Source organism: Uloborus diversus, chromosome 6 (genome assembly GCF_026930045.1).
Source record: "Uloborus diversus isolate 005 chromosome 6, Udiv.v.3.1, whole genome shotgun sequence".
Lineage (NCBI taxonomy): Eukaryota > Metazoa > Arthropoda > Arachnida > Araneae > Uloboridae > Uloborus > Uloborus diversus.
Genome location: NC_072736.1, coordinates 57915514 through 57987602, shown reverse-complemented (window position 1 = coordinate 57987602; position 72089 = coordinate 57915514). Strand labels below are relative to the sequence as shown.

Here is a 72089-nt window from a genome sequence, read left to right as displayed (position 1 = left end):
CTTCGTGACAAGCTCGATAAGACAGATTTACATCTTCAGATAAAACAAAGAAACGTAAAAGTGACTATTATTTTGCTGTATAAAAACTAATTACTGGCAACAATTGTTCAATGCAATAAATTATATTGAATTCACCATGGCCTTCAAATTTCTCTTAGAATAATACTAAAATAATTATTCCATGCGTTGTAATTGTCACGTAATATTTCAAATAAAAACCATCTATGGAGATTTTTTACGGGCTTTCCAATGATATCCAATGCAAAACTACATAGTATTTTCTTCGTATAGAAAAGATAGCTTTTTTATGCTATTTTATGCCTTTAAAACTAAACTTCGAACAGTTTAAAGCACTTTAAACTCGTTTTCATGAATTGTCATTCAATTTTAAACTATGTTCAAAATTTCCCGTTTCTAGCTCAACGGAAAATTAGTAAAAATCAATCGCATGATTCCACCCGTACAAACATAAACGAAGCTAAGTTAATAAATACATGATAAAAAAAAGCTTTTAAACAATGATTTATTATACTGAAAATAAGGATTGATCCTTTCCATTGCAGATTACTTGAAGCAAGCGTTATGCATAAACAAACAAAAGACTGATGTCTGCACCTCTCCAGAATTCCTAATAATCCTATTAGCTAACGAAAAAGCACCTTCAAAGTGTTCGTAAGTATTGTTCAGAGTCATTCTTTTACTAAAGAACTTGCAAAACCTTTTGATATCTTTAGTCCGATTGCGTTTCAAGTAGGGGCTGATTTACGGCAGGGCATTCGGGGCACGGGCCGGGCACCAAAGGAAAGGGGCACCAAATTTCTGTCATTTTTTTTGAGCAAAAGGACACAGTGCAAAAAGACAGAAAAAAAACTCCAAAACAGTTTTATGTGAAGAAGTCATGTCAGACTAAGCAAGGTTTCATCTTTTTATGTTATCTGTTATAATTTGATTACGAAACTAAAATTCAGGATGTCAGCCTATGATGGCATATTAAAGAAATTTTCTTGGTTGTTTGAATGCGACAAGCAAAATATTCGAGAAAGTGCAAAAGATCTTTAAAAATCTTACTCCTGTGATTTGGAGGAATCTTTTCCTGATTAATTTATTCATATTAGTTCAATCATTAGAAAAAGTTTAATGACCAAAAAGTTAAAAAAATCCATAAACTTGGTAAATGGATACTTTTGCCAATGTAGATACAGCGTTGGAATTAATTTTTGGCTTTGCCAGTCGTAGTGGAGAACGCTCGCTATTGAAGAGAATTAAGTGTCCTTTGCGTACTCTCATTTCTGGTAGTAAATTATCTTCATTAGCTCTATTATCAATCGAAGGAAGTTTGACAGCAAAACTTGGTTATAAGGACATTATAGAATTTGCTACAAGAAAACAAAGGAGAAAACAGAGGAACGCAGAAAGCACATTATGATTTACCTTAACCATAGTTTCTCAATCTGTGACTAAAAAATTTTCTTACATGAAAATCAGGAATTTATTTTAGTTTTCTTTCTATCAAAATAATATCCAAAAATTGCCTTCATATTTTTTTTTTTGGGGGGGGGGGGATACCATATTTGTCAGTGCCCCGGGGCACTCAAGTGTGTAAATCGGTCCCTGGGTTCAAGAAAATATAGCACAAATTTGCAAAGGAAATTCTATAAACGTGCTCTCGTGTTGACTGTAGCTTTCATATTGTTTCTCTCATAGCTTTTTTTCATAATCTGAAGAGGCACTTTATAAGTGTAAATTATGCAGGGTTTTCATGAAGTCAGTGCCGTATTACAGTGATGCCCACCAGGGAGGGGAGTTATGGTGCAGACTACATGATTTCAATGTCTAAAGGGAGAATTTAAAAGGTAAGTTTTCATTGGGTAGGGAGGTGAGGAGGCAGACTTGGAGAGCAAAATTTGCAGATTAAGGAATGCTTTGGGAGGTCACGGACAACCCATTGGGACAGTGGCGGCGATTCGGGGGGGGGGATAGCAATGAATGGCAACCCCCTCATTTTCATGGGAAATTAATTTTATTTTCCAATTAAGGAACCAAAACTAGAAATTGCAAAAAAGCAGAGATGTCAAATTTTCAAAACATAATTACTTGTTTTACTTTGAAAATCTGTTTATGAAACATTATTCAGCACAAGCAGTAACTTTTAGTTTATGTATTCATTGATTAGACATTAGCAAATCAATTGTTTTATTTAAACAAGCCCAACTTGGTTTAATGAAGTTATTACATGAGTGTTTGTGACGTCTCAAAATACTTCGGGATAAATAATGAAAGTCTAATTCATGTCCAAGTTTCTTTGAGGGAAGTTATTGTATCTATTAAAATACAAATAATTTATCAAAATCTTAAAAACGTGAGTTAGGTTGTTAGATTAACATAAACTTCCACTTATCTCGCTGCCTCTGCATTGGGACGCTCCTGCTCCCAATGTCTTCCGTACATTGGATAGTTTTCCTCCACTAACAGCTGTTTCAAATATCATCACAAATGGGGTAATACTGGTTATTTCTATATCTCAGGTTACAGTAATGACATTGTTTAAACATTTTAATATTCAGTAGAGATCAGGGGCGGAAGAAAACAGAATTCTCGGAGGGGGCCATTTGGAAAAATAAAATGGTTTCAAAAATTTCAGTTTTACAAATATTAATATAGCCCACCTTTAACTAGAGCATTTTAAAAGAATTTTCACCAGGCTATGCAAATTTAAACATAAAGGCTGTAACCTTCCCAATAATTTTCCTCTTTTCTCAACAAACGTTTGCATATATCTTCACCTCAAAGTGGTATTCCTGTAATCAGTACTGCTTGTTCTAAGGCGACTGTATAGGACTTCTGATTTAAGATGAAACCGATATGAACCAACCGTAAGTATAATATTAACTCCGAAGTAAAGGGGGCCAGTGTGTTTCTCTCCCGAAAAATTTTCGAATTTGTAGTCAGAAAAATGCATTTTAGACGATCTTTGGTAATGTTGGAGAAGAGGTTCGGTAGCGCTCCTCTGTCTATTCGAAATTGTAGCTATAAGAACTACATGGACCATATGGAAATAGTTTTTTCTTGTTATAGCTTTTTGAGCAAAAATTAATTTTCATTTTTTTAAATATCAAATTTCAATTTTTTTTTAACTGAGGACAACATTCCCCGAAAAAGAACTTTTATTTTCAGAAACTCATGTAAATGCAGAGTTGAAAGTTCAAACTTTTGTTTGTTAGCAAGTGACCAGAAAATACATAATTTAATAGTATTTTCTTTTTTGGTTGCCACTTTATCAATGTTCTTAATTTTTGTAAAAACAAGAAGGCAATCGTTTGGCACTGTTAAAAGTTGTGTCCGTGCGGAGAAAAAAGTCTGCGTTAAAGTGTGCAAATCAGCTAAATACTGCTTTCTTATCATAAAAAAAAAAAATCTGGAAGAAGTGGCAATTGAAAATAGGGCTATAATTAAGTGTTCTAGTTACTTGGTACTGAAAACAATTTCGAATTTTCAATTCTACTTTTAAGTATAGTTTCTAAAAACCCTTTAATTTTTTTCAAATGTCACTGTTAAGCTCAAAAGTAGAAACTTTCTTTTTCAAGGAATGTAATAGGAAGTGGGAATGATCTAAAATTTGCGAAAAAAGCAGATTTAGACGATTTTGAAAAGTTTTAAAATTTAATTTGAAATGCCTTCAAAAAAAGTCTGAAGCAAAAAAAAATTAATCTTTTTCCAAAAGGTGCTTATAAAGGAAAAAATCATGATCTTTCAAACGGATCGTGCACCGTTAAAATTTAACAAATCGCAAATGAAAAATGGCGCCCAGATTTTCATCTTGACGGGCTGTATCTTGAGCCAGAAATTTTTTCGTGCAAAACAATGTCAGTAACATTTTCTAAATTTTAACATGTTAAATTCAAAAATTTCAGTGACGATGGCGGTAAGTTTTCCTTCTGATTGGATCTGCATGGACTTTGCCGTTACCGTTGAAATACATGGCAATTAGAGATTGCAATACCAGTCAAAATACAATCCCGGTATTATAGATATTTCTTAAAAGGTGAAAAGATACTTCTTTCATTGCCATATTTCATAATTTAATGCAAAAGTACATAAATTATGATTTTTTAAAGAAATATAACATGAAGGAACAAGTATCGCACAAAAAACAATAGTTAAAAATTGGTCTGTGGTATCAACTGTTGATAATGCGCTATACACTTCCTTTTAGTAGAACTTAAGTCCTTTTCTTCAAATAATTCGCTCCTATGTGCTGGTTTTAGAATTTTTTTGTTTCTTTGGCTTTATGTGCATGTATAGTATTTTTTTTTATCTATAGCTAGTTGTAGTTTATCTTAGAGTGGCGATTCTTGTTCAGTACTAACACCATCTTTAAATATTTCATCATTATTAGGTTGGGTTCGTTCTTACTTTTTAGTTACACTTAAGTTTCGAATTTACGATGAACGTAATTAAATTTGAACTTGTTAGTTTCTTTCATCAGTTTTCATTTACTTTTCCAGATCCTTCAATTACGTAAAAAGCTGAAAATATTTTCCAGTTCTCTGCCTTTCTTTCATGCAAATTTGTAAGGTAATGTAAAATTCCAAAATAGTGTCTCACTTACTATCCAGCAAAAGAGCGCGATCGAACAAAAAAGCAATATCGGTGACAACAAATTGTCATTTGTTTTACTAACAAAGGTTTTCCTCGAAATCCAGTTCAGTTGAAAGAAAAAATAATACAGAAATCACATGAATTATTGCTGCAATTGATAGTTGGAATAAATTATTCATACCATAAATACCTTTGTTTATTATGCTTGAAATTAACTTTCACAAAAGGACTAGTGAGCCAAGGAAGTTTGAGAAATAAAAACATGGTGCCCATAAATGCACGAAATGCGACTCATCACGCCATTATTGAAGAAATCGGCAGAGCAAGAAATGTCCTTATGTATATAGAGCTAAGAAGCCTGCAGCTTAAAATAGAATCGGATCCTCTAAGGACTTTATCGTGATGTACCATTTAATAACATCCATACCATATCTTAGCCAGGATTCGAACTCTCGTCTTTATGAGAGCTTCATACTGCACCGTGTATGTCATTTTGTGGAGTTCAATCTCCTATAGGTACTGGACAAATTTATCGAGAAGTCTCAGTGCGAGACTTATTCTTTTAAAGCATAATTTTTTTAACGGTTCAAAATATTTCATATCTAAATGGATAATGTGAAGAAAATACTATTACAAATGAAAAAGTTCCTGCGAATAGTTTCCTAATAAATATATGCAGTTTTCCCATTGAGCAGTTATAATGTCATGAGTGGTCCGGAATTGGGCGTACTGTTTTCAAAACTGAGTTATTTATGGTTGAATGTTTTTATTATACATAATTACCTTGAATTCTTAAATCAAGCATCAGCATAAAGATGTCGTAACGCAGCTGAATCCTTTATCATTCCCACTTAACGTTCAAAAAGGTTACTAAACAAAGAGTGGAACATAGCGAGCAATTTGCCAACAATTCCAAATAAAAACATAACAATGATAGAAAAAAAATCCTACAGTCTACCAAAAAAGCGGCTCGCCCCCCCCCCCCCTCTGGAAAACGCCTGTACCACTCAGTACCACTCAGTACTACGAACAGAAAGTAAACCAATCTATTGAAAAGAGTTTAGTAAAATAAGTTTCTTTACTTAAAATTAAGAAATCTGCAGAAATATTCGGATTGATAAATACATAGCGTATGAAAAAAATAAGCAAATAGCTGATACGAGAAGTTTTACACAGTAAGCATGATACAGTATTATACTGCCGTAGAAAGGTAAAGAGTTGTATCTTATTTTTTGAGCAATCGCGATTGCTTATTGTTCTCATTTGACTGTTTTTGGCGTTACACTGATTTTATTTTCCCGCCAGTATCCTCTACAGCATCACCATCGACCGGCTCCTCACGATGCTGCTCTTACGAAAACAGTGTCCAGGTTGCGTCCATATCCTACACACACCTACCTACACATGCCTACATACACACACGAACGCCCACACGCGCTGCATACACAACACTCACACATGCATACATACTCACACCCACACATGCGCCTACACAAACGCACACGCTGATACAAACACACGCTCGTGATTGCGAAAAACATAATTTGAATTAAAGATGCCAAAAATTCAAATTAATATAATTTTTTTTCCCATTTTTGTTATCTTATGCCTTTTATTGTGCAAGCTTACTTATTTGGATTCCGCTGAAAATAAAAGTCGAACTCTAACATGTATTAGTGGGGAATACAAACTGAGTTTCCTCATATCTCCAAGTAATTTCTGAAGATGCTGCTCTTAACCTCTCCGCAGCAGTACAGACAATACTGTTTTGAATTTCTTCTAAATCTCTTATTCTTTACAGCATACAAAACAAGGTGATAAGCTGCATCTCCATGATGCTGGCGATGAACTGTGGTGCCGAGGCTGGCTTCCTGTATCGGCGACTCCTCCACATTGCCAACGATGGTGACCTTCAGTGCAACTCGGGAGAAGATTTGGGAGAGGTATTTTCAGTGTTCAAATTTGCAGAAGAAAACAAGAACACGGAGAGTGAGCAATATGATTCCTCCAGGTTTGGGGAATTTTTCAATGAATATTCGAATAACGGGTTACTCTGCCGTAGACTCGGAGAAATGGCAGAAACTGTGGAACAAGAAAATATATTGAAACCGGAACCGAATGCGAATGTCGTACAAGATTATGAGCATGCTTCCAAAAAGCAATTTGAAGTGGACAACAGCACTTTCTTAAACGGTGCGTGGAATGGGATGGAATTCCAAAACGATTGGGTTTTGCAAACAGTTTATGGAAGATCACAATCTTTGGCAGAAAACTCAAACATCAAAGAATCGCAGGAAGGGTTAAACTCTGATCTTGAGCTTCGCCAGAGGATGTGTTCTCCATTTGAAGTCAACAGTAAGAGACAAACCAGTGTCGATGAAGAGTGCTTTGGTGAGATGCTAGAGAACATCGTTGAAAAACACGATAATGTTCACGACAGTCTACAGCACATTTACACGAAATCTGATGAGGCAAATGGCGAGATGGTCCCTGAAACGGCTTCGATTACGGAAATGTATACGGATCCATATGCACAGAACAAGCAACCTAATTTTCATAGTGAAACTTCAACTCCTGATGAGATAAGTTCAAATAAAGATCCACTTGAAAGTATACAGATCGAAATTTCTGAACAGGATGGTAGCAAAGACCCGTTAATGAATGATAACTTAAGATTAGGAACCACAGATGGATTAAATATTTTAAAAGATCATGAACCAAATTTCAACGAGCAAGATAGTGAAAGTCATTTGGAAAATGGGAGATCGCATAATCCAACAGATATGCTCTACCTTTATAGAAATCCCGCAGAGCTTACAAATGAAGAAACAACGGCATCAGAAGCAGAGCACTCGACAGTCAACACGATCAATAAAGTTGGAAGTATTGATTCTATAGGTAGAAATATTTATACTGTTACTGATATCTTGGACCATATGACTAATCCTGACTCAAGCACTGCTTTTGAAAATACGTATTTCGTTGTTGATAAAGATATTGTATCTAAAGAAGGAAAAGATCTTAAAAGTGCTACTGAATTACGTTTTGAGCACGAGGAATTAGAGAAACAGAACGAGGCACATGACGCTTTAAAGGAAATTGTCAAACGTATTGGTGAAATTGAAGTTGCGTCAGACCAGTATGGTACAAACAAAACAATGGATGGTACAGAAAGCTTGTCTGATATTTTGGGATCGAGACAATATAGTCTACTACTAGAATCTAGCAAAGACGAACTTCAGAACGATTTTCAAAAGGCAGTGGATTATTCCACCAGATTTGAAGGCTCGGGGGAATTTTCAGAAGAAAGTTTTGAAACTGAAAACCTTGCAAAAGAAATGAAAGAATATTTCAATATCGAAAAGGAAAATGATACCATTAAATTTGTTCTAAATTCTTCTGAAGCACACGAAAACAATCAAATTCAAAGTAGTGAGAGTGCGTCTGAAAGTGTTCATCCGATAAACATTCAGGAACAAGGTTCAGGCTCTCTGGAAATACTCGTAGATGAAATTCAAGATTTCAGTGACCTAAAACAGACCAGTAATTCAAAACTGAAATATATAGATTTTAGTAATGATATGAGCACTCTTGAACTCGTCGATAATGTTGAAACAATAGATGCAGAGCCTGATGAAATAGATACTGGAGTAACCTTTGTGTATGAAAGCGGAAGCGAAAATTCCAACTTTGACGAAACTGAACCTACTTTAGATTTAAATGTCTCTGATGAAGAGCGCAGCAACTCACAGCCCGACTTTGAGGATCAATACGTAACTGTGCAGAAATACATCACACCTATTGAGGAAAAAGATGATTTGAAAGGTAAAGAAAGCTCAAAAGATTTGAAATTCTCTGAAGATAAATACTTTAGTTCGACTGAAATTGAAAATATGGAGAGATCAAGTTTTGAGGAATTGGCCGCCGTGGATATTCATGACGAAAATATCTCTGAAGATTATAAACTTGTAAATGATACGGTTGAGTATTTAAAACTGACAGATATGAAAGATAATGAACATTCAGCATCTAGTGATAATAATTTTTCGGAGTCGAATTTTGGTGATCTAAAAATGAGAATGGGTCCTTCAGAAGATGCCGAAAGTTACGAATTAATGAAAACTAACGCTGATCAAATAATGGAAAGTTTAGAAGAGACTCCTGATCCTTCCGAAAATGAAATGAACTTTGAATACGACCAACCAATAATAATTAAATTGTCCGATGATGATATAAAAAAATACTATGAACTGAATTCCCATGAACCACAAAAGTTCCTGATATTATCGGCTGACGCAGAGAAAGCAAAATTAGATTCTTCAGAAATTTACTATGTGAATGAACGGGATTCCAATAAATTTCGCATGGAGGATGACTCAGATACTGCCGTTTCAAAACAGTGGGGATACGAACAAGTGGTATACGATTCCGAAGATATAGGTTCTGGAAATGCAGAGAATGAACTCTCGGGTGGGTTGGATTCGAGTATGATCAAGAATTTTGCTGAGGATGGTAAGAAATATTCATACGAATCTGTAAGGGAACCTTCAAGGCGTAACTTAAAGCTAGCTAATGCAGAGTTAACACATTTAATTGAAGATTCAAACAACTTAGAACAAGTTTTGAGTCCGCAAAACGTACCCAGAAACTACGAAACATCTGCAACTATTCGTCCTTTCACTTCAGATTCAGTAAAATTAGAAAATGATGCTTTGAATATTTTCGAATCTGAGGATTTGGCCATTTATAATCAACACTTAGATGAAAGTACGACTTTGCAGGAAGAAGACAGTCAAGATTATTCAGACGCTCAAAATACTGAAGCGGAGAGTTCAGTTGAAAGTATTGAAAATCCAGAGGACATAATTATGAGTCATTTGGACAGTTTGCTTCAGGATGATGCTACTGGTAGTTTTTCTGTTAATTCTGCTGTCGAGGAGGATATAATAGCTGAGATTAATCAAGGAAAGATAAAACAAGAAATTACAGAATCTGCAAACCAAGCACCTGATGTTGACATTTTGGGTCAATCAAACAAGGAACATTCGAAATGCCTTACGAATGCGTGCGAGCAGATAGCATTAAACCAATTTTCAGAAGAAGCTATAGAACAAGCACACGATACATACAGAATTGAAACCAATAAAATTAAAACACTTACTCCTCCAGATTTGGTCAGGAATTCAGAATTCTTCAACGAAAGATTAAGCTCAAATAAAGTGTATTTGCCCAGAGATCCAGTCTTTACTGTAGTGAACGAAAACGATTCAAAGGTGTTTATAAGAGATGCAGGACAAGTAAAAATACCATGCCTTGAGATTTTTAATGTTCCAGAATACGGAAAACATTTTGACTGTTACATCAACAGTCGCGAGCCTATATACGTTTATTTGCCCAATTTTACAGCTTCTGAATAAATTGGTGGTTTTTTATTTGAATATTTTAACGGCATTAAAATTGCAGTTTTATTAAAATTTAAAGTTTTATCGTTTTTGTTGTATGCTATGTTTCAACTGTTGCTAAATAAAGTCTGTAAAATGCAAAATCTTGTCTTAATGTGGGTGAATTATTGATAAGCAGGGAAAATGTAGTCTTACAGTTTCAACTAATGAAATTTATGGTGAAACTAAACTCGTCAAGACTGCAGAAGAAAAGTTCTAAAACTGAGACAAAATGAAAAATCTAACAAAATTTGAACAAAAAAGTTATAAAAAGTGTTTAGTACCTTCGAAAAGTTTTCAACTGTTTAATAATATTCACCCTTCTGTTTTAAAAAGCTGTGTGTAGTAAATTGAGGCACGGTGGCATAGTTTGAGACAATTGTTCTGCTTTTCACCAAACTGACAGTGAGTTAGCTGAAAATTAAAAAAAAGTGACTTCTAAGGATTAATTCGTAAATCTGTTAAAGGATCATACAGGCTACAAGAGCTTCTTAGCTTCTTCTGATAGTAAGAAACTTTAAAACTATACACTGTACCCAATTTTCAAAGATTGTTTTTGGACACTGCAATATTAAAAGTGGGTAATGAACGGTTTTCAACTTATACTTTTTAATGCAGATTCTAAAAATAAGTCTGGTTTGGCTAGTCGCTGTTTTAAATGCAAAAATTAAATATTTGTAATTTCTCGGCTTTTGTAAAATACTTGGTTTTGAAATTTTGCCAAAATTTAAAGTGGTTTTATCTTGAGTTTAAAAACTGGGAGCAAAAGTTAGTACGGAATCCCTCATTTTGGCTAATGCGATTGAATATAGTTTCTTATTCAAAACAATGACTTTCCAAACTATCTATGCACACCACCCGGTCTTAGTTTGGCTGACCAAGCTCAGGAAACTTCAAAGATCTCTAAAACTGATTGGACTTTAGAGAGAGATCTAAATTTCAGAATTATTCTTACCATATGAGCAACCGAAAAATAGTATTACTTGGTACTTTGTTAACCTTAAAACCCCTTACCGTATTTAGCCTTTAATTTTGGTGATGTTGGATTCCAAAGCTTTTTTTGCCCTTATTACTGGATCTGGTTAAATAAAAATTAAGTTATTAATATTTTATAATAAAACTTTAGTAAATGAACTAAGATGTATTCAAATCAGGTTCTGGAAGCATAGATTATAAACTTTCAAGATAACTTTCGCCAGAGAGTTGAAGTTAAACCTCCGTGAAACTTAAGTAGCCAAAACGTTTTCCATCCAAAAGTCTGAGAAATATTATACTGGTATACTCCCTTCCCTTCTCTCATAATTTCTGTCCGGATTTGACATTATAATAGCCCTTGTTGTGTATCGCGCAGAGCTGTGCTATAGTTAGGGGGAATATTTAAAGGAATGCACTTTTTAGTGTAATGTGGCTGACGAATTTGTTAAAGTCTGGTTACGTGTAGGTACGTCTGGTTTAATTCTAAGAGCCGATAGTGATTTTAATGAAAACTGTATTTTGAACCGATTTTACTTTAAATTTGCGTTATTTTTACTATAGTAGTAGTTCAAATACTTCGGAAAATGGCGTCCCCTCCTCCGCAAATACTCCACTGACATAATGCAATCATTAATTTCTTTTTTAGGCAGTTAGTATGTTTTACTGCTGCAATACCGCCATCATTGTCAACTATATTAAATAACGAGTCCCACTATTAATTTAACAATTGAGCTCAGGGACTGTATCGTCTTGTTTTATGCCTACATTCTGAACTGTCGCTCAGATTTTATGAGGACTAAGAGCTATCACAAATGTTATCTTTCTTTCATATTGTCGGCTGAATACTAAAACTAGGTCACTGCAAATTTGAAACAACTGTTTTACTTTTGATTTTTTTTAAAACTCGCAAATAAACAAAAATTTGACTTAAGTTTCATTTCCGTACGCTTTTAAGGAAACTAAATTGTTACCTATTGTGTCATTCCGTATAAAATCAGCAAAATTTCAGGAATTTTCGTGCCGCACAGTTTTTGATTTTGATGAACTTTGGTAGTTAATGTGTACCAATATTCTGTTCTTCCAAACTGTCATATTTTTTTCTTTGAAAAATTTCATTCCTGAGATATAGTTTTTTTTTTGCTCCACGACGGATGAGTAAAATTTTCATTTTGAATCTTCTTTCTAAAAGGTCTGATTTATATAAATTAGTAGAGATCAAACACGGCTTATTGTAAAGCAGGAATAATACACTTTTTATTTATGTATGTTACGGCCAAAACCCGAAGTCCGGTCAGTTCGCGAACTGGCTGGCCAATTCGCGTATTGGCCAACAGGTTTGGCCAAAGCCCGAAATACTTGCAATTAATATTGCATTTTCTACTTTGGCTAGCCATTTCGCGAAGTGGCCAGAAATTCTTGGCCAAAGTCCGAAATGATTACGAAATATTTTAGATTAACAGGTAAACGACGCATGTGTCGCTTCCAGTGTGACGGCGCGGCGTGCAAGTGGTAGAAACTAGAAAATAAGGGTTGGTTCAGGGCCATCGAGAGCCAAATCGAGTCCCTTGTCAGTTTCGCCACCAGGCCCGCCTCCCTCTATAAAACCAGACAAATTTATAGTACTTTAATACAGTGTCGGATCCCTAGTTTCCCACTAGGCTGATATGATGTCATCTCGTTGGGCTTGGAGGGTGCAACCATGTCCCTGTGAAGGTCGTGACAATAGATATTCTAAACTTCGACCTCGTTTTTCTTGGTGTTAGTTCTTCGACTGAGCTATGAGTATGTATTTCTGATATTTTCACTTCTATTTGTGAATACTTTCAGTTGAAATTACATGCGATCGCTAATAAAGTGTCATTCAAGTATTGTGTAGGCATTTTTTTATTCATTTTGTACCTCCCCCCCACCTTGTGAGAAAAAATAAGCATGCGCTATACCCCTTCCCTTTTTGCTTATATAAGATTTTATGCCATATTGTGCGTCACAGGATGCTCTTTTCCCACGTTTTTTGTTGTTCATTATTTAATGCTTACCCAAGAATTTTTGTGACCCCACTTCCCTTGTCAGAGAAAATAAGCAGCCCTTAGTCTCCCCTTTCTGCCTACATAATACTTGACCGGTCCCAGCTAAAGTTAAGCCTAAGGCTGTGTTTCTCAACCTTTCAGTGTGTGTGACACAAATTTTAAATATAATTTTCATTCTGAAACCAAACCTAATCACAAGTAAGGAATTTAGCATGTGCTCCCCTCCCCAGAATTCCATTTAAAATCGGTTCTATTTAAAATCCCTCTGAATCCCGAATTTCTACAAAACCACATCTCAGAGAAAATCTCCAAGCCAAAATCAGTCATGACTAAAAAATTAGCTATAAAGTAGTAATGAAAATCCAAATATAGCAACTTAATCTTCGGCAACACACGTTTTGGAAAAGACTTATTGCACGAATAATATGAACTTGTTTCCATTTAGAAATTAATTAAATAATCATGTCTGATTTTTTTTCTTGAAATATGCTTTATTGGAAGCAGAAAGTTTAAAATTTGAGAAGCTGCAAATGTTTTTTTTTCTTTCTGCTTTCATTTGTGTAGAATTGACAATTAAAAAACGAGGTAGCAAAGATGGGAAATTTAGCATGTTTTGCGCTGAGTCCATGCGATTAGTCTGTACTCACGGTCTATTCACACCGTTGCGTTGGTGCGACAAGCCATTTCGAAAAGTATGAGAGTACTTTTATTAATTACAAGCTATACCCGCATGACGATTCCCGTGCTAAGAATTTAAAGGAAGGTTCTTGAATAAATCAAAATCCCCCCACCCTCCCATCTCTGATGCAAAATAATCATTTTCTTATACTGAAATGCGTATACTCTTTAAGAAAATCTATTTAAAAAAAAAAAAAATCTGCAATTGTAAAATATTTTGCTACATGAAAAAGACATTAAAGTACATAAAAAGTTGCTTTAAAATGTAAAATAATTAATAGAATGTAGTTTTTTCTCCAAACTCGCCAAGTTACCACGCTTCGTTATCCAATCGATTTGCGAGCGAAGCGAACTCCGGTCGATTAGCGATATAACCTTTCTTACAAAAGCGTTTAAAGGATAATCCCGCTCTCTCGCCTTCCTCGCAGAGAAGGTAAATAAAAACACATTGTATCTAGAACCAAAGGAAAATCTCGCTTATCCATCCCCCGTAGAAGAAAAAAGAATTTAGCTCAAATATACGCAACGTAAATTATATAAATGAATTCCGCATCCTCAAGAAGAAAAAGTTTTGAATTAAAACTTCGCATTGCAAATACAGCAAGACGAAGAGAAAACCAACTAAAATACACGCAATCAATTCAGCCTTAAAATAAATGCAGTAAAACATGCGTGAAAACGTTCGAAAAAAAAAAGAATTAAAATAAATACTATGACAGTAAGAACAACCTTTCCTAAATGTAAGGAAAATATGCTTAATTTTCTAGATTGCTTTCTCTTCCGAAATATTGATTCAACAAAATTTGGACTGTTTTATAAAGGAAAAAACAATGCTAAGAGAAAATTAAAATAAATATAATGACATTTATGTATAAAGTATTAATAAGGACATGTTGTAGGGGAAGTTTGACAAAAAGCGGCATTAAAGAAATGTCCTTAAATAATATTAACAACACAACTATTTTCGCTTTTTATTTGTTTTAATGAGACCTTATTATGGAGGCTTTCCAAAATAATTTAAAATTTTTTGAAGCGATATTTTTTGGTACAATGTGATCCAGGATCTTTAAAATTATGTCTACGGAGCAGAAAAAGACTGTCGATCGTCCTTAATTTCATTTACCTTTGCATTCGCACACTTTACACAACGCATTTATTTAAGATATAATTCGCTCACTTGAAGGGCGCAAATGTACTTATTTACGCTATCACGTTGTTACATTATGTACTTTCACTGAATAATATCTATTATGGCTTAAATACGAAAAGAATAACACGAGATATTTTTATGCATTTCAAGCTTTTCAACAAAGAGGTATCACATATTTGAACTCGTTTTTGAAGCAAGTGTACTTTAGAAAAAAATAGTACATCGAAGTACTCATTTCAAAATACTTCATTTTTTAAATTGTGTAAAACAGTCTGCTCCTCATTTCTTTTTTCGTACTTTGGCCGATCGTCCATAACCACTTCGCGAATTGGCCGGCCAAAGCCCGAAATGAAGAAAATTTCGGGCTTTGGCCGGTAAGTTTTCAGCAATGTTGGCCAGTTCGCGAATTGGCTGGCCAATTCGCGAACTGGCCGATTTCGGGCTTTGGCCGTAACATGTATAAAAAGAAAAGATTTAAGTTAAGCCTAGTAAGAAATTTTCCCAATTGGAATCATGGTTAGAAAAGTGCGATTTTCGTAGTTTAGAGCCTAAAAAGATCACCGAGAGATTACTTTTTTTCAATGTTGCAATTAGTTATGCTTACTAGATGCTCAGAAAAAAAATAGGATGATACTAGAAGTGATTCTTGTTGAAAAAATTGCTGAAACTTATGAAAAATGGGCTTTTTTGCTCCCCAAAAATAGGCCTACGGGGTTGGCGATAAAGTTTAAAATGCTAGGATAAGAAGCTGTTTTTAAAAGGCAATGCAATCGTTTCTTATTACAGCTTATTATAGTTTTCAAATTTTTATTACCTAACCCACATGCCATTTTTGTGGAGTGAAAACCCCTACAGTTTAATTTTTTCTTAAGTTCAAGCAATTTTTTCATAATAAAGGCCTGTTAGGATCAGCTTATTTTTTCTGTCCTTCTAGTATGCATAACTACATCCAACAAGAAAAAAAATTTCCGGATGGAAGTTCTCCGGGTGGCGTTTTAAGCTTGAAATGACGTAAACGGTTTAACTAGAAAATTTACAGGATCAAATCGTAGTTCAAAAAGTGCAGTTTTCGTCATTTCGAGCATAAACAATTCTCTGAGGGACCTACAGGAGGAGGCAATTTTTTTTTCCTGTCGAAGTCAGCTATGCATATTGGAAGTGCAAAGAGAAACAAAGTTTACTAGTAGTCTTTTTATTAAGAAAAAAATTGCTTAAACTTCAGGAGAAATAAAAACATGGCTTTTTTTTCACTACTCAAAAAATGCCTGTGGATTAGGTACTAAAAATTTGAAAAATATAAGGTAAGAGCTGTTACATTGCCCTTTGAAACGAAACAAAAACTCTGTTAATTATTTAAGCCTTTAAAGTAATACAAAAATTAATTTTCAGCACTACTTAAAAGAAGCTGAGTCAACTGGATAAACACCTAATGAAACACCTTCTAAACGAATTTCATTGAAATATATTCACAAAATATAATTTTTCCCAACAAATGGATTTCATTTTTTGTTAGCTATATTTACGAAACATAATTTTTCACCAAAAACGCATTTTGTTCAAAAGCTTATACATCTTTTCCACCTTAGAAAAACAAGACTGTTTTTGTCTCGTTTTAAAGGGCAACATAACAGCTTCTTACCTTAGCATTTTCAAATTTTTATCATCTAACCCACAGGCCTTTTTCGGGGAATGAAAAAGCGAATATTTAATTTTTTCTTACGGTTAAGCAATTTTTTCATCAAAAAAGGACTACTATCTAGTCTCTGCCTTTCTTCTTACTTTTTTTTCGCTTATAGAATGCATAAATAAATTCAACAGGGAAAAACATACACACACAACTTATTCTCAGAGACTAAATAAACTTCTAATGCTTTTATGCACTGATTTTTTTCAATTTTTTCATTTTCTACTTTCATTAGTTCATTAAGAATATTTCTTTAGTAGGTGAAATTTGATAGCGGAAGGAAAAAAAAAAATCTCCAACTAGATGAAAGCAACAGTATGACACTTTTTATTATTTGAGCCTGATTGGCATTCGTTTATCTTTCTGGATATCTTACTAGCTCGAAAGGCTGACTTTGTACTTTGACTTGTAAATACTCGTTATTACCTGAGCTTCAAAACTTACAAGTTTTTCTGAACTCCTCGAATTGAGTCAAAATATCTTTCTATTATACATTCCACAATTGTACTTATACTTTCGGCACGCCCACGCTGCAGAAAGGGGAGGAGTTTTGCATAAGAACTAACGCAAAATACCTAGGCTTTTTTTTTCAATCGATTTTATAAAATCATTTCCTTTGTTCTCTAGCTTTTTGAGATAAACGAATGATTTCCGCAAAATTTCCTTTTTTTCCCCTCGCTCTTATCTCTAGCCGTTAGTGCAACCACTACAGATATTGACGTCGTTACATTTTTAATTTATGACGATAGGAATACTCACAGATTGACCTGAAAGTGGAATCATATCCACATTCGATTGCTAGTACGTTGTATAAGAAGACAAAATGAAGCTTGCTTTTCTCGTCTTAGCCAGTAAGACCTTTAACTAACACTTTATATTATAGTTTTGAATTAAATCATTATTGATCTTTTACCCAATGTTTCTATTAAGTTTATATAGTACTAGTGGTACCCGCACGGCTTTGCCTGTAGTAGAAAATCAAAAGGTCATTTGGTTCGCCTGTATATTTCCAAATAATGGATGATGAATTTCTCGCCAATTTGCGATGTTAGTTTGCTCGCCCATGTTATGGTAATTTCCTCTTCCTTCCTCTAAAATCTTCTTAAAATTGGAATAAAAAAAGAACAAAATCGAGTTTTTAAAAAATCGCTTTGAGATGCACACCCCATGCTACAAATTAATTTCGTGCCAAATTTCATGAAAATCGGCAGAACGGTCTATAACGCAGCTCTGGTTAGTTGAGCTGTGACCTTGACTATGTTTACCTGTTTTAGGGGAGTTTAGTGAAAAATAGATGTGTTATTGGCTCGGATTTTAGTTGGAATATTTTTGATAAACTACTAAGAAAGTTTCTCAATTCAACTTAGCGCCAATTACCCTATGCGCGTCAAAGATCCAAACATCTAGAGGGGGGAGAGAACAGCGAGAGATCCAGACATCTAAACAGACTCAGCTTTATTATTAGTAAAACTTACTTTCAAATAAATTCTTAAATATTCGTTAGTTATTTTATCGATTTATTTCAAACTAGCGGCATTGTCCGGCGTTGCACGGTCTGCCTCAAAACAAAAGTTCTGTCAAGTGGCGCATGTTCAGCAATTAGTAAAGGAAAAAGTGTAAAATTTCCAATTAATGTGTAAAAAAGAACTACTTCATGACTAAAAATTTAAATTCAGGCCTCGATGGATTTTTTTTTAAATCTCAAAACTTCAATCATCTTTATGTACTAACCAGCATCCGGGCAGATTGTTCCACGTTGACAACAGCTGTATTTTGTTCAGAAAATTTCACAAAATTTTTAAAAGCTTAGACAATGCTCAAAATTTATTAATACTAGCAGATGATATTTTTTTTTTTTTTTTAAAGAAAAGCTGAAAACTAAACTCATTTTCTTTGATTATATTCGCAATTCCAGAGCTCGAATACGCTACCTTGATAAACAATACTACCGAAAAAGGTAAAACAGTCCATTCCACGTGTTTTCTTTGGGGTAAATTACAGGCTTTAGACAGTCTGTGGTGTAATGTAATTTCAGAAGAATAGAAAAGAAAGCTTCCCACAAACAAGATAAAAAATTACTGTCATTCACAAAGCGTCAAAGCAAGTTATAAGTTACGGAATCTGTTTGTTTTACCTTTTTCATCCGCCATCAGACAGTAGCTGCAGCGCTCCCTATAGTTTATTGGAGTTGCGAATAAAAAAGTTTTCACTTTTTTCCCCAAAAATAACTATGATTATGAAACAGACGATATTTTATTAAGAGAGATAAGCTTCACTCTGTTTTTTAGCCTACTTTCCTAGTAAAAGTTAGAGAAAGAAGAAAAAGGCATGAAGGAAGGCTAAATGCATCTTGAAAATATCGCGAAAAAACAAAAAGTCAAAAATAAAGAAAATAATTAAATAAATATCGGAAAATTAAAACCTGGAAAGTGGGGTACTGAGATGGGGAAAAATGTCTGTCGGTCTGTCTGCTCCCCCTCCCCCTTTAACTTTTGAGTGATAGTCCGATTCAAACTATTTTTTTGTTCGAAAGATCTCAGCGAGGACACCTCATTCCTATACTTCGTTCCATTTTGAACAGTTCAAAAAAACTTAACATTAGCGTCTACGGGGAAATTCAAGGCAATTCCGAACTTAGAGGCGAATTTGCTTCAAACAAACTTTGTAAGAAAAAGCTTTTGATGAAAAACATATACTCTAGCTCCAAAAAATGTTCGTACACCTAGGACTTTCAATGAAATAGGACCCCATCCATTGGTTAGAATTAATATTTCGAAATAGGTATTTAATTATAAGATCTATGATCAATGTTCAAGAAAACTACATGAATTTTTTTTAAAAACATTAAAACTTAATTTTTTTAAATCAAAGACCAAAAAGTGCCGGAAATTTTAAGTCTTCGTACACCTTAAAAAATGTTTATATATTATTTAATAATCTATCTTTTTATTAAGTTATTATTTAGTAGAATATCATGCAGTATCAACAACACCTTTTAAACGTCTGGGAATTCGCAACTCCAATAAACTATGGGGGGCGCTGCAGCCAATGTCGAATAGCGGATGAAAAATGTAAAACAAACAAATGCTGTAACATAATTTGCTTTCACACTTAGTGAATGGCAGTAATTTTTCATCGTGTTTGTTGGAAGCTTTCTTTTCCATTCAGCTGAAATTACACTACACCACAAACTGTCTGAAGCCTGTAATTTACGCCAAAGAAAACACGTGGAATGGAATGCTTTACCTTTTTCTTTAGTATTGTCAATCACTGCAAAGTAGCGTATTCGAGCTCTGGAGTTGCGAATAGATTTCATTCTTTTTTCTTTTTCGCATAATTTCTGAGTAAGTGTTCAACTGCACTTCGAGTCTTACTGTTTCTAGCTCTATTTTCGTTTCAAAGCCGTATTTTCGTAATCTACCCTCCAGATATCTCTAAATATGTTACATTAAGTTCAAATCTGGGAGGCTGAAGGTGTATTTTTTAAACTTTAGGACAATTTTTGAGGCACTAGACGCAAACGTTAAAAACCGTGTGCTTCTTATCGTTGTCTTGATAAAAAATAAAGTTGTTTCAAATAACCAAATTTTTGGCTAAGAGTTTAAAATATTTAAATGAACAGTATGATTCATCACCTCATCAAAAAATTCCAAACTACCAAGGCCTGTTGCTGATATGTACCCTCACACAAGAATACCTTCACCGTCCTGATTAACTGGTCTAACTAATTTCTTAAGATTAAGTTCCTAATTTTTTCTTCTATTTGCAATTATACAACAATTTAATCAAAAATGTTAAATTAATTTTTATCCGTAAGTAAGACGTAATTCCAAATTGTTTTGAGCTTATTTATCATTGATTTTGTGACGAAAAGAAAGGTGCAACAAGAATGAAAAAGTATCTTATTCCAGTGATGAATCTTTTTTGAAACATCTGTCGAAGGAATAGGTTTCTAATTCGGCATTAGAAAAGCGAAACGCTTAAGAAATCTTGTGTAAGACGTTCTCTCAAATTGAGACATCCTTTATGTTATCGGGATGCATGAAAGTTGCTGGAACTGGGCAATTGTATGTATCTTAAAACAATGTGGGAATTCGCTGTTTATCAAGATATACTGGGTTACGGCATGATTACTGCTAGGAAGCATTTATCTTTCAACAAGATTCCGCTTCGTGTCACATCTCTAAAGTGACTCGTAGATTTTAAGCCGAAAGAAAGATTTCGGTATTAAATTAACCAAGCAGCTCTACCGATCTCAATACCAGTGCCAGATCTAGAAATTTTCCAAAGTGGGGCAAAACTTCAAAATGCCACCCCCACCCACCCAACACATCCATCTTGCTTTAAATTTTTCTATCAAGTTGCATTTCCTATTTTCAATAAACTGTAAAGTGCGATATAGTTTGATTAAAAATCAATTTTTATTAAAAATGTTATTATGAGCATTTTTTTTTTTTTTTGTTAAAATGGAGGAGGATTTCATGGCACGGCACAGCCATGAAAACTGTTGAAATTTTCAGGGGGGTTAATTCTGTAGGATTTTTATTATATTCTGGGGACTTGTTGTTCGGGGGTTGCTCCATAGCATTTGAAGGGGTGCACAGGGCCGTCGCTAGGTCAAAAAACTGGGCAGGGGGTACGCATTTTTCAGCCCCTTAATTGTTTGAAACTCATGTTTTAATATGTAGAGAGAGAGAGAGAGAAGATTTAGCTTCTCTGGGGTTTAGCAGGGAGTCATATTTCTCGACTTCACTACAAACAAATACAACTGTACGTTACATTCAATTATGTCCAGGAATGGGCGGCCGGGAAAAATTTGAATTTCGAGAAATAGTTTTAGATGATCTAGTGTGATGTTAATGGAGAAAGCGATTCGGGGTTCATCCCGCGATATTTTTTTTGAAATTGCAACTCCACATACGTTCTGAGGTTCTGAAGCATTTCCGATTGTAACAAGGAATTTTCTTGAAATTTTAATTCGAAAAATACAGTTTAAACGATCTTTTGTGACGATAAGGAAAAAAGAGATTCGGTGGCTATCCCTAGATTTTTTTTTTTTTTTGAATTGGAGCCTTAAACACGCGATTGTTTGTCTTTCTTTGTTAAAAGTTAGTGCAGCGTCAGTTTCTTGAAGTTAATGCTTCCAAAGCATAATTTAAGCCAACCTTCGAAGATAGGGGAAGGAGTTTTCAAGGGGCTTGCGCGCAGAAATGTTTCGTAATTGAAGTACTGAAAACGAGATTAAAGACGGTTTTTGATGATGTTGGTGAGAGAAAAAGAGACGTGGGGGGGGGGCATTCCTCCGAAAAAAATTCAATGTTATAGCAACACTGTTTTAGAAGATTTTTGGAAACGTTAATGGGAGTTGAGTTCGGAGTCTTCTCCTGGGGGGGGGGGGGGGGGGGGAAAGAAGTGAAATTCCATTAACGCAATCGTAGGTGAGCTTCAATAATGTTATAGGGTGGGGGTTAAGGAATCTCCCTCGTAAGGTTTTCGGGATTGAAGAATTAATATTGAAGTTTTACAGGATCTTCGGTAATATCAGAGGAGGGCAGATTCGGGGGACCTCCAGAAGTTTTTTAAAATTAAAGTCCAAAAGACAATATTTATTCGCATTTGAATGATAGGGATGGGAGAGCCTTTTTTAGGGGTTACGATGTGAGCACCCTCTTGGGAGCTTTTCGAAATTGCAATCGTAGACTTCATGTGTAGGCCATCTTTAATAACGTTAGAGCAAAGTATGGGATTCGAGAATATTTCCAAGGAATTCTTTTAAAACCTAAGTTTCAAAACTCACTTCCAGACCACATTTAAACATTTAGAACTTCTGGTGGCAGTATTAAACTAACCCCCAAAAAATGAAAGTCGGTATTTCTAGTCGCACACACTTATTTTTTTTATGCCAAAACAATTGTACAAAAAAGTCTCATATGATTTCATAAAATGAAGGGGGCGAGGGCGTCTTCTTATCGCAAAGTACTTAGCTAACTTGGTTTTTTTAAGGTGCTGGTTTGCTGGTTAATCAAGATGTCATGGTAATGATCTACAAAACTTTAACCCAACACACAAACGCAGAAAAAAAAAACTAATATTTCAAGGACTAATTTTATTGGTTAGGATTCACTAACGTATAGGGGGAGCCCATAAAAACCTGCACACAAACGTACGAGTCTCTCCTACCTTGACACCGTAAAATGTGAAGCCCCTAAAATATGCTGCCATAGGTGATAGCACGATGCCTACACCAGAAGCCAGTTGATAAACGAGGAAACAATCAATATTTTGTAGATTTTTATTCAATTTTACTAAGTGGCAAAGTATATATGTTCCAGTTCAGTCCCACCAAAATTGCTTGCTAATCCCCTTCCGTAATACTTAAAAACGCCTGTGTCGAGTCGCTTGATGCTCGCCGCCTCGTTTTACTGACTTCTTTTGTAAAATTTGCAGCTATTTTTGAATATATATGACTATATAAGTCAATTTCAATTGTCAGCAAAATAAACGAGAAAGCATGAAATCCCACCCACACAATTTTTATCGTATCTGTTGAGTTAAATTTTCTTAGTTTAGTTTTGCATAACTATCTTTTCTTTTTTTTTCTATATTCATATTTTTACTATTTAATACTTAGAGTAGTTTCCAGAATTACTTAGAATACACCAGCCCGGAGGCACCACTCGAATTTGCCGCCCCCTTAAAATTGCCGCCCGGGACAAAAATCCCGGTTTGCTTCCCCCCCCCCCTCCCGGTAGATCTGACTCTGCTCAATACCACCGAAAATTTGTGGCATCGGCAAATCTAAAGAAAAAGGTTTAAGGCCTAAAACCCGCTAACAAAGTTTAACTCATTGCCGCATTAAAGAGGGTATGGAAACAGAATCAGTAGCCTTGAATGTAAACAGCTGATGGAATTTCAATCTGAAAAGATTAAAGATGTGATTCTTGCAAAAAATGACGCGACAGAATATTGATATTGGTTCGTTTGCAAATTTATTTCGTATTTTAATTTTAATATTCTGCAAAGTATCCTCACTATAAACTTTGGATAATTCTTCCTAAGATAATTTTTAATTAAGTTTATATGAAATGTTATGTACATTTTAGAGTATATAAGAAAGGCGGCACGTTCAATTAAACACCTAATTTGCTTCAATATTCTGTTTAATTAAGCTTTTCCCGTAAAAAAATAAACGTATTCTATTTTCTTTTTTTTTTTTCTTTTTCTTTTTTTTTTGAATTTGGGTTGTAGAAAAAGTTATTGGTTTTGTAAATTTTTGAATTTTGAAGGATTTGAATGTTTTGAGGTGTGCTGATTAACTTTCGACCATTTTTGAAAATGTCTCTTTGTTGTGTGGGACCAATTTGTTGTGGCTACTCTACAGCAAAAGTTACTGCATGAATTTGAACGAAATTTGATACACATATGTACTCTATACAGTGGCTCCCAAAAGTCTTCGTACACCTACGACTTTCAACGAAATAGGTCCCAATCCATTGGTTAGAATTAATATTTCGGAATGGGTATTTTATTATAAGATCTATGATCAATTTTTAACAAAACTACATGAAAAGTTTTTTAAAAACATTAAAACTTAATTTTTAAAAGATCAAAAACCAAAAAGTGCCGGAAATTTCATCTCACAAAAGTCTTCGCACACTTTGTAAAATGTCTATATCTTATTGAATAATCTAACTTTTTATTAAGTTATTAATTAGTAGAATATCATACAGTATTCATAACACCTTTTAAACGTCTGGGAATAGATTTCATTCTTTCTTTCCTTTTTTTTGCGTTCTGAGTGAGTGTTCAACCACACTTCGAGTCTTACTGTTTCCAGCTCTAGTTTTCGTTTTAAAGCCCTATTTTCGTAATCTAGCCTCCTGATATCTCTAAATACATTACATTAAGTTAAAATCTGGAGATTGAGGGGTATTTTCTAAACTTTAGGGCAATTTTCGAGGCACTAGACGCAAACGTTGAAAACCGTGTGCTTCTTATCGTTATTTTGATAAAAAACAAAGTTGTTACCAATAACCAAATTTTTGTCTAAGGGTTCAAAATTGGTTTTTAAAATATTTAAAGGAACAGCATGATTCATTATTTCATCAAAAAATTACAAACTACCAAGTCCTGATGCTGATATGCACCCTCACACTAGAAAACCTCCACCGTCCTGATTAACTGATCCAAATAAGTTCTTAAGATAAGTTCTTAATTTTTTCTTCTACATACAGTTATACAACAATTTAACCAAAAATGTTGAATTTATTTTTATCTGTAAGTAAGACGTGATTCTAAAACGTTTTTAGCTTATTTATCATTGATTTTGCGGCGAAAAGTGTAAGCTTTCTGTTTTTCGCACGACCAAGAAAATTTCTGCGGGAAGAGGTCCCATTTAATCCAGCTAATCAGAGAACTTGGCGAACAATTTTAGGTGAAAATTAAATGTAAAATGTTTCATTTAACTCTGCAGAAACTGTTACAGCACTCAAATGTGTGTTTTTCATAATTTTTTTAACTTTAAATCTCCGATCACGTTTGGTCAACTTTGCCGGTTCACCTTTTCTTACCTTGTTTTCGGCCCGATTCCTTTCTTTAAAAAATTTATCAAGCAACTAATTTACTATACAAACAGATAAATTAACTAATTTAGAGACCTTTCAAACAAATTTACCACTACTGTGGGAAAAATATTCAAATTTTGAATGGTGTTTGTGGGTTTTTACGAATACCAGCCATTTTACAATATTAAGCACAATATTAAGGCATAAATAAACAAAAAATTGGAGCCAAATGACTCTTAAGGATCAACACAATGCAAAAATATTAATAAAATGGCAGATAATTTTAATCATGCATTTATTCGAAAATATTTGAGTGTGCGATGACTTTTGTGGAGTGTTATTTCTCTGTCTCTTCGTTTTCTGACCCATTTCAAAAAGAAGATCCGTCAATATTTTGAAAAAACCAATGGGTTGTATTTAGAATGACATAGGAATGATGTGAAAAAATATTGAAGTTCATATTCGAATTCAGTTTCGAATTGTATTGATTTTTCTAAAAAATTTCAAAGTGTACGAACACTTTTGGGAGTCACTGTATGAACTTGTACCCATTACCCATTAGTTTTTGGCGCGAATTCCACCATGAGGGTGGAGCAATCGAGCGTTCGAGAAGTAACTGGCGGGATTCAAACAAAATTTGGTCAACATGTTGCCTTTAACGGGTACAGGTGCTGATTGAATTTCGGTGTCAATAGTTGAGCAATCGAGTATTTTTTCTCGATTTTTAGTACTTATATATCTCAAGAAATAATGAACGAATCAAACAAAAATTTATCGACATGGAGCCCTAAAAAGGTACAAGAGCTGATTCTACGTTCTTTCTTGTTCATTGCGAGTGTTATATCTCAAGAAGTAATGCAACGTTTCAGATGGAATATGGAAAAATGTGAACCTGCACAGAAACAGGCTCTGATTTGATTTTGGCGCCAATAGCTTCAAGGGGGCTGATTTTTGCCATTTTTTGTGCGAATAAAAATAACTTTGCAACAATAAGAAATAAATCATAATAAACTGTCATCTGCGCGGTTTTAATTCTTGGGAAATGATCGAGAAAATCTCATTGATCAAAAAAAATTTTTTTATCTTTTGCCCTCTTCAGTTTGTCAACAAAGAAAATGTTTGTAATTAATTTTAGTACGACTTTTAAAATAATTTAAAGATTTTTTTTTTAATTTTCGTTCTTTGCTTTGCTTTTGCAAGGATATTTCTACAATTTGGAAATTGTGACGGTTGCCAAGTATTTGAGTGCGTTTTTTTTTTTTTAAATATTGCTTACGTGTTTAAGCAGGCGTGGGGATTGATCCTCTTTACTTGATTCCAGTATTTTCTATATGGAGGTTACGGTTACAGGGTTAGTCCATTCATTATTCTGCCGTGCTAAGCACAAAAGTCGTATCTGCACATTATCAAAATTGAGTGACGGTCACCAAATGGTTCATTGTCACATATTTACTCTAAATAAAATGTTTAATGTTCATTTGTGAATGATTTTTTTTTTTTTAATTCTGAAAAAGAGTAGCACCCGAATCAAATACAAGGAGGCACACGGCTTTAAGCTGCGATTTCTCATTTTGAACTCTGCTGCAGATACGACTTTTGCACTTAGCACGGCGCGAAAGTATTAGCATTGAAATACTATTTACAAGTTAATGTTCGAAATGTCACCAGACTTGGCACCATTTGGCGATTTCTCGTCAAATTTGGTGCCGAAAATAAATTACCAAAAATGATGCCGACTTGACGATACCTTTTAAATTTTTCTCCAATCCCATAAGCATGATGTGGAATGATGCATAGCAGGCAAAGTCAACCTACAGGTAGAATTTGAAGAACTGCGGTAACTTTAAGCAAAAATTATTGGATTAAGCTCCAAATTTAGCCGGATAAGTACAAATTAAGCATATGCGAGGATAAAAAATAATTTATTCTTACAAAGTTTGTATTAATACGGTAGATCCAAGAATTCATAACAGAGAAAGAAATAGAAGAAAGTTTTGTGAGGGTCACAACATACCAGTTTCAATTTTGTATTAGTAGATTTTATTTTTCCACGCTCTCAAAACATCTAACATTAATTACTTCCTTTCTCCTACAAAAAACGGTTTCTGCTTTAGGACACTTGAGCTCATCATAATATTAAATTGAAATATTTCTGAAATACTGTTTTTGCAATTATTTACACTTGATGGAAGTTAATAAAAAAATTTTGAAATCAAAGTAAGGTTTCAAAAAAGAACTATACCAACGGGCATACAGGACACCTGAAAAAAATATAACAATTTAACTGGCAAACTAACCAACAAAAATTCGTCACCACTCCAATAAGGTAATTTTTTGCATTGAGTATGCAAATATGCAATTGTCGCTTACCAAACACAATTTTTCTTTTGCCTTATATTTATTAAAAACTTCATATTTTGTAAACTGGTCGCTTTGATCCCATGTAACTTAGAAACTGGACGTGACATAATGCGTATGACTGAGATCATTTTTGCACTCAGTGGCCATAAGTTGTTGTCAAAAACAAGTTACAGATCTAAGACAGCAAAATCAGTTTCCCCTGTGTAGTCTATGTCAAGCATGGGGCATTTAGATAGAACGAAAAGAATACCAGAGCGGCTTCAAACAATAAAAACTAATTTCTCCAAAAAAAAAAAAAAAACATTTTGTAGACAAACGTATTCAGTGGACTTTCTGTAAAAGGGTAAAGTAAAATCCAGAGCATTTTGACATAATCGATATAGCCTTCTTCAGAGACCAACAGAGAATGACGTTGAAAGCGGGATAACTTATGAAACAAACAACGTAAAATCAGGGTTTCAGTGTATAGCGTTACAAGCGACAATTAGAGGGAAGTATCACACTATGTGACAAAGCACTAAAGCGTGAGTTGTGGGGTGTAAAATATGTTGAGAAAAGTGTGACACCATTTATGACACCCCAAAGCGGATAGAAAATAAATAAAGATTTGGAGGAAAAAATCTCTCCAATTGAGTTATGAGTTATTTCCACAGAGTAATTTCCGTTTTGTAATAAAGAAATATCGTATATGGCTACAAGAAAAATATTTATTGCTGAAAAATCTACAACTCTTAAACTACTTTTCTACAAAACTCAAAACATTTTTCAGGCATTTGTCATAGCGTGGCACAAGTTTTTGTATGCCCTTCTTCGTAGAAGGTTGCCGCCTGCGTTTTCAACCAAATGTAATTTATTCTTTCAGCTCATCATCATTATTGAAGTGTTGCCCATCAAAGAAATATTTCAGGTGCAAGAAGAGGTGGAAATCTCTAGGAGCGAGGTCAGGGCTCTAAAAAAGATGGTCAAACACGTCCCAGCCAAATTCTTGTAGGAGGTCTTTTGTCACATGTCGGGCGTTATCGTGAGGAAAAAAAAACACCTTTTAACAGGACTTTAACAGAAGCCACTTTAACAGAAGTCCTCGGCGCTTGTTCTGTATTGGGTGGGGCAATTAAGTGTTTCACAAAAAACTTTTGCATTGGTTGCTTGACCTCGCGGCAAGAAATCAACCGCGAATGTGACAACAGACCTCCTACAGGAATTTTGTTTGGACGTGTTTGACCATCCTTCTTAGAGCCCTGACCTAACTCCTAGGGATATCCACTTTTTCTTGCACCTGAAATCTTTCCTTGGTGGGCAGCACTTCAACAACGATGATGAGCTGAAATAATAAGTTACCATATGGTTAAAAACGCAGACGGCAACCTTCTATGAAGAAGGCATACAAAAACTTGTGCCACGCTATGACAAATGCCTGCAAAATTTGCAATTGTTATGTAGAAAGGTCGTTTAGGAGTTGTAGATTTTTCAGCAATAAATATTTTTCCTGCATCCATATACGATATTTCTTTATTACCAAACTGAAATTACTTTGTGGATATACTTCGTATTTCATCCCATTGTTTTCCTTTCTTCACAGTTGCTGCTGCCTATGTAGTGGGTGATGACGATTTCGGTGATGCCAAATGCTTCCAAGAGAAGCTGACCCCCTGCTTCGGTGGTATTTATGCATCCATAATTATCAGGGAATCCAAAGGAGAAAAAATCGAACCATGTTCGTGAGTACTATTTGAAAAATTCGTCCTTTTTTTTAAAACTGTTTTTCCTTGTGAATCTACTTACGTATCTAATTCTACACTCACTGCCGAAAGTTAAGCACGGAGATGGGTCATTCCGACGAAAATGGTACATTTCATGTCCAGCACTTTTGGATTTTTTACAGAAAATTTGATGGTTAATATGAATTAATCATATTTTTTCTTTATTCTTCATGCAATTTTGTATCATGAGGTTTTTTTGTTTTTAATATTTTGATTTAGGAATTTTTTTTGAAAAAATTATGTTAGTCAAAAAGGCAAAATCTTGATGTCCCAACTTCAAAACAGTTACAGTTAAAAAGTGATTTAAGTAATTTCTTAGCTGCAATAACAAAAAAAATTCCAATTATATTGCAACACTTTTATTGTAACAATTTAAACAATAAATTTTTAGAAAAATATTTTTTTAATGAAAATGCAGGGAATTTACAATTGTCCTTACAGTTCACAAATTTTGAAATTTCCACTCTGTTACAGTCATTAAAGAATAAAAAAAATTTGTCTTCTGAAAGTCATAAAAACACGTTCGTCTTGAAAACAAATCGTACGAAAGTTCCAAACACCTTTTATCGGCACTTACAAGAAACTCATGTGACCCTTCAAGATGCTGCCTTTTTGTATGTCTGCCTTTTTTGCATAATTCTTGGCACAAAACCGTGATTGACCGTTTGCTAACTTATTTGCATACTTCTATCTACCTCTGCAGCGAGTTGCAGCCTCTGCAATTTGATTTGGCTTCCGGAAATGTACATTTTAACTTTTGGCGCTTAACTTTTGGCAGTGAGTGCATATTATTCATAACAAAGCTGTATTCAGTGCTCCATCCAGCCGGTAAATCCACATGTAGTAGCTGGTATGGTGATAGATTGTGTAATGGCATGGATACCAGAAGACAAATCAAATCGCAATCCGCAAAATGTTGGTATTACTTGTTGAATAATTTGCTGCAAGAGATATCAGCTAACACGCAAATTTTGCGAAATAGGGAAACTAACAAAAAGCAGCGATGCAACTGAGTGCATCAAGATACGAAAATGATCAAAAATCGAACATACCAGGTAGTCCTGTCCAGAATGTAAGTTCCGCTTATCCACACTAAAAAGGAAACAAACGTTTCGAACTAACTTTAATGAAATAAGGAACTACAACAGTCAAACTACTTTTCGACGTGGGTTTGGACGCCCTGGTCGAAGCACGATGATGTCTACGATATCAAACGTAGGCTAACAAGGCTCTAACTTCGTTTCCGTGCAGGAATCGCTGGCATGAAAAGACTTCAGGTTCTTGAAAAGACGATAAAGTCACTTTGTGTGAGGTCCGAGCTGAAGGCGGGGTGTGTCGAAACATCCGCTTCTGACCACATTTGACCACGGAATCACTCAACGAATATTGAGTCTTAAAGTATACGAATTTGTTTGTGAATTTCAGTCTTTGGTGCTTCTCAGGTTGAAACATCGGAAGACCGACTGTATCTTGCAGGTAGTGGGATACTCGATTCAAGATGTTTCAAGTTTAGTCAACAGTACAGTATTGCTAGTAACAAAGCCAACAAAATGCTTGGGATTATCAATAGATCTATTTCAAACAAATCTAAGAAAGTTCTTCTGCCTTTATATAGGAGTTTAGTAAGACCTCACTTGGAGTATGCTATTCAGTTTTGGTCGCCTTATCTGAAGAAAGATATTTTTGTATTGGAAAGGGTTCAAAGAAGGGTAACTAAATTAGTAAGGGGACTCTCAGAGTTAGATTATGATACCAGACTTAATAGGCTTAACATGTATAGCCTGGAGCAAAGGAGAGTTAGAGGGGACATGATTCAGTTATTTAAATTTATCAAAATGAAAGATGTAAATGGGTTAAATTTTTGCGGGGAAAGCAGGACAAGGGGTCATTGTTTTAAGCTATTTAAATCTCAGGTTAACTTGGAAATCAGGAAAAACTACTACTTTAGCAGGGTCATGGGCACTTGGAAAAGCTTACCGGAAGAGGCGGTAATGAGCAAGGGAGTGGATAGCTTTAAAAGGACCATTGATCTTCATTGGGGACTAATTAATTGATTAGGACCAGCCTAACTGGGCCCAGAGCCTGTTGCTGGTCGTCACATTTGTATTTGTATTTGTTTTAAACATTTTAAACTCAGTGCTGCATATGTCAGCTATTCTGCAATTGACTCTCCCTCCTTGTCAATGACTCAGCTGCAAGAACGTAGGGGTGCCCACCTGGGTGGGGGGAGTCATGGCGCAGATTGCGCCATTGAAATTTTTAGGGGAAGGGGTGTTTTGAGAGGTATTTTTCACTTTTTTTGGGAGGCTCTTGATTTGAGGGGAGGAGGGCTTCGCGATATTTAGACGCCTTTGCTCTTGGGGGGGGGGCACCCATGAAGAACGCGCTGTTTGCACTGTTTGAACTAACAAGCGCAGCTATTCTGTGGCAAAAATGAGAAACAGGACTTACTATCTGGATCACCTGGTTTTCAAGGAATGCCGCTTAAACCCCTCTCCTCCCCCTCCGTTTTTTTTTTTTTTTTTTTTTTTTTTTTGCAAGCATCCTCCTCGTAATAAAATAATCAAAGCACTTTTCTTCTTCTTTTTCAAATTAAGACAGTTAAAACTTTTTGCTGTAAATGCAATTCAACAATAATCATAGATCCAAGTTTATAGTCAGCTATTTTTTTTTCTAATTGTGGAACGTTCCTTTATTTAGGGTCATTCCTCAGGCAGTCAAATGCTTGAGTGATTCTGCTACAGCCTGCCAAATAAAGCAAAGTTTCGAAGACCTAAAGAACACATACACAGAAGCGTGCACAAAGGGGACAGATCTCTACAATAGTAAGTAAACTTTTTTTTCGGTGTTATTTTGATGGTTGAAATTTTATTAGGGTTAATCCAGTGGATTAACCCTAAGCTCCAGTAGATAGCGTTCATTTCTTCAATCTCCTAAAATTACAGTCTTACCAGTGAAACAGTTAAGTTACCGGATCCAGTTCAGCCCTGCCAAAATAAAGCATTTCTCTGCATGTCAATTATCATTTTGTGGCGCGAGTTTCATTGTTGATAACGTCAGCGTTACTCGATCATTGGCTATTATATATATATATGAGAATTTTGTTTTCCTCCTAAAAATCACTGAGCTACATCGGAACCCTCGAATGACGACTTGACACTTGAGTTAAAGTAAAGAATAGGTTTTATCCATAGATCTCTAGATGCACTATAACTAGATGCACAAAACCTTAGCAACAGCCATATTAGCCACGATTGAATTCGCGAATCTTGAAGTAAGCGGGCAAAAACGTATTCTAAGGTGCAAAAGTGGTTTACACTCCTGCGCTAAGCCACGCGCATTGCGGAAACTTATATTTATAACTTATATATGTAAACTTATATTTTATTCTATGTTGAAGGTGAAGACGTGAAAAGCAATACTGTTTCAAATGACGCACCATAACAAAAACATACCGCAATAAAAGTTGCATCATTAATTAATATTATAAGTTCCATAGAAATGTAAAACTCGAAAAAGAGGAGCAAACATAAACGATATTTTCTTGTTTCACCAAGGTAGAAAATAAACAAGTTGCCAAGTAAAGTGACGCACCTATAATAAAAAAGTCTTTTTGGCGGATTATTATTGATGGATTTTTTTAATGTTGGTTTGTTTGTTTTCATGATTATTTTAATCAGCTTTTTCTGTTGTTTAATGAATTAGTTTTTATTTGGCGGATTTGAAAAGGTTAATTTAATTGTTTGGTGGATATTTTTTCATTGTAATGGAGAATTAAGTCTCATTTCATTGATTGTTTTGTTAAAACTTAAAAAGAAAAAAAACAACGTACATAGATTCGCCAAAGTACTTTCTATGTAATTTAGGCTAAAAATTGAGGTAAAGAATAACATCAAAAATTCTCGCCAAGCTAAAAATTGCGTCAAAGAAAATCACTCTAAAATGTTCAATAATTTACAATTTTTTTTTTTTTTTTTGTAATTTTGGGAAAATATCGCTTATTACGGATTTTGAATCCAACTTTGATTTCCTGTTTTAAAATATCAAATACTTAGAGATTAAAAGAAGCGGTGATATGAAAAATTTAATATGTAATAGGATTTCTGTAACACAGTAGTATGGCTGATCTAAGGCCCCTATATATACGAGCCGACGCATCAGCTTAAGATCAGCCTTTTTGGATCGGAGCGCGAGTTTGATTGGTTGTCTTTTCTGGCGATTGTTCGCGTTTGGTGATTGTTCAATGCCAGCGATTATTAGCGGCACGTGAATTGTTTATTAAGATAAGATAGATAAGATAAGATAAAATTTATTAACAAACAAAATACACACATACATAACAGTAAGCAAAATTAAAAAAAAAAAAAAAAAGGAAAGTACAAATTATAAAACATAAATTACAAACTTCATAACAAAACATTAAGAAAATCTTGACTATAGTTCAACACGAGTTAGTATTAAATTTAACACTAAAGAGCGCCAAAGGCACTGTCCGCAGTGTTTTTTAATTGATTTAGTATGGAGTACAAACACAAATATGTATTAACAGAAATATTTACAAATTAATTTTACACAAGTAGTAAAAATTTTACACAGAACAATTATTGGACTGTTTGACTCCAGAGAAAAAAAAACACAATAACTCGCATTGAAACATTCAATAGTATAAAAATTACAATACAAAATCCCCCCCGGTTGGCAAGTCAGTATATTTTATCAGCTAAAAGTTAATTGTTGATACAATGTCATTATTTTGTATATATTCATTGACCCCTTTTTTATATTTTTTAAAGTTCTTCTCATTCCTAACATCTTCCGTTAGTTCATTAAACAGCCGCGGTGCCAAGTAAAAGAATTGTTTTTTAATAATCGTTTTATTTGGTTTTATAACTTTATATTGTTTACCTGAAATTCGAGTATTATATTTTTTTTCATTAATTTCAAACCAGTTATTGTTGTTATGCAAAAAATACAATATTCTCTGTGCATATATTTCTCTGATATTATAGATTTTCTCTGACTTTTGTAAAAAAGTATCGTTTTTATTAAGTTCTTGTTTAGCTCCATAAATTATTTTCAAAATTTTTGCATAAGTTCTATTTAAATTGGTAAGATTTGTTTCATAATCGCCTCCCCATGCACAAATACCGTACGTAATTATTGAGTTAATCCAAGCGTAAAATAAACATCTAAGAAACTTTTTCCCAACTATATTTCTCAATAGATAGAGCCAATGTATTCTACCTCTTAACTTATTCACAAGTTTATCAGTATGGCATTTCCATTTTAAATTTTCACTAAAAGTTATACCTAAATAATTTATATTTTCGACTCTTTCTATGGTAGGGCAGTTACAGTTATTTGTGCTGTCACATGTTGGTTCGTGATATTTTATGCGTAAATCAATTTTATTAATTCCATTCTTTTTTAAATCAAACTTTATGTATTTTGTTTTATTTATATTAAGAGATAACATATTGTCAGTTAACCATTTATTTATAGCAGTTAAATCAAGTTCCATTTGGTTTTTTATATCATTAATGCTCTTTGCAGAATATGTTAATGCTGTATCATCTGCATATAGAGTAATTGTACCGTATAATTTAATGCATGACATGTCATTAATATATATTAAAAAAAGTAATGGACCTAAAATTGATCCCTGAGGGACTCCGGTTTTTGTTGTTTTATATTTGCTTATACAGTTATTTAGTTTTGTTGCTTGTTTTCTGTCCGTGAGATAGGATAATATCCATTTGTAAGGTATTCCTCTTATTCCAACATTGTATAACTTTTTTATCAAAATCTTTATGCTTACACTGTCAAATGCTTTACGTAAATCCAAGAATACTGCTGAAGTTTCATAGTTTTCGTTAATGTTCGCATAAATTTCACCTGCTAATTTTAATACAGCTTTTTCAGTATTTCTGTTTTGCCTAAATCCGTATTGTGCGTTATGGAAAAAATCATATTTTTCTAAGAAATTCATCAACTGAGAGCTATAACATTTTTCCAATAATTTAGAGAATATTGGTAGAACTGAGATAGGTCTGAAATTATTACAGTCATCTTTAGCACCTGATTTGTGTATCGGTGTAATTATTGCTTTTTTAGATCTTCTATGAATTCCCCCCTTTGTAGACTAATATTGATGATTTTTGTCACAAATTCTATATGATACTTAGCAATTATCTTAAGTGCATTACTTGTAATTCCGTCATGTCCCGGTGTTTTGTCATTTTGCATATTATCAATAATATTTTTAACCTTACTTATTTCCATTGGGTAAATATACATAGAATTTGTTTGGTGTGTTATGTTATTATCATAGTTTGATGGTTTATCGCCGTTTATTTCCACACAACAATTTATAAAAAAGTCATTAAATTTTTCAACTAGTTCATTGCTATTATCTACATCGATGGAATTCTTATTCTTAATCCCTGTAATATCTTTAATAATATTCCATTGTTTTCTTCCATCTTTTCCAGCATGGACAAATTTTTTATGAAAAAAATCCTCTTTTTCTTTTTTAATCAACTTTTTTAATTGTTTATTGTATTCTTTATAATTATTTTTATATTCCTTATTATAAGGAAATTGTTTTGTTTTATTATATAATTTTTCTTTTTTATTGATCATATTTACCAACTCTTGTGTAATCCATTGTTTTTTTAATTTATTAGCTTTTTTTATCTTCTTGTTTTTTTCCATGAGTTCCTTAATTTTACTGATAAAAGTGTTATAAATCTCATTTATCTCCATGTTTTCATCTATTAAGCTAGAGAAATTAATTTCTTTAATATCCTGTTCAAAAGTTCTATAATCGATGCATGTTTTAATTATTTGCTCGCTACTCCGATTACGTTTCAAATGTTTTTCTAATAATTTTTTGTTATCAATTTTTACTAGTAATGCATAGTGATCGGTTATTGTTGTTTTATGTACTGCAGCTGTTACTGCTCTATCTATTCTGTAATTACATTTATAAAAGACATGATCAATACAGGATGAGCTTAGGTCATTACACCTAGTTGGTATATCAACATATTGCTTGAAACCCATAGTGTACATAGTATTAATATAATCATTTGTTGTCGTGTTATTCTGTAAAGTATCAATGTTTATGTCACCAATATACAAAATGTTTTTACATACAATTCCTTTAACCTTTTGTTCAAGTTCTAATATATAATCATTTATACTACATTCAATAGCCCTGTAAATAAAAACTATAAAAAAATCAAGTTCCTTATTATACAAGTATAATGCCTCAGCAGTATTCATTAAAATACTCTGATCAGAAAAGTAGTATTTCTCTTTAATATAAGCTATGACTCCCCCTGATCTATTTCTTTCTCTTGTATTATAAAGTTTGTTATACCCCTTAAGATTATAATTATCAATTTCACATTCCTTAATCCATATTTCACTTAATAACAAAATATCTATATCCATATTTTCAATTGTTATCAAGAGTTCATCTAAATTTTGCCTTATGCTCCTTATGTTCAGATGATAAATGTTTAATACCGCTGTATTGTCTTTTATAAGAAATGTCTCTGCTTCGTCCACGTTATTTAGTTCAGTGATTTTTTCAATTGAATCATAATCCATGAACACCCGTTCACCTCTCTTAATATCGTGGTCTTCCATCGCACAAAAACTGGTTTGAATTATTTCTCAATTTATCCAAGTCCTCTTTCCTCCTTACCTGTATTACTCTATCATTCTCACTTTTTCGAAGAAAGACCTTTCCTCCTTTCATCCAAACAAATTTATAATCATTTTCACTCTTGAATTTTCTGGCTATAAAATGTAATTCCTTAACCTTTCTTGTAACATGTTCATTGATAAAAATCTTTTGTTCTTCAAATTTATTGTTAATCATGGTCGTGGTTAAATTTTTATTATCTTTGGTAGCTCTGAGCCATGTATTACGTGTGAGAATATCCTTAAATCTCACTATAATTGGTTTTATTCTATTTTTACTTTGCGTTGGAACTCGGTGCATGTTAATTATTTCACCTTTTTCTTCTAGATGCAACTCAGTAGCCATCTTTCCAATTATATCATTCAGATTCTCTCCTTTTTCCTCAGGATAGTTGTTAATTTCAATGTTGTTTTCTTTCGATCGAAGTTCGATTGCATCTAATTTGCCGATTATTAAATAAAGTATTATTAATTATCGGCAAATTTGGCGAAACCCAAAACTGTGCTGTGGTAACCCAAGCAGTGCAACAATGGAAAATTCGATCCAAAATGGCTAAACTTAAGCTGATGCGTCGGCCTGTCTATATAGCGGCTCTAGGCTGATCGGCCGATGCATGATGACGTCATTTTTCAGTTCACTGGCATTGACTCTAGTACGGTGATGCTCAGTCGGAGTTTTTTTTTTTAATTTTTAATTTTGTTGTTGTATTTATACGCAACTCCAACAAACTATAGGGGGCACTGCAGCCACCGTCTAATGGCGGATGAAAAAGGTAAAACAAACGCATGCCGCAGCGTAGAAAATTCTCATAAGCCTAGTAAATTTTGTTTGTATGCACGATTTTTTCGCTTTATTCTTTTTAAATTGGTTTTAAAGTCTTGTGGATATTCTGGTCCACGTAGAATTAGCTGGCTGATTGGTTTACATTTTAATTCATGTTGTAATGCAACTTCAAAAACGTGCCTCATACACTTGCAAGAATATCTAAGTTTAAATTAACAGCCAATTGAGATGCAGTAATGGAATGTTTTGAATCAAAATTTTTCTCAAGATATTTACATAGAGTAAAGAAATTACATAGAGAGGCCCCGCTATACTAAGAAATTGAAACCGGAAGTTGCACCGCTGTATCCCAAGATCCTTAGCTTGTTGAGATACATCCTGATTCAAAACACTCTATTACCGAATATCAGTTGGTTGTTAATTTAAACTTAGATATATCGTTGCAAGTTTATGAAGCACGTTTCTCAAATTGCATTAAAACATGAATTAAAATGCAAACCAATCCGCCAGCTACTTTATACGGTCCCTTTGCGAGATTGATAAAAACTATTCTCGCGAAGCGATCATGTTATCATAACCCTGCTCATCATTGCCCTGCTGTATCCCATAATTCCGGCTTCAATTTCATCTCCTTTTTACCATAGATGGAGCCTCTCTGTATATTTCTTTACTCTATGGTATAGCGGAGCCTTTCTATGTAATTTCTTTACTCTATGGCCAATAATGAATGCGGTTATCAATTACGTGAATAAAGGCTTAGCCGTTATTAAGATCTGCTTTAAAAAAAACGTAACAATTTGAATTCTTTGAAACATGGAAGTTCCAAACACATTCTGTTAGACGCGGAAAAACAATCTCTTTATTTTGGTATTAAATTTAAAAAATTTTAACTATGTTTTCACTGCAAAAATCGCGAAAAACCTTTTAAAAGTTTTTAATTAATATCTTCGTTAAATAATGTCATCCAAAGATGCAACCTAGCTAAGAATACTCTTGATCAACTCTCCTTTCGAACAAGTTTTTTTTTTTTTTTGAAAAAAGGTCCATCCGTTTAGGCACTAGAGTGCCACAGACAGATACACAGACACGTCAAATTTATAACCCCTTTCCTTTGTGTGTCGGGGGTTAAAAACAAATTATCATGCCGTGGGACGAGTTTCATTGTTGAAACACGCGGGTTACTGGATCATCGGCTACTATTTATATGAGGATTATTATTATTATTATTTCAGAGTTGGAAGCAAATGAGGAGTGCATATCAAAGCAGACATCCGCCTTTTCTTCTTGCGTGAAAGTGAAGACGATCAAAGACCCTACTCCGGAGCAGGTTGTTGAAATGCAGAAGGATGTATGCAGGTTAGTAGCATTCCCAAGTTTCCAGATTTTTTTCTCACTTTTACAGTCGTTGTCTGCGAATTGCATTTATGTTTCGAATAATGATGCAGCGTGAAAAACGGAAATCTGAGTTGGAATTTCTGCTTTTAATTAATTCTGCAAACTTTAAATGTTTGGTTGTTAATGGTATCAAATCACAAAACAATGAAAATGCCCTTGGTGTCTTTGAACGCCACATTTTAAGGGACATCTTTAGAGGAAAGGAGGTTGATGGAATTTTGCACAGCTGCTCTAATTTAGAGCTGTATCATGCCTTTATGCCACGTTATATGCCACATTATAAGAATAAATAAAGAACGATCAACAAACAAAATATTTTTGGCTAAACTTATAAGGGTTAGAACACGCGGTCGACCTAACCTCAGATGGTTTGATTGCCTTGATAAGGATTTTTCTACCATAAAAGTGGAGAATTGGCAAAACATGGCCAAAAAATAGAGGCCTGGAAAACAAATTGTTGAGAAGGCCAGGGACCACCCAGGACTGAAGGAAGGAATGGTATCAAATCCTGTTTTGTGAATTGAAACTGCTGATTCGATCTTTTCGTTCTCCTTGCTTTAAACAGCGAAATGCCACTCATCAGTTTGCAAGGAATTTTAAAACAATGGCAGATGATGATGAAATCTTGGGTATCATGTAAATTTTTCCTGACAAGGGGCCTGTTTCGAGAAGAAATGTGAGTTCTGCATGGGAAACATTTTCGATTAGCTGTCATTAAACTTAAGAAATCAGTCATCTTGCTAGTGCTAGATTTGTTCATAGTGGCGTTCCACTCGACTTCTCATCATCTTGACGGCGTCAGCGTAGATGCAATGCTGATAACGTAAGGAATTATCAATATTGATATTTTAAGATGAATGCAACATTACTTTTTAATCTTTATTAAACTTTTATGCTGTATGAAACACGCCAATATTGACGCCGTCAGTATAACATCAAGATTGTCAAGGTTGATGCAAGAACTTTTACTAGTAGGGCAGTTGTTTTTATGACGTGTACAAAAAGGAGCTCATGGTGTGCAGTTCAAAATTTCACTTTTGATTGAATTCTGTCCGTTGGAACTAGAGCAGATAATATTTTCAAAGCGACAATCATTTCATTGAACAATGGAATACATAGACGGAAAGTAACGAAAAGGTATCCAGAACGTTTGCCGATATGCCAGTTTTGGGGATTTTCTCTTGAATTAAAAATAGTTAACCAATAGGATTCCCTTTCGCCTTGCCACCAATTAGTTCTTATCCATGTTATACACGTGGTTGAAGTCGCAAAAAGGCGCAATTCTTAGTTTACATTTATACTAGGGGGCAAACCTAACCTGAAAGCATTGTAATGCTGTGATTAGGAGCTGCGTAGCCTTCACAATGCTGCCTGGTTAGGCTTGCTGCAACAATAGTCAATCTTTCTCGTGAATAAAGTTTAGTAGATTACAAAAACGAAGTTTGTTTTTCAATGAATTCGTTCGTTTTTGGAAAAAAAAAAATCAGATAGTAATGCAATCATTCATATTTTGAAGCAAGAATCAAAAGATTTCTGATCGCCGAAAGTATGACGAATATTTTCATCACACTATCGACTGTTGGCAGAAACAGTTTTATGAGTAAACTAGCTTTTACCCGCGGCTTCGCTCACGTTGATGTAGTTTTTTTTCAATCGATTCAAGTTAACGGTCAACACAGGCAGAGGTCAAATAGTTACCAAAAAGTGATTTGTCTCCAGTTTTGCTGACATTTCAAATTGCCTGCCCCTTTAAATGTATCAAAAGGTATGATTGAAACTGAAAATCAGGAGGAAGGGGGGTAAATGAAATGTCGGCGAAACTAGGAAGACACCCAAAAGATCACGCAAAATAAATCACGAAAACGTTCAGGAGTTCTAAGGAAGTTAGTTTGGGTAATTCTCAAAAAATCCAATTCAAGTGAGGCCAACTATTCTTAAAGTGAAACTGTTTCCTTAAAATCCCGATATATAATTCTTTATATCTCTATTGAAATGATTCCACAAAAAAAAGTTTGGCCAGAGTCCTGCTGATCGATTAAGTACCCAGTCAACACAAATAAATTAAAAAAAAAACGCATTAATTACCTCAAAGTTGCATTAAAATGGAAAATAATCATCCAAATCCATGTATCATTTGCCAATCTTGTGCAAAAATCTTACTTCAAGATTTGACTTGAGAAAAGCCTTGAACAATCACGAAAAGCAAAGATAGTCAACAATACAACAATTGTCGTTATCGACAGGGAGTTGAGATGATACCCTAAATACTATACTGCGTTGAGGAAAGCCTTCGAACATGGAACTAAAAAGCTCATAACTCGTTTTTAATTCTACTTAGAAATTTCGAACAGGTGCCATCATCAGCAGAAAAATCAGAGCTTTCGATGGACATATAATGTAAATATGTGCAAGTACTTTTTCATCCCCATATTAGAAAATTTATACGAAAATTGTGTTTTATTGCCCCCTAAGGGAGTTTTGCCCCCCATAAAGAGCCGAAAACTACCCTATGTGTTATTCTGATGCATAAGCTATGTTATTGTAAAGTTTCATCAAAATCCGTTCTGTAGTTTTTGTGTGAAAGAGTAACAAACATCCATACATCCATACAGACAAACTTTCCTATATATAATAGTAGTAAGATTAAACGTAAAATACTCAAATTAGATAGATAGTATTTGTCAGATACATCGACTTAAAGATTATCTGCAAGGCCGGCTAAGACAGCAAATTTAAACGTTTACGACCAAAAAATCCGGTTAACATCAAAAACCTTCATTATACCGAAAATCTCAAAATCAAACATAGTGTTTATCCACTGTTAATGAATTATTGCACTTTGCACATATCTGGGCTCACACCAAATAATTCTATCTTGGGTTCGGTAGTTAGAACTTAAGTTGTAGTCCCTGTGACCTACCCCTATCTTGTGCACTTATAGTTAAGCGAGCGTTAAATGGGTTCCAAACCACTGTGCCACAATCGGAGAAGTTTTTATATCAATCAATGTTATCCATATTCAGTCTAGATTTTAAAAACCGAGCTCTTCACGGTAGCCTTCGGTTCCTTCGAAGCAGTGACTCTCAGTCTGTGACATAGGGAGCAAAATTTATGCTGCCGTGTGCAGGTAAAGGGCAGTAACTGAAAATGTTTCTTTTTTTTCTTTTTGCATTTTTGTCATCTATTGTACGTTATTGTATTGTATTGTATTTAGATTCTGCTGAAAAAAAGGCGCGAAAAAAAAAACGTTTAATTCCAACATTTTCCTTTTATTAGTATTGAATCCATCACACATTTCTCCAAATATCTCGAAAATTCATTTCTTCAGCTGCTGCCGTTTACCTGCACACGCCAGTATGGCAGTACTAAAGTAAAAATTTATTTTCGAAAAAATGGAATTTCTGTCTGTGTCTACCACTGTTAACTCTATATATGTGTTCGTATATTAATGTGCCTATTTATCCATCAATCTGCTAATACATTTATCTAATTCTATCTATCTACCTATCTATCGATTTATGTGTGTACTTATATCTATTTATAGCTATCTATTTATATCTACATATATATCTCTTTATCTATCCATCTATCAATTTATATCTGTCTACTTACCTATTTATCTATCGGTTTATATATATATATATATATAGTTATAGAGAATATAAGTATGCAGATACTCATATAATCTCTATAACTATTTATTTATATCGACCTAGTTATCTATCACTAAATCTATAATTCCCTCTATCTATCTATCTATCTAAGGATCTAGATCTTTCTACTTATACTAGCTATATTAATATACATTTATATCTACCTATTTATCTATCTGTTTGTATCTGCATACTTATATATATCCTTTATAATTACTTATCTACTTTGCCTATTCAGCTCTCCCTCTATCTATCTAACTATTAATTTATATATCTACATTTATATCTATGTATGGCTACCTATTTATATTCATTTATTTATATCTATCTACATCTATATAGCTGTTTATATTTGTACATGCACTATGTGACCAAAAGTATTGGGACACTTTCAAAATTCACATTTTTAGGATTACTCAAGGAATAAAAGACCAATTGCTTTGTAACTTTTGTCACATAACAGGTATGCTCCAGATGTCATATTCCATTAAAACTGTATCACCCTTGCATTTCTGGAATCAGTAACAAATTGAGGAAAACAAAAATGTTTTTTGATCATCACTCATCGTAAACAGCGTAAGCGGTAAATTTCAGAAATTAGTTAGACTAATATACCCAATTATTTTACATAGTTTCGAGAAAGTATCACTGATATTCACGAAAATCTAGGCCTTTCTTTCAAAACTGTGAATTTTACTTGAAGATTTTTGGCTCATAACACGAAAAGTTTTCCATCAAAGCTTACCAAACTTTCGAAAAACTTAACAGCATACAAGAGAAATATAATACTAAATCTTGAAGTTAATATGTTGAAAATTTGATAAAATGCATGTGGACATTTAAAGCAGTTAATTTTTCAATGCACATACGCGAAATGTAGCAATTTATAACTTTTATAATCTAAAACCCAACTAAATTCCTTAACTCATAATAAAATTCCAGTTCAATATCTTAAAAATTCAGAACGTTACCAGCGGTCTAATGAGCCGAATTTCAGTAACTCTTGGATAAGGAACGAATCGTGAGGAGTCTTTCGCAAGTTTGTAACTTTTGCTTGCAATTGATCAGTGTGATTTATGATAAAAACGGATTATTGGCGAAAGTTCCCTCACGATTCGTTACCTATCCAAGAGTTATTCGAATTCAGCTCATTAGACCGCTGGTAACGCTCTGAATTTTAAGATATTCGACTGGAATTTAGTCATGAGTTGAGGAATATAGTTGGGTTTTAGATTATAAAAGTTATAAATTGCTATCTTTTGCGCATGAGCAAGGAAAAATGTATTGCTTTAAATATCCGTATTTTCTCAAAATTTTCAATATTTTATTTTCAAATTTTAGTATTCTACTTCTCTTGTATGCTATAACGTTTTCTGTAAATTTGGTAAGCTTTGATGGAAAACGTTACGTGTTATGAACCAAAAGCTTCAAAAAAAAAAAAAAAAAAAATTCGTATCTTTGGAAGAAACGCTTAGGGTAACGACACCAGTAACAGACAAGGGTCCAGTAACAGACAGTTATACGTTTGGATTTAAATAATAAGCCTTTTAGGGGGATAAAACTGATTTTGCTGTGGCCCATGAATGCGTTGCAACCATCTAGTGTTATCAGAGTGAATTTCATGAGACAGTTGATATTTACAAGGCAGTGTTGGAAGGTTATGAACAGACGCCACGAGGTTAGCTAGTGTTTCATGTTCATTTGATTTAAATAAGGCTTTAGTTCTTAAAATAATTTTTTTTTTGCACATTTTGAAGAAAAAAGGGGATTTTTGTTGATTACTCATCCTTTCCTCATCCTATCTGTAACATGGGATCATCAGATTTTTCGGTGTCTGTTACTGGGGGTTGGACCTTTCTTCGAATTTGAGCAAATAAAAATCGAGTTCACTAATTCAGAGGATCCAGAAGCAGCCAAACGTTAGCTGAGATGTAGTTGTATGTGAGAAACATAGTTTAAAAATTCTAAATACATTAAGAGGTTCAGAAAATGGAGTTAACATGAGAGCGATGTCTTAAGCATGTATGTTACTGGTGCCGTTACCCTATATCTTCACAAATATCAGCAATACTTTCTTGTAAGTATGAAAAAAATTGCACATAGTAATCTAACTAATTTCTGAAATTTACAGCTTATTCTCAGCAGTTTACGATGAATGATATCAAAAAACATCCCCCCCCCCTCAATTTGTTACTGATTCCCGAAACGCAAGCGTAATACAACATCCATTAGAAAATGACAGCTGGAGCATGCCTTTTATATGACAAAAGTTACAAAGCACTTGATATCTTATTTCTTGAGAAATCCTTAAAAATGTGAACTTTGAAAGTGTCCCGATACTTTTGTTCATATAGTGTATATCTATCTACATATTTATCTATCTATATCTATCTATCTGTTTATATCTGTGCATAGATGTATCTATTTATATATATATCTATCTGCGTCTGAATCAACTGCGGGGTGTAAAAAAAAAATTTAGAAAAAAAGCCCTTCAATGATAAGTTTCACTACACCATACAATGGGGTCAAAATGCCAAAATGCGCTTTAAAATGTTTTTTTTTTTTAATTTAAAAATCTTATATTTAACCAATTGAGGATTAATAAATTTACAGATCTACCTACCTCTTAGGCAGTCAGAACTGGAATTTTAGAGCCTTTCGTCCACTACAAAGCTAAAGGAAGCCTTTACACGGTAAAGAACCGCAAGTGCAGAAATTTAAAAAAATTGCTTTTAAGCAGACTATGATTGAATTGTCAGGTTTAAGAAGGGAATAAGTCCAAGAAATAAATGTTTAAAAATCGAATTCATTTGTATGAGGAATAGAGTTTTCATTCAATGACCACTAAATTTTTGCTATATCTCTTTTTAGGGACTGTTTTCTTTTCTTTTTTTTTCCTTTTTTTACCACTCTCATGTAGGGCAACGCTTGGAGATAATTTAGAGTTAAAAAGTAATTTTGCCATTTTTTGATATTCATTTCTTCTTAAACCTGACGATTCGATTTTTTTTCTTATTAAAGGTGGGTATATTTAGTTTCTCTCCTTTCCAATGATAATAATAGGACGATAAAAAAATGAATAATCGAATATTCAAAACCGAAAATCGGTTTTGATCAGCACCGAAAACTAGGAAGTTCAAGGTTATTTTTTCAAAACACTCTACCAAAAAATGTACTCTTATGTACTCTTTGAAATTATCATTGATTAGTCATCAATGGTCTAGTATATGAAGACTCTGAAAAAGAATTAGCTGAGTAAACTTGCGAACTTTGGGCCCTGAGCCCTACATACTTGTGAGGGCAAACAAACGACAGAGGTTTTAAAAACTTTTTTAAGCGCCTTTTGGCATTTTCGTCAAACTGTGTGCCACTGATAATTCTTTCATCTGGGTTCAAATAATAATTTTTCACTGAGATGCAGATTGATGATTGTCCTCTTCTCTTTCAGGCAATTGGATTCCATCCCACCATGCGTGGGTAAAGAAATAGAAAAAGCTTGCGGGAAGGATGCCGCTGAAGTTGCTCAAAAACTCATCACACCACTCTTCAAACTAGCTGAGCCTGTTTGCGCTGAAATTTTAAAAGGAGCAGCATCTTCCATTTTCGTGTCCTCTTACAGCATCTTTTTCGCCCTAGCAGTTGCTCTTTTCATTTGGATGAGGCAGTAGAGACGCTCCTGAGTTACGTCATTCAAGGAAGAATCAAGGACAGAATTAGAAATGTATTTAGATGTCCTAAATGACTTTTTACGATTTTCCTTTCAAAGGCCGAGTGCTTGATGTGAAATCGGAATGTTCACCACGATAGCAATTTTAAACTCTCACAATAAAAGTAAATAAATAATTAATCTGTCAATGCAAGATGGTTTAGGTGACTTTCTTAGCGTGAAAAAATGGTTGTTGTATTTTAAACTTTCACTTGGGTTGTATTGAACGGCTCCGATAAAATGAGGCCTTACCTTGAGAATGTTTATTTCGTCTTGGAAATCTCACTGAAACGGTAAATGTTATTGGCATTGTTATTGTTAACTTCGCAATGACAGAATTTCAATTCAAATCCGCAGCAGTAATGCTTCCTCTTTTCAGTGAACTCCTCAAAAAAAAAAAAAAAAAAAAAAAAAAACTCTTGATCAGAAAAAAAAAATCTCTAATATTACTGGAGTCAAGCAAATAAAAAAGGATGTGTTTATTGTACAACATATATTTTTAATTTTCAGTTTGAAAATTAAAAAATATTTTGAAGTGTCTGGTATTTTGTACATGTATTAAAAAATATACTCACAAAACAGAGCACATTGTTTTTAGAAACCCAACTAAAGAAAAAAAGCAAAATTATAAAATTTTATGCACCGGCAATGAGTGGGTTGTTGAATCAACATAACAAGAATTAGTCAAGGAAATACAAAAAGGTGAAGTATGGAAACAGTTTCCGATTGATTTTCTTGATATTCGGTACAAAAATATTTCAGAACGTGGCGCCTCAAAGTTTGGAAATTCGACTGATTGCTCAATCCATTTCCACGGGTGTACAATTTTTATGCATTTGCAAATTAATTGCCGGAATTTAAACTTAGGCTTTAAATTGTAATATATTCGATTATAAGGAATCATTTAACATCATATTATAAAGGATTAACTTCCTAAAAAAATTTTTGTACTTACAAAATAATGATTTGTACGTGTTGCAGGTGTACCCGTGTTAATGGATTGAGCATAAGTTTCCTTCTTTTTTTTTTTTTTTTTCAATGTGTAATGTCACACCCCTGCAAATGGATTGAGTATGAGATTCTTTTTTTTTATATGTGCAATGACACACCAGTAAAAATGAATTGAGCATGAGTTTTTACATTTTTTTTTCTAATGCGTAATGTCACACCCCCTGCAAATGGATTGAGCATGATATTCTTTCTTTTTTTTTTTTTTTAATGTGCAATGACACACCCGTGCAAATGTATTGAGCATGAGTTTCTTTCTTTCTTTTTTTTTAAATGTGTAATGACACACCAGTGTAAATGTATTGAGCATGAGCTTTTTTTTTTTTTTTTTTTTTTCAATGAGCAAGAAAAGGCTCCCCGCTCCTCCCATCATAGTCTTTGATTTTTCCTGGCGAAGCGGAGATTAAGGGGTACATTCAACTCTAACATAATTCGATCGAATACGATCAACTGTATCCCCCAATAGTGCAGCGAGAAATTTCCTTGCCCTACTCAGTAAAAAATTTTTCACTACGCAACTGGTACATAGAATTTGATCTAATCGAACACAATCGAGTTAAATATGAATCTGCTCCTTAATTTTAGAGACTTTCATATTGCGCAAAAAGTTACGATAGCTCCAAATATTGGAGGACTGAGTAGTATAAAAGAAAGAACACCCTTCGATTAATAGTCAATTTATCTGAATAATAACTGTAGCCTGCATAAAGGAGTCGAAACGCCAGGGAGCATTCCCGTCACATTTATGTTATTGCCTTACGTGTGTCATGTGTTGTATGTTATGACTATTGTGAGACTCTGAGAAGTTGAGCTCCGACTCTGACAATGTTTACCTCTGTTTCGGTAAATAGGGAGGATTAATTGGCGCTAAATTGAGTTGAGAAACTTTCTTAGTTTTTTTTTATAAATATATACGTATATATATTGCAACTAAAATCCGAGCGAATAACTCGCCTATTTTTCACTAAACTCCCCTAAAACAGATAAACATAGACAAAGTCATAACTCAATTAACCAGAGCTGCACTAAACATGTAATGCGTAATATTAATCTGTAATGGGGGGGGGGGATAATATTAATCTAAATTAACTATAACAACCCGAAGTTCAGCTAATTTATAGCCGAACGCTCTACCAAAAAAAAAACTTATCAATGAAACCGAACAACTAAGCCCAGTGCTTTTGAGCTTTATTTAAATTAAAAAAAAAAAAAAACAGGCGTAATTGTGAATTTTTTTTCGCCGAAAGCGGTACAAAAAATTGGAAAATTTTATTAGAATTTTGCATAAAAAATGTGCATAAGAACTACAGGCTGCATCAAGGTTATGCAACAGCAAGAGGCGTTTCCGAAAAATTGATTTTTCGACCGTAGGTCTTTTTTTTTCTCTCAATAGCCGGCCCGATAAGCTTTAAAAATGATGACTTAGATGGCAGCACGTGTTCATCATTTAAGTGAACGATAACAATACAAAATCAGTAAAACTGAGCATTGCTTTTCGAATGTACTAAAAATGTGACTGGCTATTTGTTTTTTGCCGAAAGAAGAAAAAAAAAAATAAGTTACGCATCAAGTTGTTAGTAATTTTTATGTTTTACTTTGTGTTCTAATAAATATTCATAAGTTAACTAAATGAAAAGCGTAATTTTAATTTGGGGTAGTAATTTTTTATTTGTACAAAGTTAAAAACCGTCATTAGAAGAATTTATATTTCAGTATACTATTTTTTATCTGAACAAAATATTATTCCATTGTAGTCTGAAATCTTAAACATGATACTTATATTTTCACTTACATTATGCTCTTTAGGTTTTTGTTGGAGCCAAAACTTAAAAAAAAAAAAAAAAAAAAAAAAAAACCCTTACAATTAAGAATCAATTGAGCTACAAGTTGCATCAAGTTTCCGTAACAGTAAGGAGCTTTCCTATTTTATTTATTTTATTCTCTCGCTTGTGCTATTTATTGTTTATAAGCGTCCATGTAATGTATGATATGTGTCTAATTTTTCGATGCAGATCATCCGGGTATGGCCCGAACACTCGTTCTTCTGGTTACCAGTCGAACGCTCTGCCAATCGAGCTATTCGATGCCAAACTAATGGCGTCAAAATACGTCTGATCGCAGCTTGCATTTTTCAGAGTCTTACGAATCTGATTGATGTAAGTTTTACTCGCGCAAGGCTTGGACCAGTCAGATTGTTTAAGAAACAATTTTTTTAAAACTTTATTTAAAAGTACTTTTCAGAAATCGCAACAAACTCCTTTTTTTTGTATCGAACTACTTCCTACTCTACTTCTTTTTTGTTTTAAGTAGTACGCTACACTACAAACTACTAAAAAATGTAACTATTACGCTACTTCCTACCATTGGTTCAAAATCATATAGTAATTGTAAATGTAAACTATTTTACAAAATGCAAGTCCTGTAATAGTTGAGTGGATGGGAAGGGCAGGGTGGAACACGAAGCACAGCCTTGGGGTTTCTGGGTTATTAATGTAATGAAATATAAGTGTATTTTCATTAAAGAGCACATCCTCATATATACAATAGCGAATACAAATACAAATACAAATGTGACGACCAGCAACAGGCTCTGGGCCCAGCTAGGCTGGTCCTAGTCAATTAATTAGTCCCCAATGAAGATCAATGGCCCTCTTAAAGCTATCCACTCCCTTGCTCATTACCGCCTCTTCCGGTAAGCTATTCCAAGTGCCCACAACCCTGCTAAAGTAGTAGTTTTTCCTGATTTCCAAGTTAGCCTGAGATTTAAATAGCTTAAAACAATGACCCCTTGTCCTGCTTTCCCCGCAAAAATTTAATCCATTTACTTCTTTCATTTTGATAAATTTAAATGATCGAGTAACGCTCCTAACGTCATCAACAATGAAACTTGTGACGTAATATGTTTCGGTAATGTTTAAAATGCAGGGAAATACTTTATTGTGACAAGGCTGAACTGGATCAGGTAACTTAACTCTTCTACTGGAAAGAATGTGTCATTTCAAGGGAATGAAGAAAAGAAAAAGTGGTCAACAATGATTGCTATCTACTGAAGTTTAGTGTTCATTCACCGAAGTTAGGGTTAAAATTTCAACTATCAAAATATCATTAAACAGACGTCAACTGCTTTGTTTGAATGAAGCAATTTTCACCCGTCATACCTTTACCATAGATCTTAAAAAGGGATAGATAAGCCTTTCCCTCCTACAGCGCAGCGTATTTCGCTCGGAGAAAGTGGGGTCATCATGATTCTTACGAGAATCACGTGATCAAGGGACATCGTGTCTCCCTTTTCTCGAGCAGCAGTGATCTAACAATGCGAAGCGTCATTAAAAGTCTAGGATTGTCTGAAGATTTTCATTACTTATGTGAGAAATCTCTATATGTGTGAATCTGAGATTTTCTAGCGAAAGAGGGTTTGATGAAGTAATGCTAGTGCCAATTTTATTAAAAAATAAAGACATAGTGAGTAGCAGAAATCTTCTTTCTGCTAAAGGCAAAAGAAGTTCCCATGCAGAATCGAAATTAAGAATATTTCAAACAATTTACTGTAGATGCCGAGCATTATATTAAATCACTAAAAACTAGCGATGGAAAATTAGTTATAGTGTCCGCGAAAAACTGGATTTTTAGGTTCCCTAATTTCTATGAAAAGTGTGCTGGAAACATATGAAAAGTATGCAGGTGCCCGAATTCCAGTTCTAAACTGCGTAATGACTTATAAGCTTACTAAAGATTATTCATTTATACGGAAATTAAAGTGTCGCTTTTGATCATAAATATGCTCTGGAGAAATGGCGGATACAAAGGGGGGGGGGGGGGGTCATATGGGGGTCATGACCATAGATCTTAAAAAGGGATAGATAGGCCTTGATCGATCCCAGTCGAGGCCTTGATCGATTCCAGTTCTTCAAATTGCGCTGATTTTGACAACCTTCAAATGCTAAGATTAAATTTGAAGCGTAATAAAAATGCTTTGAAAGAAAGCCTTTTCTTCCGATTCCTTTGACGACGATTTGGAAAATTCTGAAATCATCTCAATTAACATGACGCAGTATATTAATGATGTTTCTGACTACGCTGGATTTTTTGTCCGGCAAGTGCACTCGGTTGTGAACTGCGACGACTTCAACGCAGTCTCAACTACAACAAACCAAAAAATAGGCCTAATAAAATTTAAGAATTTTGGGACACATTCAAGTATGATAACTTATTGCAAGATTGCAGCCATTGAAATATGTACATTCGTGAAGAACAAATGAGAGAGGATGTGAAAAAGTTTTGGGGGTAAAACACAAAAATATAATGTTACTCATGAGACCACAAGAGTTATGAGAAAAATTTCGAGTTCCGTTTTTCTAAGTTTAAATAAGCATATGTTGGAAACAGAAGCAGCAGATTTTCTCGTTAACAAGTTTATAAAATCAATCGTTACTAAATATTTAAGCGTTAGAATGTATCGCGCAGTCAATTCAAACAATGAAAATAATTCACAAAGTTCAATAAGTAGGAAAGTAACAAAATTAATATTGTTAAGGGACAATAATCACTAGTTTTATTCACCCTCGAGTTTAAATTGTCAAAATTATCATATTCTATGGAACGAAAAAAAAGAAAAGAAAAGAAAAATTGGGGAGGGGCGGAAGTCAAATGACCATTCATGTAGTTTATAATTACAAATGAATTTATTTTCTGAATACTTCAAAAAAAAAAAAAAAAACTTTGAAGTTGCTTAAAAATTAGGAACAAACCAAAAATATTTGTTTGGCTAATGTAGTGTTGGTGCGAAACGAATGCGAATATTAGAATATTATTTAATTGAGTTAATTGATATTCGATACTATTTACATTTGTATTTCTAATTGTGGTTTATGGTTTTAGATAGGGTTTTATGTTAAATTGTTGCACTGGCTTCAAAAGTTGTGAGTAAAAGCACGCTTTGAAACTATTTATCTGCATTTGAAAAATTTGGTTGAAATAAGAGAAAATTTATAAGGTCAAGTTTTGTTTAAGATTTTTGAAGACGTTTATTTCTACTCAGTATTTAAAGCACTTGAAAAAAGGTTTAAATAGCTTGTGCGCCTGCTTCAAAAGTTATGATGGGAAAATACTAATGGACTATTCCATGAAAAAACTGTCATTTTGTCCCGCATTTTATTAAAAAGTAATAACTTAAAAAGGTAACAAAGAACATTTTTTGCAAAACTACAACAAATACATTTGCGATTTCTTAATGAAAAAAAATTGTTACCTTTTTTAATTATTACTTTTATTGAAAAATATGAGGTGTTACGTGAGGGACAGAGTGTTCCCTTTTTCTTTAATAATGGGTTAAATGCTTCAATTTAACCCATGCTTAAAGGGGGGGAATTTAACCCATGCTTAAAGCATTTAACCCATGGGTTAAATGCTTTAATTTCCCTTAATTGTGCAAATGATCGCAGCGCAAAGTGAGTCTCTTCGATAAGGGAAACAGTTTCTTGTGCGGGGTGTCCCTTGATCACGTGATGTCCAACGGGGGATGTTGGCGCGCGCTCTGAGGAGAAAAGTGGGGAGAAGGCACATCTACTCTATTTTAAGATCTATGACCTTTACGGACGATTTTCTAGTTTATAATAAAAAACTAATAAAACTGGAAACTAAAAGAAGAAATATTGCAATGTGCAAAATATGCTGAAAACGTCAAGTTTTCGTTAATTTCACGAAACTTTACGACCTATGCTGGGACGAAGACGGAAATATTAATTTTTAAATGATTTATTCCATTATTAGGATACAGATACATTTTTTTCTTTTTTTGCTTGGAAGTTTCTTATGGAAAATTTCTCTTTTTCGGCCCATATCCTAGTGGACCCCTATGCAGCAGAATCAATCCAGAAGTCACTTGAGAAGTTTATTCGATTCTGAAATCGCTCGAGAAATACACTGCTCGTGTGATTGACACCTCGAGAATTCGAGAAATGAAATCAATCGCTTTGCGATCTCGAGAACTCCACTGCTTGAAAACTTGGGAAGCGATAAGAATTCAATCGAGAACTAGGTTCACTGCTCACTGCTCGTGACTTGAGACGTAGTAATAATGGAGTAATCGAGATTTATTGGATTCACGTCATTATTCATTTGACCTGCATTGAAAATATTTTAAAAGGTTTTGCAACACTCGAAACTTTTATCTGCGAACACTCGAACTTTTAACTGCGTTCGCAAAAACTCGACCGGTAACTACCGGTCGAGTATTCGAACGCAGTCAAAAGCCAACTGGATTAAGCGGTGACTTTATTCGAACATAACCGATCAAAATATGTTTTTGTGAAATCAGCAAGTGAGTTCTCAACTTTACAAAAAGAGTTTTGATTTCAGTCAGTCGGAAACGGAAAGTAAATTGATTCAATTAATTATTTTTAATTGAATTTTCGCACGTTTGCATAACGATTTTCTTAATTATTTGTTGATTAGTTAGTAATGTTTTGTTCCGTTTAAAATTCATGTTCATTATTTTTTTCTTTACGAAAATATTTTTATTGGGAACCATCTCTTATTCTGCCGATACTTTTCTTGAAAGTTGATTTAGCTTGTATGGTTTTAAAAGCATTTGGTAAAGTTTTTCATTTTTCTTCCTTTGCAGTTTAAATTGATTTAAGAAGCATCATGGCAGAAAACATGATTCGATTGCAAGAGGAATTGAACAATATTCCTTTGGCAGACGAAGACGCGCAAGGTAATTGAAACTTTTGAGTGAAGGGAGTGTTGTTTTTCTTAACTATATATAGTATATATGTGTTCTCTGTGTGTGTGTTTGTGTGTGTATTAAAAACTTTAAAGCAATATTTATGTCTAACGTTGTATATACATTCATTTAAGTGAATCAATGAATTGGGCAATTCCATGATAAGGTCAACCGGATGATCAAATTTTCAGAATTCAAGTTTCTAAACAAATAAGGTATCATTTTAAAGGTAAAAAGTTGTATTTTGAAATGCCTGTCTAAAATTTGATGACTTCAGTTATAAACAAGTTACAGGAGATTAAACTAAGGTCAACATCTTGAGTATTTTCAAACCATATTTGGTGACTCTCAAAGAAGCTCAATTTTTTCCAAAAAATACATACCAATTTTATGAATTAAGATGAATAACCATTTATTGATACAATTGCTGGTGATGTTGCAAAAATGTGTCAAAATATAATTCATTTTGATTCGTAAAAGAATTCCTCTGGGGTACATTAAGTGTTTTACGTCCGACACCAAAATGTGCAATTAATTTTGCTGAGCCAATAATTTTAAAGCTTCATACATGTATTTTTGGGTTCAAAGCAAGATTTTCAATCTTATTGATGTAACCTATTTCAATTTTGTAACAAGTGAATACTTTTTATTAAAATCTAGGTGTCGGACGTAAAAATGTTTTTACATCCGACACTGTTACATTCCTTTAAACAGCATATGTTTTCAACTATGTTTCTCCTATTTTTGCCTTTAATTTCAAAGTTAAAGCAAAACATGCATAAAAAAACAACTTGGTGAATTTACTGTTTATACAAATAAGGTTGAATGGGGTAAGACCCTTTATGAGAAAAATTCGTGTATATAAAGGTGTGTTGAATGAATGTAATACAGTTGATTAAGATCAATTTTGGAAAATAAGTCAAAACTATAAGTTGAAAACGAAATTGGAAACACTAAATGACTGCGTCTATGTAAAGTTGGCAAAGGAAAAACCATTATCAACATTAGTCCTACATAAATCTTAATGGTTTTCTTTGACACAAGTTTCCTAAATAACTAATCACCAGCTTTAGCAGTTTTTGTAGCTGAACTATCAATTCCTACTAAATCATCATAGTCGTCTTGTATTTCACTAATACAAAAATTACAACAGAGTTGCTTTTGATTTTCAAACCTCACTGTTATGGGGTAACCATTTATCCCTTAGTGTGGGGACCTCTTACAGCAAAATTTTATGGGTTGTTTTAAAGAAATTTTAAGTGGGACCCCTCCTCTAAAACAGTTATTAATAATGTTTCTTTCAAAAATTCTGGTTGCAGTATGCACTTTTAAGTTAAACTATACATGAAGGTTTAATGATCATAAAAAAATAATGAAAGCTAACCGGGAAACATTTCTTTGAAAAATGTCGCTCATTCATAAAATTTTCGAAGTTAATTATTTAAACGCAGCTTTAGATGATCTTTAGTGATGTTACTGGAAAGAGAGGTTTGGAACTCGTCTTCAACAATTTTCCGATATTGAAATTCCAGAAAATACAATTATAAATTACTAGTTGACCTGTGCGAAGCATTTGCGCTCAAAGGAAGAAATTTCTGATTCCAATGCAATCTCGAGGTGATACACTAAAGCAATTCATTGTAAAGCAGCAAAATAAATTGAAATTTACGCTTCTACAAAGTTAAACTACGATTTACCCTGTTAAAATCAACGTTTTGTTTCCTGATTTTAACAACAACATACAGCTTAAAATTCTGCTATGAATACAATTTTGCATTTTCATGGAAACTTGGATAAATATTCTGCTGAAGATAAAAACCCATTAAAACGATATTTTTCAACCCAGATTTGAACTCACACCCTTTCTCTCAAAAGCATGCTGCTTTATCCAGCCCAGCCAATGCGTCTTCGCTCTCGGCTGCTATTCATTGAAGCAATGAGTAATGAAAAAAAAAGAATGGTTTTTTGACAAAAATAAAAGAGCACTTTTTAGACCGTGGATGTATTTTTCGTCATTAGCAGATGGAGTCATTTCACGGTATTTTGGACATTTGTGTAGAGCCCATAACATGAGTTTTTTTGCTGTAACTTTTTAATTTATTGTTCAGTTAGCACAATGTTTTATTTTGAGTTTGTCATAACAACACACAAACTCAAATTAAAATAATTTGCAAATCAAACAGTAATTTAAATAGTTGTGACAAAAAAAGTGTCACGTTACGGAATCTACATTTTTCCGAAATACCGTGAAATGACCCAGATACGATAAGCTAGAAATGATTGGGTAAATCATGGAATTTGATGAAGGAATAAATTAAATCTCGTGTCATGACAATACAAGATGTTCAATGATGTTATAGGGGTATTCAGGGACTCTTCCCGGAAATATTTTCAAAATTTAAGCCCTAAATGTTAATTTTTAGAATCTTTGGTGATATTAGAGGTAAGAAAGGTTCAGGGACCTTTAAAATTTTCCCCCAAGTCCCAAAAACGGAATTTTCGACTATCTTTAATGATGGGGCAGGCTGTTTTTCGAGAGTTTGGGCTGGGGGACAATCCTAGAAGTTTTTTGAAATGGAAATCCTTAAGTAATTGTAGGCCATCTTTGATTTCGATAAGGGAATAACTGGAGTTCGGAGACTTTTTCAAAATCAAAGTTTCAAAATCGCTCTTCTATAGGGTAAGTTTGATGGCATAATGTAAAGGGATAGAGTTTGGGATCTCTCTCCCTCCCCTGTCACTATCGCTTTTATTTGATTAAATTATTGATAAAAGTGTCCTGAAAAACTCTCCACTAGTTTTTCTTTTCCAACACTATTTGACTGCTTTGGTTTTTCCATAATGAAATTTTCAGTATCCAGCCTTATATTTTTATTTGTTTGAAATACGAGTGTTTGCGGCTCCTGTGAAGAAGAAAAAAACTTTCAACATCTTGAACTTATATGATTCTGTTCAGTCGTTTCTGATTGTCAGAAAAATCTGAGGCTTGCTTTTGTTTATACCTCAGCCTCTAGATCACTTAGAGCCTTAGGGATTTCACTAAATGATTTGCTTAATCTTAAGGTACGACTTAACGCTGAAAAATTAAAATTCTAAAATAAAATTATTATTTTGGTTAGGATGGAAAACAGCAAATTTTATGTAATTGCCCCACTAAATGTTTAAATATAAAACCCATTGTTACGAATTTTAGTTGCTTTGCAACAGTAATGTTAATAGTAATCATAGTGAAAATTTCGAATCAAGTCCTCTCTGAAGCAAGCATGAAATGTATTCACTGTCGTTAATCGATAACAGGGCTAAGTAAAGAGACATATTAGGATCTTTACCATGAGTAACTTGTATGTTTTGAAACATAAATTAGTTTGGAATGCCTTTAATATTCGAATGGTTTTAATTAAATTAGCAAACAAATAAATCCTTAAGTGGAACAAGGATTAGTTTTTAATGCCAACTGCATAAAGTTATAGACATTTTTATCGGTTTTTTCCCCTTTTAGTATGAAGCATTTATATGAAAAAATATGGTGAAGTTTCGTTATGGTAACATTACTCTATTTCTGAAATACGTTTCAGGGCCGACTCTAGCGCCAGACAAACCGGACCCCCTGTCCAGGGTGGTATTTTAGTTTGAATGTCTGAAACACATTTTTCATTAGGGACAACTTGTACAAAAGTTTACAAACATAATTCCTTTTTTATTGCTTGGGAATCTGAAAAGTACGTGATGGTTGTAGGTCCTTTTGTTCTCCTATGTTTATTGTACTGTAATTGCTACTTTAAATACTTTTAATTATTTTGGAAATATTGCTATTTAAACTTAATTTTGAATGAAGCAAGTAACCTGGAATTTTCAAAAAAACAACTTGGAAAAGTCAGGGAATATTTTTAACCTATAAGTGTATGAACCCTGTTAGTATGTTTTTAAAAATTCTGTTATTTACACTTGCTTTTGTTTTAAATGTCATGTCTTCTGGATATTGCTATAAAATTTGGTAGCACATATATTTTTTTCTACTTAACTGCTATTTTCATGATAGTATTTTTACAAAAAAAAAAAAAGCAAAAGCAAAAGAAAACTAGATAAAAAATTTTAAATGCCGGGAGCCCCAATGAAGTTATGTTGATTAACCTATTCATTTTTTATTTGACTGGGGTTTGTCATAGGTTTGTACTTTTCCCTGAGTACTTTCTTTTTGTTAAAAAATGTTCAAAACATTCATAAATATTCTTTATTCTATTTGTTCACTTATTATTTCTATTCAATGTTCTTAAGATCGTGAAGAATTCCTTTCTAATCATTTTTTTCATCCCTAAAATGAAATTGGTGATCCCATTTCTAAAAAACTGGGTGGGGGTGGGGGTAAAGCTGAAACGTGGTGATTAAAGTTGCAAAAGTGGCTATTAAAAAATGTGTCATTGATCACCACTCTTGCTTAGTCACTCTACTTGCATTCCCAATCAAACCACATTCCCCTCCCCCTGTTCCAAGCTACCCCGATGTATTTCTTTTCCCCATCGCTAGAGGGAGAAATTCAGCTGCAGCAGTGTACCATTATTTGCACTTTGAACCCTGCATGCAATGACTGCCATATTTTCCTGCGTATAATAAGCAGATTATCTGTTAAAAAAGACAAAGTTCATGAGGTGCGGATTATATGCTGCCTCAGATTATCTGTGATTTTTATTTTCTGAACACCAACGCATTGAACCTTGATATTTACAGCAGGATTCACACCGATGGAGACTGTACGCTGACTGAAAGTTGTTTATTTTATAAAGCTTTCATTTTCCTTCTCACTGCCTGCCTGTATGTTGGTTATTTTACGTTGCTTAATGTTCCTCTTACAGGATTTAGGCAATGTAAAATAAACAAGAATTCAGTGAATTAGGAAGTTATTTACACAAGATTAGATCGTTTGTTCCTTTGTCTTGACTGTTTTTCAAGTAATTTTCATACTATAATCATGATTTCAAGAAGAAATCATTATATTTTAGGTAATATTTTAGAATAATTTTGATTATGCCTTCAAAGTAATTACCTTTTCATGTTTTTAGTGTGGTTACTCAAATGATATGTTAAATTCAAACTATTTTTTTACATCGTATTATCCGCGGATTTTTCCTCCGCCGCAGATTATACGAAGCTTTTTGTTTTCCTTCAGGCCGATTTTAGGACATGCGGATTATAGGCCGCCCGCGGATGATACGCAGGAAAATACTAATAATTTTGCTCAAATGGATGGGAGGAGAAGAAGGGAATGAGCTAATGAAAATTTTAAATCATCTATCTTATTCAACAAATATCATTTAATGATACCCTAGTGGTCTAGTGCGATGCTACAAGTATGAACAATTTCATTTTATATATTTTATTCTCAATATCATAGATTCATTGTTATCAAGTTTATGAAGTGTAAATGTTTAACACAAATTCATTTTTCTTAAGATTTGAAATTAACAGAAACATGTCATGCAAGACTTTAAATGTCTTTTACCGGTCATATTTAAAAACCAAAAGTATTTTGCATACATCTTCTAAGACATGCTCATGAATAGATGGCAGGTTACAGAACACAATGTTTAATCGCTCATGCACAAAAATAGTAACACAACTCAAAACACATATTTTGCGGTTCAATTAAAAATATATAATAGTTTTAGATGTTGCTTACCACAGGAAAAACATCATAAAGGTTCCTATGGTTTGTAAAATGATTTACTAATGCTCTAAAACCAAACTTTTTCCTTGTTTTTGCACTGTACTAAAAGGATTTTTTTTTTTTTTTTTTTGTCTTTTCTGTAAAAATTTATGTATTTTGGTTGTGTCACCTTTTTTGTGTGTGAGCAATATTTTGATGATACTTTTTTTCATTATTAATAGAAATTTGAAACATAGTTGCAGTTTTAAAAAGTGGCTACTAACTTTAAAAAGTGGCCACTAATAAAACAGTCTACCAGCAACTGGCTACTAACTGAATTTCCCAGTTTTCAGCTTTGGGGCTGGGGGGGGGGGGGTAGTAAAACCCTTCTTGGTGACTGCACTGGTGCCCTCCCCCCCAAATGTTTGGTCTCGCTACGCCTCTGCACTGGCCAAAATGTTTTGGCAAGTAAATTTAGGTGATAGTAGGACCTCCATATATCGAAGTAGCAAATTGTCGTAAAAAATTCGATATATAGACATTTTGATCCATAGAAACATTCTTATTTTATCCTAAAAATCTCCTAAAATATTAATTGAAGCTAATTTTCGTGTATGAAACCCAATTTCTAATTTATATGAGCATCAGATTAAATGAAAGTTAATAATTAAAAAAAAATCAAATTACATTTTTGCTCTTTTATACATTTTCATTTTTTTGGCAATTCAACTTGATTCGCAACATTAAGGGATTGTGGTTTTGACAATGTTATCGAGAGAAAAGTAAAAAATCAATCCACTTAACTTGAATGATTTTTACTGCAGCTAAAAAGACTAGGAATGATAATCCACAGACAAAAGGGACATCTTGAAACTGATTTTACAATGTTACTAGTTACAACTAAGATTTAAAATAAACTTGAGGGAATTTAAGAACTCCAGAATGAAACAACGACCTATTTACACACCCCTCAACCCCAGATTCCATACGAGTTTTGTAGCAAACTTTAGTGAACATTATTTTCTCCTCTAAGCTTCATTTTTCATGAGACAAACAGTCTAAAGTGGAAAAAGAAATCTACGAATGTCTCCAAAAAAAAAAAAAAAAATTATGTATATTTTTTCGATATATAGAAACAATTGACATAGAAATTTGCTGGGATTTTGATGTATAGAAAATTTTGATATGTGGAAGTTCATTATATGGAGGTTCGACTGTAATTCAATTACAACTTAAAGTTCATGTGGTAAAGTGAAAGAAAAGGCAAACTGTATGTTTTTAAATTTTAAACAGTGGAGTATACTGTTGCCATCTCAAAAACATTTATTTTAAAATACTGAAGAATATTTGGTTATGAAAGTAACTTCATCTTATAAAAAGTTGCCTGTTTAATTATTTCATATTTCTGTATGATGAACAATAAATGAAAACACATGAATGAACATACAATACACATAAATGAATGCACAATAAAACACATGAATTAAAGTTTATGCTCAAATGCAGGGTTCTCCTACCTGCAGCTGCAGGCCAAATCTGGCCCGTTAACAGATTTTATCCAGCAGCTAAAAATAAAAATCTCAAGTACCACCACTAAGCGCTAAACTAAAAATATTTCGAGGGTGTATGGGGGAGGGGTTAGCGCTTACTAGAACCTCTGATCTGAAATATTGTTAGATTGTTTGCCCGTCTCGCCTCCAAAAATTTACACATGCCCTTATGCTAAGTTTAACAAGGTCACTGAAATATGGAGGACACATTTCATGTAGCAGGTCAATTCTTTAAAAAATGTCCTGCGTGTAACGCTAAGTATTTTATTTTATTCAAGTAACTATTAATTAAATATGAGATTAACTGTTATGGTTTGATAGAAAATTAAAGCATGTACCTATTATTCCCCAACAGCATTATTTTTTGAAGGCTTTGGTTAGCTGGAAAAAATAAACTTAGCGTTACGCACAGGACATTTTTTCGAGAATCGCCTGGCAGCCCTTTCTCTCCTCAGAACAATTTAATTGAATGTTTTTTAAAAGTTAGTTTAAATAATGATTTTGTTCAATGTAAAGTCTTTGCGAAGTATTAAATTATATTGCCCATTTTTTTATTATATTAACCATAAACTAATTTCTACTTATCAGATGAGAGTGATGCCGAGACAGAAGGGACAGAAGAGCAGCAAGAATTGGGACACCAGAGTTTTGAATCCATTCCTTCTGCTTATACCAATGGATCAAGCAGCCCTGCACCTGCTTGTATGTATTTCATTTTTCTTAGGATGTAGTTTTTTCAAAGTTATACATGTTAATTAATTAGCAATATTTGTTGATAACTATTGCCACATCCACTGTTGTTGTTAACGTGTCTGTAGTTAACGAACACTATCCACAAGGTTTGGCAAAGTAGGCCCAGCATGAAAACCCCCGCCCCGTCTTTTGCAGGTGGGCCCACTGAAGAAAAATCCACTATGTCGGTAAAGTGATTCTTTTTCAAAATGTAACTGCATATTGATCAAGCCAAGTCCAGAAATTGCCATTGTTCTTTCTTGACAATTAATTAAAAATTAGAAACTTCAACAGCATGTATAGAGTTTGGTTTAATTTTTTTTTTTTTTTTTTTTCAAATATTTAGGAGACCAAAATATGCATTAAGTATTTCAATCAATTGTAAAATTTTATTTATTTTATTTTTCAACAAAGCATTTGTCGGCAAAAATGCTTTGATAAAAAAAAAATTTGTTTTAAACACCCACACTTCTTGGTTTTCATTCTTGGTTGGCAATTCCTCGTTGCTTTTTATATCAACTGTAGAATAAAAGCAGAAATGAACTACTTTTGCTTTGTAAAGTAATTTTGGATGAATTAAACCTGTGTTTTTTTCTAGAATTTTCTCGCATTGCTAATATTTTTTGGTCTATCAAATTTTAATCTATTTAGAAGATTAAAATAGTTTTTATGATATTTTCTAAAAGATCTGTAATATTTAGGTTGAATTTCCACTGGTTCTATCTCATATAAGTAAAAACTCTATTTATAAACATGCCAAAATCGAACATGTGTTTTCAACGAAAATTGCCCCAAGGTTCATAGCACCCCTCTCCCAAAATAAGAAGAAAAAAACCCACTAAAATTATCCCCATGCCCCTCCTTTGGTGGGCACCCCAAATAATGATGCAGCGTGTGTTCAGATGTCACATTTCATAACAACCCTGTTACCTTCTCTAATAAACAACACAGGTCATTTTTGACTATGATACTTTGTAGTAACACAGTAAAAACTTGTAAGCTGTTCCCTCTATTACGCTTTATTTTTTACATTAAAATAAAATGGGGTTTTGATTTAAACATTTCTATGGACAATATTATTACTTTGAAATATTTTAATTAAAAAAAATCCATTTTTTTTAAATTAAAGAGCTTCAATTTAGAGTTTTCAGAAATCTTACTGTCTGATATATTATTGCTTCGGAACAACAATAGTCAGGGCTGCCAACTTGCAAAAATTATTGAGGGCCTTGACTTCACTGGGGGGGGGGGGGGGGGGGGGGGGGGTTCAAGAGATCTCCGAAAATTTTCTTATTTTTGCACCTTGAAAATACTATTTTACATATTTTCTTATGTGTATAATTTGCATGAACAGCAATACATGACATGGGGTTTTCAAGATATAGGAATCTAAAAATTGGTATGCAAATTTTTCTGGTTCAAGTAGACCATGTCCCTTGTCTCAAGGGACATTTTTATAATTCTATTTTGTGGAGAGCCGTGCAGTGGATATATATTGCTTGTAGCTGTTCTAAACCCAACTTTAGAAGTCCAGCAAACTTCCCCCTCATGTTTGACTCAACATACTCTAAGCAGTCCTCTTAGATCCAGAAAAGGCAAGTCTTAGCATCAGGGTTGTTTGGTTTAAACTTTTTCAAAATTGTTTTTTTTTTAAACTTTATCATTTTTTCTCAATGTTTTCATAAATTTTACATATTATTGCATAGAGTCAAGTCTAATTGTTGCAAAGTAACTAGCAAAGTGTTAGATAAATTACAGATTTCATAAATTTAGAAACTTATATTTTTTAAGGTAATGCAAGTTTGCTAAATAGTTTTTCTTTTGTTTTTTTTCTTTTTTAAAATCAATGCAGCTTTCCTATTAGGTACATAAATATACAAGGCAGACCAGCTAAGTTTTTCTAAAATTACATGGAGGAAAAAATCCAAGTAGCTATTTTTTTATTTATTCAATTATAATTTTTTGCTCTTTTGCATTTCAAAATAGTCCAAAAAGGATATTTCAACCAAGACTTCATTTACTACCTAATTTACTTGATTACTTAAGATTTATTGAGATAGATTATGTACAAATGAAGCGATGCATAATGTATATAAATTTTAACTCTACAATATTTAAATGACAAGATAAAAAGAATAACTAAAAAAGTCCAAGAACCTTAGAGTAGGCATAAAATTGTGCTTATACCTGCACACCTTTTGCATTCCCGATAAACGATGCAATCATAGCAAGAAAAGAAAATTAAGAAAACAGAAAATATTTATGTAACTCTGTGCTCTTATGAAAAAAATTCACTGCCAGATTTTCACCTTTCAAAAAACCTTTTTTTATCCCAATATTATAAAAGAAGTCTCATGTATAAAGGGTGGTAGAATCAAACATTAATTTTTATGAGTCTTAATTGTAAAAATATATTGAAAGTATTTTCATTCTGAGCCCCCCTTAATCCCCAGAGTCGGCGCTAGTGACAATAGGATATCTTACTGTTGTTTTTGCATTTAGATGTCTTGGGGTTGCTCTGAGGTGAGGATATAATACACAGTAGCAGCGAAAAAACTGCACCACTTGCAAAAATTCATTAAAAAAAATCTGGAGAATAATAAACTAATTGTTTTGTAACTATTGTTACTTAAAAAGTATACTCCAGCTGTCATTTTCCAATGAAAATTAACACACCCATACATTTAAGGGGCCACCAACAAATTGAGGAAACAAAAAAAAAAGTTTTAAATAAATTTGTTTTATACTTTGATTTAGCATTCTTTCTTCCTTTTTTGGGGGGGGGGGGGAGAAGGACCTTTTGCTTTTTTTCAGTATGTCATCCATTTTCAACAATATAAAAGTAATCAGCTTCATTTAATGCTATGCTTTTTTATTCAGTATTAGATCCCGATCTGAGTCCGGATGAAATGGAGGAAAAATCCAGACTTATTTCTCAAGTCTTAGAATTGCAAAATACTCTTGAAGGTAAGAAATAAATAGCTTTGTGCTGAAAAATAAAAGTTAATCATATAACTCTAATAAGCACAACTGCAATATTAACATTATTTTTATGTTTTACTCTTGGGAGATATTTAATAGATCTGTGATTCGAAATCAAGAAATGTGATACTCAAACTCTGTTCTTAGAAACATAGATTTGAGGTAAACAAAAAAGTTTCCACAAGGTTTGCCCCTCTGCCACTTTTAAGGATTTCTCTTGAATGAAAAAAAGTTAACCAATAGGATTTGCATTTACCGCCTGCTTGGCACCAATTTGTTCTTGTCCAAACCAAACAGGGATTGAGATCGTCAAATGGCACACTTCTTTGTTTACATTTAGTATATATTTCCTGTGAATGAACTTTAGGTCAATTAAGTTTTTCTATGTATTTTTTCAAAAATATATTTTATGTTAAAATTTTGTACCTTCTGAAGATTAAAAATGAAGTACTCAAAATTGTTAAAATATGGATCTTTGGGTATTTAAATCTAATGTAACTTAGCTTTGATGTAAAATTGTAAATTTCTTCTGAATGATTTAAATTTAAGATCTGTTTTCCATGTTCTTTTCTTTTTTGGCTGTGTAGAAAGTCTACTTTGTTTTTTGTTGTTGTATTTTAATGGGCCTGTGTACAATTCTGAGATCCATTCTAAATTTCCATGCATTTTCTTAAATTAAAAAATGTTTCTTAGATTCAAGCTATATGCTTATTTATTTTCAGCTTAGAGAGTTTAATGCGTTTTTACTTTGCCTGATAATACAATCCATTGCAGTAATGTATACGTACTTGTGTTTCAGTTTAGTGTTCATATTCAACAAGTGTGACTGACATTGGTTTTAAAGATCCAAAAAGAAGATTTAAGGATTTTTATTATTCAAAAATAACTGCTGTTAAAATGTCATCTAGAAAATTTTTTTAATTTTGTATGACCCGCTAAGTTAATTTTACTATTAGTTCTTGTTACTAATTACATGGGAAGGATTTTGAATTTTTTCTTAATCATGTTACATCTTCACATCGCAAATTAGTTTGTTCCGTGATAGAAGGAAGTTTGAAAAATGAAAGAAGTTGAATACAAATGGAAATGTTTTTCCAAGTATGGCTGTTTTAGAAATCATTAATAGTAAAAAAATATGATATTCTTTGAAAAGGGAAATACTTTCATTGAATTTAAGACAGTAAATTCATCTTTTAAATCAACAATAAAATTAAGCTTTATTTATTTTGGTGATCTTATAATTATAATATGCCCTTTTCACCTCTGGATCTGAAAAACTGTATGTTCAAGTTCTGCACTCAAAAATCTGACTTCATTTCTGAGAACAAGGATGCAAGTGCACTCACTAAATTTTTCTGAAGACAGGGTGAAATTTTTTAAAGCTTGACTCTCTGTAAAAATTCTTCAAATATGCATACAGAAATCATTGAAAAAAAAACATTTTAAAAGTTTTTAAATTTAATATTTCAGTTTTTGAGTGTTGCCAGACCAAAATTTTTGAAAACAAAAACCCAAAATTTTCGGAAATGTCGGAAGTTTTGGATCAAAAATATCCCTGGGTGAACAACACTTAACTGTTCTTGTCTATAAAAGGCTTAATTTTTTGAAAGAAATTAAAATGTTGATTTGTATTTTCACAGACCTATCACAAAGAGTGGACAGTGTGAAGGAGGAAAATCTGAAACTGAAGTCAGAAAATCAAGTACTTGGGCAGTACATAGAGAATCTAATGTCTGCATCGAGTGTGTTTCAATGCACTTCTCCTAAAACTAAAAAGAAGTGAGCAACATCTTTTTATTGTGAGTTTTGTTTGCATTTATTTTTCAAAGCTAGGAATTGCCAGTTATGGTGAATAAATATCATGATTTGTATTCCATCATCATACTTATATTCTTCCAAGTTTAAAGCTGTTTAAATTTATCTTTAAGTACTTCATTGACACACATTGATATTAATAAAAATATGTAATATAATTATATTGAATAGTAAATAAAGAATATTTGAAATATTTTTTTAATTTTTTTTTTTAATCAATCATTAGTTGTACAAGTTGAAGATATTCTACTGTGTTACCTCAACTGCATTGTATGTTAAATAACACATGTTAAACAAATACAAGTATGGCTTAGTAAACAATTAGTTCATTATCATGCTCTCATATGAACTTTTTTTTGTGCGTGTGTCTGTGTGTGAGAATATTCGTGATGTATATTAAATCCTGCATCATGAATATCCAATAGACTAAACATAAAAAATTTTAATATGGTAACATCTTGATTTTTCCATTACTAAGTTATTTCACATACAGTATGTCATATTATAAATTGTGTTAATTAAATATTTTTTTAAGCAATGTAGTGAATTAATATTGAAAAAAGAATTTTTTCAAATGTAATGATAGCCTTTTATTTTAAGCAAGTGTGTAAGTATTTTAAAATGAAGAAATGGCATATTTTGAGTAAATGAGAAATTTTTTTTTAATGCACCTGCTGTATCATGTTAAAAGATAATTTTGAATCCTTGGAGATTAGCTCTGTTAATGTGTTTATTTAATGCTAAGATAAAAAGTAAATAAACAAAATTTAATGCTTTTGAAAAATAAATAACTTGCTTTTTCTCATTTTTAGGGGCTCTTTTAAAGGAAAAAAATAATCCTCTGGTCTAAAAACAATTGATGATTTTGCTTCAAACGGCAGAAGTGAACTAGTCTTCTTTCACAATTCCTTATTGCTTAATGAAAGCCAATCGGCATTACGCTCCCAAAAGCAAAAAGCATTGTTAATTATGATTTATTTTACGTATTTTAATTTATTTATGCATTATCATACCTGTAAATATTTGCATTTGTTTACTTTTATATAATTTTAGAAATTTATCCATTATATGTAATAAATTTTAAATGATTTTCACTTTAACATGCACTCAATATTTATTTGGTATTTATATTAATATATACTAGCTGACCCATGCAAATCATTCGCATGGTATAGTGTTGGAAATACCCGATTCAATTATTCATGAACCAATTGAGATAATGGCAATATGAGTTTTGGACATTTAAGAACCCTCTCCACCTTATTTATATCAGGGTTGTTTGATTTAAACCACGTTGGTTTAAACCATGTGTTTTTTTTTTTTTTTCAAAAATTTCATTGTTTTACCTCAAATGTTTTCACAAATTTTACGCATTATTGCAAAGAGTAAAATCTAATTAATGCTAAGTAATTAGATTTTACTCTTTGCAATAAGCAATCTGTAATTTACCTATAAAGCTTGCTTTGCAAAGCTTTATAGGTAAATTACAGATTTATAAAATTTAGAAACTTATAAGGTAATGCAAGTTTGCTGAATAGTTTTTATTTTCTTTCTTTCTTTTTTTAAAATATATGCAGCTTTTCTATTAGGTACATGACCTACCAAGTTTTTCTAAAATTATATGGAAAAAAAAAGCGAAGTACAGTGGGCTCTGTTTAACGATGCTCTATTTAACGACTTTCTCTATTTAACGACGGTTTTTCATGGTCCCAGATGGTCCATTGTAGTGTTAAAAGCATTCTATTTAATTACGATTTTTTGGGGTCTCTTGAAAGTCATTAAACAGAGAGCCAACTGTAGCTCTTTTATCATTTTTAGTTATCATTATTTTTCAGTCTTTTGTATTTCAAAATAGTCCAAAAAGCATGTTTCAACCAAAGCTTCATGTACTATCTAATTTGCTCGATTATTTAAGATTTATTGAGATCGATTTTGTACCATTGAAGCGATGCATAGTGTAAAAATATCTTAGCACTAGAATATTTAAATGACAAGAGAAAAAAAATAACTAAAGAAGTCCAAGAACACTTAGAGTAGGCATAAAATTGCGCTTATACCTGCATACTTTTTGCATCCCCGATAGACGATGCAGTCAGACCAAGAAAAGAAAAGGATAAAATTATGAAAACAGAAAACATTCATGTAACTCTGTGCTCTTATTTAAAAAAATGCCAATTTTTCACCTTTCAAAGAACTTTTTTTTATCCCACTATAACAAAAGTAGTCTCATGTATGAATGGTGGAAGAATCAATAAACATTAATTTTTATGACCGTCTTCATTAGCAAAATATGTTAAAAGAGTATTTTCATTCAAGTTTGCTCTGAGGCTTTTAATTATAACGATTTTCTCTTCTTTGATTTAAAAAGTATTCCTTAACACATTCAACCAGGAGGAATAATGTCTATAATGGAAAACATAATGATTTTCTTAAAACCTACTTGATTATTTATACCAAGACCCATTTACATATTGTATGTTTTATAATAGTTAAATATTTTTTAAAAATATTCTCCTATAGAAACCTCTATGTATGAGGAAATAAAATTACAAGATTTTACTTTTAATTGTTTAATTACGGAGAAATTTGGCACAAATACAAATATTAAACATTCCTTAACAATTAATTCATAAAATCTTCATGATTTTCCTAAAGTAAAATTATTTGTTACAAATAGTAATAAAAACCAAATAAAACTGATTTAAACCAAAAAAACCTTTTTTTTTATTCTTTCAAAAAAAAAAAAAAAAACGTTTTTTTATACAAACCCTGATTTATATATCTTTCGTTATTAATTCTGTTCTAGGAGGTTAAAAGACGTACATTTTTCAAAATTCTTTAATGTAAATTGTGACAGAGGTAAAGAAAGTACTTTTATTTTGAAACCTTTTTAATTGAACTCCTGTCTTAGAAAGAAAAAACGCAGGACCCACAAATATTGAAACTGAAAGTTTTACAAGTAGATTAAAAACTAAATTTGAAAACGGAACAGTTAGCCAGGACATTTTCTTTCAGTCATTAGACATCTATAATGCAAAAGGTCATGATTATCTCCTCAGAGCAACAGTAAGAAATCTAAGCCTCAGAATTACACTTGCCTTACTGTCGTTAGAGGCAATGATATGCAGTCTAACATCAACAGTCGTATCCTGAAATTTACTTATTGCCTTATATTTAGAATTCAACGTTCAAACTATTCCTTGTGTGTCATCAGATAGCTAATCAAAATTACAATATGCCATAGCTGCCAACTCTCCCGATTCGTTCTGGAGATTTCCATATTTTGATCCCAAACTCCTTAACGAAGTAAAAATCTTTCAAATTTGCATGAAAACAGCAAAATTCCCTGAAAAGGAGATTTTTCAGTGATTAGGATTTTTGACAAAATCCTTACAGTAAAACACCCACGATTGCAAAAACAAAACCTTTTCATACACCACTAAAAAAAAGGTCATTTTTTATACAAGTTTATTTCGTCTTCTTTTTAAATTAGTATGTCCCAAAAACTTCAGTAAAGTTCCAGATATGTTCAGTAAATGTTCCAGATATTTTACTGAATTTCCTGAATTTTTACCTGCTGCAGGAAATGATCGATATCACTTATAAGAGAAGACATACTTAAGCCTCTTTTAAAATATTTTTAAAACGTAAAAGTTTGCCTTTTTTTAAACTTAAAAAAAAAGTACAATTAACAAATTTTGGATTTCCCAGGATTTTGATAGCCAAATTCCAGGTCCTATACAGGCCTAATTTCAGAAATCCCTGCTTATTTAAAAAAAAAAATTCCCTTTTACACTCAGATTTTTGACATTTTAATTCATTCATGCAAAGTCTCAAATTTAAAGCATAAGTCTCCCAAATTTTTAGCTTTTATTTTTGTCAGCTATGATATGCAGTGAAATCTCACTACACAAACTTCAAGGAACCACAAATTTTGCTCGTTGAAATGGAATTCAAGCAGTGCATTGGCGATTAAAATGGGACTAAACATTAATTTCGTCAAAATAGATATTTTGTTATATTTGCTGTAATGAGATGTTACTGTGCAGTTATATCTGTAAATTTGAGTTTCTATGTGTTTGTTGCACACAGATGCTCAAATTTATATTGTCGCTTCAGAGCAACAGTAAGACATCTAAGCCTGAGAACAGTTAGACATCCTACTGTTGCTATGAGGCGAAGATATAAAGTGTTATGTACCAAAAGTTCCCAATCTGGGTGACACGAAGTGCCTATGGTATCAATATACAAAGTGAGTTTGATCGAATCTGTCATATGAAAGGGGGTGATAGAGCCCACTATATATATATTGATATTGCCCAATGGGAGCATAGAACCACCTATTATCGTGTCTAATCCTTAACCGTAACCAAGTTATGGTAGATATAAGGAAAATGAGTAAAAAAACAAAATGCTGAGAAAATGAAATTTCTGAAATTCCTGTAGAATCTACACACAAAGTAAGTACATGTTTGGAAAAAGTAGACTAAATCCTACAAAATGACACTCTTTCCATCAAAATAGTCGCACTTTTCAGCAGACTACAAGCTTTGAAACATTGGACACACTCAGAATTGAAATCGTGCCAAAGATTTCAATCGACATTTTCATAGAAAACTGGTTCGGTTTTCATAGACAGTTACAATCGGTCAAATCTACTAAAAACTGACCAATTTTATTAGCTTTCAGATGATACAACAACAAATCATATTGGGCTTCAAGTTCATCAGAAATTCAGGCTTTTGTTGGAACAGTGTAATAATTTGCATTCGTTGAAAAAGAAAAACCAGCGAAGAGTCACACTTTTCTGTTTTAAATTTTTGTTTCACATAACCATGTTGCTTTCTTTGCATAAGAAAATAATATTTTTTTCCAAAATAATAGTTTTAGCATTTCATTTAGTGAAAAAACACAAGATAACAATAAGTAGAAATAGAAGAAGCATTACTTTCCCGTGCTTTTCACAAAGGAAAAGTCAATCACAAAAAGTTTTATGATTACCTTTTTAATCAAAATTTACAATAGCTACTGAAATTGATCACCTCCACACTTGATGCACGTTCTTGCCCTATTGCGAAAAGCAACAATTCTAGTTTAGTGCTCTTAGTGAAATTTCATTTCTTAGTTTCACTACTGCTTCATCA

The 72089-nt window shown here is 33.1% G+C and overlaps 2 protein-coding genes across 4 annotated transcripts; both read left to right on the top strand.

Annotated features, from left to right (window-relative positions):
* Window positions 1-17263: 17263 nt before the first annotated feature.
* Window positions 17264-46642, top strand: LOC129224451 (uncharacterized). Its single transcript, XM_054858905.1, has 5 exons — window positions 17264-17405; window positions 29059-29197; window positions 31940-32064; window positions 38969-39092; window positions 46236-46642. The coding sequence occupies exons 1-5, from the start codon at window positions 17378-17380 to the stop codon at window positions 46453-46455; spliced, it is 636 nt and encodes a 211-aa protein (XP_054714880.1). The 5' UTR covers window positions 17264-17377; the 3' UTR covers window positions 46456-46642.
* Window positions 46643-53827: 7185 nt separating this feature from the next.
* LOC129224496 (short coiled-coil protein A-like) lies at window positions 53828-68051 on the top strand. Of its 3 annotated transcripts, none has more exons than XM_054858957.1 (6): window positions 53828-53875; window positions 54124-54216; window positions 62005-62118; window positions 65029-65115; window positions 66771-66909; window positions 67758-68051. In XM_054858957.1, exons 2-6 carry the CDS (start codon window positions 54147-54149, stop codon window positions 67780-67782), a joined length of 435 nt encoding a protein of 144 aa, XP_054714932.1. In that variant the 5' UTR covers window positions 53828-53875; window positions 54124-54146; the 3' UTR covers window positions 67783-68051. The 3 variants fall into 3 exon arrangements, with proteins under 3 accessions (XP_054714932.1, XP_054714934.1, XP_054714933.1); XM_054858959.1 differs by having other exon boundaries at window positions 66771-66929; XM_054858958.1 differs by lacking the exon at window positions 53828-53875 and adding an exon at window positions 53881-53953.
* The last annotated feature ends 4038 nt before the right edge of the window (window positions 68052-72089 follow it).

What these genes read in the sequence shown, in the direction of transcription:
- LOC129224451 (XM_054858905.1), top strand. Translation starts at nt 17,378, where the DNA reads ATGAAGCTTGCTTTTCTCGTCTTAGCCA. An exon ending in GAAAAAATCGAACCATGTTC is followed by an intron (nt 29,198 to 31,939) that starts GTGAGTACTATT and finishes TCCTTTATTTAG; the next exon opens with GGTCATTCCTCAGGCAGTCA. An exon ending in GGGGACAGATCTCTACAATA is followed by an intron (nt 32,065 to 38,968) that starts GTAAGTAAACTT and finishes TTATTATTTCAG; the next exon opens with AGTTGGAAGCAAATGAGGAG.
- LOC129224496 (XM_054858957.1), top strand. Translation starts at nt 54,147, where the DNA reads ATGGCAGAAAACATGATTCGATTGCAAGAGGAATTGAACAATATTCCT. An exon ending in GGCAGACGAAGACGCGCAAG is followed by an intron (nt 54,217 to 62,004) that starts GTAATTGAAACT and finishes TCTACTTATCAG; the next exon opens with ATGAGAGTGATGCCGAGACA. An exon ending in AAGCAGCCCTGCACCTGCTT is followed by an intron (nt 62,119 to 65,028) that starts GTATGTATTTCA and finishes TTTTTTATTCAG; the next exon opens with TATTAGATCCCGATCTGAGT.